This window comes from Gossypium hirsutum, chromosome A05, assembly GCF_007990345.1.
Source record: "Gossypium hirsutum isolate 1008001.06 chromosome A05, Gossypium_hirsutum_v2.1, whole genome shotgun sequence".
Taxonomy (NCBI): domain Eukaryota; kingdom Viridiplantae; phylum Streptophyta; class Magnoliopsida; order Malvales; family Malvaceae; genus Gossypium; species Gossypium hirsutum.
In genome coordinates, this window is record NC_053428.1 from 109,093,010 (window position 1) to 109,165,098 (window position 72,089).

At 33.3% G+C, this 72,089-nt stretch overlaps 1 protein-coding gene, 2 long non-coding RNA genes and 1 pseudogene across 3 annotated transcripts; 2 read left to right on the top strand and 2 right to left on the bottom strand.

Annotated features, from left to right (window-relative positions):
* The first annotated feature begins 3,209 nt into the window (after positions 1-3,209).
* On the top strand, positions 3,210-4,439 carry LOC107939251 (uncharacterized). Its single transcript, XR_001695091.2, has 2 exons — positions 3,210-3,787; positions 4,095-4,439. It is a non-coding gene; the product is annotated as an uncharacterized lncRNA (long non-coding RNA).
* Positions 4,440-35,142: 30,703 nt separating this feature from the next.
* LOC107940574 (uncharacterized) lies at positions 35,143-37,016 on the bottom strand. Its single transcript, XR_005927619.1, has 4 exons — positions 36,075-37,016; positions 35,708-35,838; positions 35,506-35,618; positions 35,143-35,388 (listed from the first exon to the last, which is right to left on the bottom strand). It is a non-coding gene; the product is annotated as an uncharacterized lncRNA (long non-coding RNA).
* Positions 37,017-39,819: 2,803 nt separating this feature from the next.
* On the top strand, positions 39,820-43,787 carry LOC107939245 (protein NRT1/ PTR FAMILY 5.4). Its single transcript, XM_016872544.2, has 5 exons — positions 39,820-39,983; positions 40,061-40,278; positions 40,369-40,620; positions 40,738-41,000; positions 42,706-43,787. The coding sequence occupies exons 1-5, from the start codon at positions 39,866-39,868 to the stop codon at positions 43,589-43,591; spliced, it is 1,737 nt and encodes a 578-aa protein (XP_016728033.1). The 5' UTR covers positions 39,820-39,865; the 3' UTR covers positions 43,592-43,787.
* A 4,797-nt stretch (positions 43,788-48,584) lies between these two features.
* LOC121229704 (aquaporin SIP1-1-like) lies at positions 48,585-52,953 on the bottom strand (annotated as a pseudogene).
* Positions 52,954-72,089: the final 19,136 nt, after the last annotated feature.

Here is a 72,089-nt window from a genome sequence, read left to right on the forward strand (position 1 = left end):
TTGACCATCTGTACATAACTCATGTGCTTTGGCATATTGAAAACCTAAGCTCACATAGAAGTGAGCCAAAAAATAATGGGTACATGACTTATGTATGGCATAACATCACTCACGATAGTGAAATTCATAGATTGAATAAAAGAGTAATTGGTATACTTTCAATGACATTGTATAAATTATGAAAATGGAACGTGGCCATGTGTCATTTGTTTGGGATAAATGACTAATCATTACTATTTGTAAGTTCATGATTATTTACATCACAAAAGATACAATAGTGACCATGGGATCAAAATGGAGCGGATTAGGTAAACATTTGAAAAAAAAAAGAACGCTGTTGCAATATGGAATAAAATAGAATTAGCAATAAACTAGAGAAAGACTGATTTTTATTGCTTTTGAACTACCAAAAGAAATCATAGCAAATTTATGGGATAAAATTACTAACTGCCTAAAACAAATTCTTCTTAACTTTACTGCCAAATCTCTGAGAATTGACCAAGTCTCCCATAAAACACGAAACTAAATATTTTGACTGGGTAAAAACTAAAATTAAAATAGAAAAATAATTTTATGTAAGATGCATTAAAATTTTGACACTCCCCTTTAGTGCATGCTTACAATCAACAACTCCAAGTGCAGCTCTAAACTCTTCAAACTTAGGCTTTCCCCGTGCTTTTGTGAAAAAGTCTGCCACTTGGTTATTTGTAGAGATCCCTTACAACTTAATTTCTTGATTCAACACTTTCTCTCGAATATAGTGATAATGAACTTCTATATGCTTTGTTCGAGCATGAAAGATAGGATTGGAAGCAGGTTTAACAACACATTTATTATCACATTGGATCTGTACAACATACTCAAATATGAATGATCTGTTAGATGATATGTTTGGTATGATCTATTTTGTGTTATCAATAGAATGATCAGTTGAATACTTGTTATATGTCTGTCATAAATATGAATGATCTGAAGAGCATGGAGGGATGTTTTGGCATATAAAAGATGAAGATTTTTCATATTGTGCACTTTGTGCCACGTGTTACCTGGCTTTACGGAGGTTCGAGCAGATTGTACGAAGAATGTATATGCATGGTATTCAACTTTGTGGAGGTTTGGTTGGACTGTATGAAGATATATGTGAACAAGTATGTGAAAACCTTGCAAGGGTTCTATGTAAGTAAGAGACTATGCGGAGTCTAAGGCTTTAAGCCTCATGTGTATAAGCAAGTCCATGGCCATGACATATGTAAGTTATGAAAGTCCACCAGACTTATTCTTTAAGTTATACATCAAAGTTACAGCATCACATCCAGCACGATAGGATACGATCCTTTATACCCTCGAAAACACGATAAATTTCGATTTCCAAAAGTTTATACGTTGAAAATCACAAAAGGATGCCCAATTATTTAGTCCAACGAAAAAACCGAAACTCAGCACAGTAGAGCACGATTCCTCGAATTTCTAGACATTGAACATTGCCTTATTTTAGAATTTTGAAAACATGAGTGAAATTCTAAAGGAATATTCGATTATTTCGAAGAAACGGGAAATTGCAACCCAGCACGATAGGGCACGATTCCCCGAATTGTCAAACGTTAAACATTACCTTCGTTTTGAAGAATTTTTAAAGACATGATTGAAATTCCAAAGGAATATTCGATTATTTCGAAGAAACGGGAAATTGCAACCCAGCATGATTAGGCACAATTCCCTAAATTTCCAAACCTCAAACGTTGCATTCGTTTTAAAAATTTTTAAAACATGGTTGAAATTCCAAAGGAATATTCGATTATTTTGAAGAAACGGGAAATTGCAACCCAGCACGATTGGGCACGATTCTCCAAATTCCCCAACATCGAACGTTGCCTTCGTTTTTAAGAATTTTTAAATGAATAATTATAAAACTAGCTTAAAGCGCATTAATTCGACTTGAAGTAAAACGAAATTAATCTTAAAGATTTGGACCTTATATAACCACATTTCGTAAACCAAGTGGAAAACAATGATATGGGATAATATACACACATAAGATATTAAACTTGATGAATGAGGATAATGTGTCTTATTTAATCAACTAACAAAATAAACAATTAAGTATAACTAACCTAAAAAATATAATCCGATTACAATCATGCATGGGAAATAATTGATATAATAATACAATAACGAAAATAATAATATAACAATACAATACAACACAACAAAACAATACATACAATAATATGCCACAATAATATACATAGCATGATATAAAACAATCAATGCAAGATGTAAAAAAAAAATTAGCAATTAGAAGCCAATGTGGTATAAAACGATTTTAAAATAATGACGAATAAATGAATACATAATTTACACAATATATAAATAGATGAATTTAAAACTATTTGTAAAAACAAACTAAAAATATATATACATAATTACTAAAACATATGTTATAGGATGAGTATTTTAAATCAAATAATATGCAAAGTATTGAAGAATATTAGTTTAAAATTGACAATTTACACGTAATAAAGAAAGTTTTAAATTATGTGTAAAATATAAAAATAAAAAAAATAAAAATATATAATAAAATATAATCTTTAAAACATAATGGATTTACAAATCATATATATATATACATGTATATAAATAAACTTAGAAATAATTGTTTGTAAAAATATCATAGAAATGTACACAAGATTAAATTATTTTTATTATATACGTACAAATATATATAATGAAACATTTGAATGAAATACTATCTAATATATCAAAAGAATACAATATAAAGAATTTCAAAACAATAATTTTATAGACAAAAAAAATGAATTTTAAAATAATAATTTAACCATTAAAATAATATGTGTAAAAAAGAAAATTATTTAAATGTGACATTACATAATAGTTAAAATAATATGATATAAATACAAATCTCAAGATAATGATTTTTATAAAATAAGGTATTAAAATGATTTGGCACACATAAAAAAAATTAAATGGATTTTCAAAATTCATAATAAACAAAAGATGCAATTTAAAATAATATAAGTATGAATACATAGGAAATTTGAATCAATTACCACGTCAAATGTTAAAATTTTGCAATATAAAAAAACTTTGATATGATCATATAAAATATATAAAAAAACAACATATAAATAAAAGTGTCAAGTGAATCTTAAAAGAATAAGTAATACAAATACAAACTTAATTAAAATTGAATTAAAATAAAAGAGAAATTTATGAATGAAATAAGTCACTTGAAATTAAAAAGAACTAGCATGCCACGCATATAACTACCTAGGGATTAAATCTGGCAATATTCCTAATCCCAAAACGTCACACTTAGGTACAGACTAAAATGCAAACATACTCAAATTACAGGGCCAAAATTCAAAAATGAAGTAAAAAAAAATAACACGCGATTGAATGCCCATGTAAAAGAGGACACATCGCGCAAATATTCCCTCTCCACAAAAAATACGCGGATCCTAGGGTAGAGAATCGGAGCGGGTCGGTTTTAATCGATAGGACGTCGTTTTGGAGCCATTAAATCAGGCTTAAAACGGCGTCGTTCTCAATCCTTTAGAAAGGCCCCAAAACCAAGCCATTCGGCCGATCCTAGCCTTATTCCCTCTTTACCAGCAAACCCTAGCCCCCTTTTAACCTCATCACTGATCCACCACCACGAACGGCGGCCAGTGGTTTTGGGGCTCCGACGAAACGATTTTTAGCCTGGAGATCCCTTTTGGGCTTTGATTTCAACGAAGCAAAAGAAGACCGACGGCCTATTTGTAAGGTAAGATCGCACCTTTCTTTTCCTTTTGTTTTTAAAATGCCAATATTGAAACAAAATCGATAGAATATCAGTAAAAAAAAACTCACAGAGAATGAAAGAGATTAAAAAAAACCAGAAATCACCTCTTCAAAAACTGTTTTTGAATCTTTTCTATTCAATATGTGTATATTGTGCCAGCGTAAAAAAAAAGAGAGAGCCTTTACAATCAAAAATCAAAGGGCTTTATAAACAGATAATCAAAAGAAAAAAATACAAAAAATTTTCTATTGGTTGCTGCTCTTGCTGCTGTTTTTGTTTTCTTTTGTAGGTACAGGGTGCGTGGCGCGTGTACGGGTACTTGGCGTGAGGCGTACGGAGGCGCGCGTGGTGGTCGTACGGTGCTGAAGGCTGGGGCCTGGCTGCGGCGCAAGGGAGAGAACCCTAGGGTTCTAGTGCTTTAATTTTCTAGGCCTATCGGGCTTGTATTTTGGGTCTAGATTTTAGGTTTTGAATTTGGGTTTTGATTGGTTATTGGGCTATGGACCATTGTAATGATTTTGGACTTTGGACTATTAATTTGGTTTTATTTTTATGGATTTTATATTTATTTATTTTTGTGTTTGTAATGGGCTGGGCAAATTTGGCCCACTACACATGAAGTTTTTTCTATGAATCCACATGTTTGAATCTACTTTATCCACACCATCAGATTTCAAAGTAGCACGATCTAATTAAAAAATTTCACCCAATTGAGCACTTCTAGCATATTTTTTCACAGTACTGGGATCACTATAACTCACTTCATTGAGTTCGCTACTATAGAACTCAACAGTTACACCTACTTGTTCAACACTATACTTTTATTCTACCCTTCTAAAAGGGCCATCCGCTCTAACAATTCCATCTCTGTCTACCAAAACAACCGAAAATGTTTCAAAATAAGTAGGCATACGACGTACAAAAACTCACGCCCATTTTTATCTCGAATGATAGGGTGCCCTAACCACCCAATGAAGTTTTTTCTATGAATTCACATATATGAGTCCGTCATATCTACGAATCATCTTTTATGAATCCACGTGTATGAGTTCACCATATTCATGGTTCTTCTTGTACAAGTTCGATGTATGAATCCGCATATAAGAATCCGCATGATTGTTTGCCAAATTAATCTGAAATGGCTCTCTCCATTCCGTGGGTTTTATACTAAAGTTATACACATCAAGTCTGTACGAAGAGACTATATGCTACATTTTCTTTCACAAGAGAAATTCTCATGCATTATGTACTGCGTCTCTATGATGTTCAAGCCCAATTGTGGAATATGAATGTACAAGTTTGTCTAAACAAGATCTGTGGCAAATTCTTAATTGAAGTAACTCGTTTTTAGAACTCATTAAGTTCCTCATGAACTTATTGATAAACAATAAAAGTAACCCATTTTAATCCCATATTAGCATATTTTTGGATGATTTATCATATAATTTAGTGATTAGATGTTCCTAATCCCTTAATTTCATGTTTTATACTTAGGAGAGCATAGAGGAACAAAAGGAGCATAAAACTGGCCAAAAATGGACAAAACAGGCTAGTTGAAAGATCCACACGGCCAAGGTGAATTCCACACGGGCTGAGCACAGGCCCATGTGAGCTACACGGGCTGGCCACACGCCCATGTGGCAGCCCGTGTCGATATCGCTACCTGTTTACCAAATACGCAGAAAAAGACAAATTTTAGGGTTTCTAAGCATTCTAAAGTTTATATAAACACATTAGAAGCAGACCTAAAGGGGCACGCAGAGCAGAAAGCAGAAATTACTTGAAGGAAGCCGTTGGAATCATCTCAGGAGTAGATCCACGTCAAGATTGAAGAACCTTATTCAAATTTCTCTCGGAGTTTATTTGGGTTTTTCATGTCTTGTTGTTTTTTTTTAAATTTGAGATGTCTTCCTTTTATATTATGAACTAAATTCCCTAGATACTTAGGGAAGATGAAACCTAAGATGGATCTTATTATTTAATATTCTGAATTTAATGATAAATGCTTGTTCTTGTTCTTAATTATGTGTTACTAATTCTTGCTTTAATATTTTCAGGATATTATTCCAAGTTTGATGTGTTTATTCAGTGGAGCAAAAGTCCTTATTTAAGAGTAGATCTCACATAATTAAGCAGAGTTGCATGCAACCCTAGAAATAGGGCAACATAAATCTGCCGGATTAGAGTCAAATTTAATAAGGGAATCCATAGATCGAGTTAATGCGATGATAGGGGTTTTAATTGGAAAGAGATTTCGATTAATCAACCTAGAGTCAGTTGTTCTTAGTCTACAAAGAGATATTAACATAAATTAGGGATTTCTACAGATCAAGACAAGTGAATAAATCGTTTGATTAGAGTCAGAATAATAAGTGAAGTCTAGGTGGATTCTTCCTTGGGTCTTGCCTTTATTATTGGTTTATTTGATTATTGTCTTCACTCTCTATCACGTGCAGTAGTTAATTTGTTAGTTAATTTTAAATTAGAACAAACCCCTTATATTTTAGGCTAAATAATAGAAAGAAAGTTAATACAAGTACTTTTAGTCCTTGTGGATACGATATTCTGGACTCACCATAACTATATTACTAATCGATAGGCGTGCTTGCCTTAGTCGTGATCGTAGTCTAGTTTAGTGGTTCATAAAACGATCATCACTTACCATGTTTCTCTTCCTCATTTTAGGTATTTCCAAACTGTGTTTATGATAAAAAGGGAGATAAGCCAAAATTTTCAAAGTCTTGTGTGAGCATGTCACCCCTAGTTTTGTAACATGTGTAAATATAAGGGCATCGCGTAGTTTAAATTTCTATTTTGTACTTGTATAAGAACTCTTCAAATCTAGTTCAAATTGTAATTAGACTCATGAAGCTAGATGAACAGATTATCATAAAAAGACTAATATTATCATAAGGTTGTTTCATATATTATGTTTTCACAGCACAACCCTATGGAATTGTTGATTAATTATTCAATTACTTTTGCTTATGATGATAGTTTAAATCACGAAGGTTTGGTCGTCCGACCATTCGATCGAGTGTTACAATCGTGACCTAAACCTCATGTGGTTCATAACCATTATCAAGAAATTCTAATCTAATTGATCGAAAGCTTTCTCAAACTCTATCTTGAACACCAATCCACCATTATTCCCACTTTCTCAACTTCATACTATGAGTAATTTCATATGATAAAAGATATTAGATCTTTCGTGGATCAATATAATAAATCCATTTATCAATGTAATTATACTTGTGAAATATGTAAATTTTCAAATTGATTCAAAATAATGTATTTATCAATATATATTTAATGGTTAAAAGTTTACATATAACAAATAGTTGGACATTTTTAATTTATTCAAAGCTTAACACATACATGTATAGCCTGCATGAATAGAACACAAAATACAATAAAAATTATAAAAATATGTAACACTATTTTTAGGTATAAACTTTTATAAATAGATTTCTTCCATTGAAAAACATAAAATGGTAGTTAGTTCCACATGCTTTTTGCCGTATCTTTTTACTACAAACACATCTCTATTGATTTTATGTTTGTTAATGATTTTGTGATTTAGTTTCTTTCTTTTTTACTTTACCTTTTTAGAATATCTTTTTCTTTTAGTATTTGTCCTAAAGTAAAAGTGAAAAAAACTGTAATTATATCGTGTAGTGAAAAAAACTGTAATTATATGGTACCTTAGCTAATTTTTTCTTGTCTTTGATGAGGGCACATAACATAAAAACTTTAATAACACAAAACTTGTTGATTTTTTGAATCCTAGTTAATAGAATACAAATTTTAACTGATCCATTCCAATTTTTCAGTAATAAGTAGCTTTATAATATAATTCTACTCGATAATCATTATATAATTAAAGTATTTTTACGTATTTTCGTAATTATTTATATGGTTAATATTTTAATAATTCAATCGTTAGATTTATCAATATAATTGTATTTGTCATGCATGTAAATTTTTAAATCAATCTGATATCTCTATCATATTGGTTTAAAAACTCTCTCTCTCTCTCTCTCTCTCTCTCTCTATATATATATATATATATCAAATGATTGAATTTTTTTACATAAAACAAATAATTAGAAGTTTTAAATTACATCAAATTTGATATGCATGATCATTAAAATATTAATAATATAAATAGTTATGGAAATGTGTAAAGCTACTTTAATTTTTACACGATGTAAGTAGATCCTTCACCCTTCTCTCTATAAAATTCTTTATTACGATAATAAACATTACATACTACATATAGTTATATAGTTTGATAATAAAAATCTTCAATTTTGAAAAATACTTATTTTATAATTTTAAATTTATTAATGTAATATTTTATATTCTTTTAAATTATTTTAAATAAAAATTAAATATAATAATTTGAATAAATGTTTTGAATATAGGTTTTTTCTAAATATAAAATCAATTTAATCTTTTTAACATTAGGTAATAAGTGCTCTCTACCTATTTATTTCATTCATCATGGATATCAAACACCTTTACCCTAAGTATTTTATTCTATTCAACATGGTTATCAAATACTTTTACCCCAAGTCTATATTAGGATTTTTTTATTGTAGCAAAACAAGTTTTTAGCAGCGTTTTTTTAGCCCTACAAGCACCACTAAAATAATTTGCGGTGTTTATCAAAGCACCGCAAAAAACGCCGCCAAATTTTGTGGCGTTTATGTGGGAAAACGCCGCTAAAGAACATGATCTTTAGTGGCGCTTTTCCTACAAACGCCGCTAAAGAATATAATCATTAGCAGTGCTTTTACTATAGAACATGATTTTTAGCGGCGCTTTTTTAAAAAATGCCGCAAAAGTTCATGTTCTTTTGCAATGTTTTTAAGTAAAAGCGCCACTAAAGATCATGTTCTTTAGCGGCGTTTGTGAGAAAATGCCACTAACTTTAGCAGATTTTACCAACCCATTTTATTTCATATAGAACCCAAATTTTCAACATATTTTCCTATAACATCAAATCCAACCAAAAACTTCAAACGCCAATGATACTATCACAAAAGAAATATGTATATGATCTAAATTAATAAATAAAATAACAAAATATATTATATTCAAAAGTTATATTGTCAAGATATTCTCACTATAAGAAAACAAAAGTCTAAGATGGTGGATTCTGCGATTGATTCTACTGAAACATCTTCATCATATTTTGAAGCTATAGCTGGAGTTCGTCATATTTTCTTGTTGCCTTTGCTTCCCTTATTGTTGCCTCCACTTTAAGTTGTAGCTGGAGTTCATCATATTTTCTTTGAGCCTTTGCTTCTTTCTATGCTGCCTCCGCTTTAAGTTGAGCAATTTGTTCAATTGTGCTTGCTTGCATCTGAACCATCTGGTCTCTTAACCTCTGAACTTCAGCTTTAACTTGATTCACTGAAGGCATGTATTGCTGCGAGCAGGATCTAAAATATTAGGTTGGGTTAACAAAAGATCCTTAAAATCGAACCCAACCATACCTTTCAGGACCCAAAACTTCAGTAATAATTTGGTTATCAATGTCGTCCAGACAGAACCATCACTTGAAGAGATCGCTTCATACTCCGCCCTTTTATCCTTTAGTTTCTCCTAATAAATCAATCAAGAAGTTAGAAACGAAATATATAATCAAACAAATGCAACATAACTTGGCATTATTTGCATTACAAACGACGAATTAAACCATTATAATTAAACATGATAAATATTTAAAATAATTCAAATTTTATTAAGTAAATATACCATAATTTCTGTAGCTTCAGTAGTCATAGGAGATCCATCTTTAAAATAATTCCTACTTGTAGTTCCAACGCACTCACGATCCTTCACTATGAAATTATTATTACGTATATAGTAAATACTATAAACCAAAATAATTATAAGAGTTTGGAAGTACCTAATACCTCTCCTTTCTTAGAATTCCAAACTCTAGCTGCATCTTCCCATTGGTATCTCAACATTCCCGACGGGACATTTCACAATTTCTCTTCGAGGCTTATATTTTTCTTAAAATATTCCTTCTTTAAAGTACTTTTATGGTCTCTCTATTTCTTTCCTAATGCTTTCTTCATATAATTATCCAAGACCTCTAAAGTAAATCTCTCTTACAAATAACACAAGTTTAGAAAGTAAATATAAATGAAACTTAAACCAAAGTATTATAAATTACATTCACGTTATTACCTTAATATTATCGAGAGCTTGATTTTTGTTACTATCAGGTATATGATTCCATGACTCGTAGTTGATTGACAACAGATTGGCATTTTGTGTTATAATGCCCAAGTATCCTACTAAAAGTCGAGCTTCTGATCCAATAGGCTGACCATGACTGTTTGTAGATACTTTGACACCCTCCACAGAATTTAGATCGTATAAATCCTTTAATAGCGTACGTCCTCGAGTTTTGCGCCTCCCACTACTTTCAACTAAAAAAATGGTATATGATAATATAAGAATTTGAAACAAAAATCAATAATAAAATTCAACTTGCATGTAAATTAAAGTGAACATTACTTTGAATTTCTACAGGTTCGTCAATTTTATTCGGAACATTCGAAGAACCAATAGCAGTCTGTTGATCACTATTTGTTTCTTCTGAATTTGGAGGATTTTGATTAATACTTAGATCTCGCAATCTACTTCTAGGCATATTATCTACAATACACATGAAATAGTTGAAATATTAGTAACTGATTACAACAATAATAGTACATATAAAATAATTGAAATATTTAACAAGATCAAGATTTAAATTATAATATTACATATAATTAAAAAATCGTAAAATCTTACTACATCATGATTCGTAAATATCTTCATCCACATAAATTGTGTATTGGTACTAGGGATAGTTTCATTTAAATTTTGTTATGGAAAAAGGCAAAGTTTTTTATCTTTCGTCAATGTCATCTCTACTTCCATTGCCCATGTCAAACAAGTCTTTAGGGGTGTTACGGAGTACAATGTACCAACCCTCATCAGATGGATCTTTCAAGTAAAAAACTTGTTTAACTTGAGAAGAAAGTACATACGGATCATCTATCAATTGTCCAGCGTGAATTAATCGAGAAAAGTTCACTATTGTAAAACCAAATTGATCTTTTTTAATTACACGAGTAGTATTAACATCAGCCCAATAACATTGAAATAAGATAACCTTCCATTTACCATAGTAATCCAACTCAATAATGTCTGTAAGAAGTCCGTAATACTCTATATTTCCCTCAACAGGATTACTGTCCCTAGCACTAGCATAACTTGTAATTGAAGAATTAACAACTATTCGACAATTATGAGAAAAACACCGCTATAGGTTTAACCTTTTGTGGCGTTTATGCAAAAACGCCGCTACTGCTTTACCTTTTGCGGCGTTTTTCTCATAAACACCGTTATTTCTTTACTCATTGCAGCATTTTTGGATTAGCGCCACTAATGGTATAACTTTGCTGTGTTTTCGATCCAAATGCCACTAAAAGCATAATTTGCTATAGTGTTTTTTTTACAATCAAGGTATCTTCCATGCTCGTTTACAGTCAATGAAAATTTCTCCTTTCGAAGATTTATTGCTGTCTCTTCTAATAATGTTGTCTTTAAAGTTTGAACTAACGTTTTCCCATGAAAGTGTAATGTGCCTTATCGCTGCACCCAACACTTGTTGCTATGTTAGTATTACAAGTTAATCAAATATAAACTCTATTAGAAACAAACTAAAAAGATCAATATTTTGAAACAACAAATTTTTATTATAAGAGTATCTATGCCTTCCAATAATTTTATAAATTTTATTTAAAATTAAATAATTTAAACTACAAGCTTAAAAGAAATTTCAAAATAAAGCATTGGTTAAATTAAAATTTTTAAAATAATATATGTACAAGTTTCATCCTCATTGTTGATGTGTTATTTTTTCTTTATTTGTTTATATATCTTTTTAATTTACAAAACATTATAAAAACTATAAAAAATAGAAATGAAAAATAAAAAAATTTAAAAATAAACATTATTTTAAAAAAATTCATGTTCAAGATGAATATGGACAAACGAATATCCATGTTTATTGAACCTAGATAATAATTTATTCAAATTCATTCTAAGCATAGATTTTTTAAATTTAAAAAATAAAAATTGTAATTTTTTTTTAAAATTATAAAATTATAAAAAAATAACAATAAAAGGCTTCTGCTATTAAGGGTATTGGCAAGGAAACTGCAGGACAGTGCTTTCATTTCGTTCCTTGAGGTTCTATCAACAATATACCTACTCCTTATCACTTATTAGTAGACAAAACATCTATATATAGAACCTACTAGTCATTGTCATGTGGAAGCGTCATGCTGCAATTGGGATCCTTAGATCGTGCATGTAAATAATGACTTACACTTTATTTAGGTTGGCTTCAACACCTTTGCTTGAGATAATGAGTACTAAAAACTTATCCCTTGCTACTCCATGGTGATATTTAGTTGATTTAATTTCACCTTATACATATATAGGATAGAGAACCTGACATCTAGGTTATGGATGTGTTGTTCAATGGAGGTTTTTTTTAACAAGTATATCATCAACATATACCTCAGTAAAAGAACTGATGTAACACTTAAGTATGTTGTTCATTAACCTTTGATATGTTACCCGCAGTATTGTTTAGACCAAAAAGCATTACAATGTAATAATAGGTGTCATATAAAGTTATAAAAAAAACGTTTTTTCCTAACCGACTAGGTTCATATAGTTTAGGTTGTAATTAAAGAAAGTATCTATAAAAATTAAAAATAGGTAACTCGCTAAGGCATGAATAAGCTTTTGAATAACTTTTGGGACATGCTTTGTTGAGGTTAATGAAAAATTGACTCATGTTCTCCATTTCCCGCTCTTCTTAATGACTATCACTACATATGCTAACCATTCAGTGTAGTGGCTTTACATATAAATCAAGCAACAAAGAGCTTTCTAATTCTTCTTATAAAGCTAGAATTCACAAATAAGCATATTTTGTACTTCTTTTTACACACAAAAATTACATTAGGATCAACTTTAAGGGAGTAGATCACAACTGACCATGTTTATGCATAACATATTAGCAACTACCCGGTTATGGTACTTGCTATTACCGACCCGCTACCTAGTTACTTAATTGGGTCCCAGCCCGTAGCCTACATGGTTCACATATTAAGTTGGCGCTCACACAATGTGGGTTCGCACCACCATGTAGGCGAACGTACAAGAGCAGCTAAGGATGATGAAGGAACAAATGACTCAACAAAATACCAGGTTTGAACAATAACAATTATTCCAGCAAGAGTTGCTAAGACTGAATGAAAAAATGAGAAGAAAGATGCAGTTTGACCACTTTGATCTTCAAGACCATGTCACGCCTCCTCAAGAGGAGGCTGTGGGAGCACATGCAAAGTCATGCAGAATAAGATAGATGCTTTGTATAGAGATTTTTGGGCATTGCACCGAGATGTACAAGACATGGATTGGTTATTTTGTTCTAACAGCCCTTTACCCTTAGAAGTGGCAGTTGTGAGCCTACCATCCGAGTTTAAAATGTCAAAAGAGATGTTTGAAGGTAGAAGGGATTCTAGAGCACATCTCATGTAATATAATTATTATATGAATGTGTTAGGGGTTTCAGATGTGACGAAGTGTAAAGCTTTCTCGACGACTTTTAGGGGAAGCACGAAGGATTGGTATTTATCTTTGCCACAGGGCTCCATTCAAAGCTTCTTGCAGTTGAGACAGATGTTTTTGGGAAGATTTTGAGTCTATAGGACAATAATAAGCACTCTTATGGGTTTGATATCAGTGAAACAGAGGAATAGAGAATCTTTGCAGGATTATGTTAAACGGTACCATGCAGCAACGTTGAACAAAAAGAACTTAGATGACCAGTGGGCCATTGATGCCTTCATTATTGGAGTCCAAAATGAGCATGTGCAATATTCGTTCACTGATAATAGGTCGTTGAGGCAGAGGAAATTAAAATAGCAGCTCGCAGCATTTTTTATAAGGATGGCAAGCAATTTAAGGGTTGCCAGGGTACGTGTAGCCAATAAGGTCCTCCTTCTCAAAGTCTGCATGCACAAGTGGGGGACAATAGAGGAACTATTCACATGATGAATCACTAAAGGCATTCTAAAGGCCACAAGGCGAGCACACAAGATGTTATGTTCTTCATGTGAAATTTGAAGCTTACACTTTCTTAAATGTTTTTTGTACTTATATTTTTCATAAAAAATCAAACGTCTGTGTATTCATCGATATCCCTGAATAAACTTATTGATTCCCTTAAACTTTCTTCAATAATGCAAGTTGTGTCTACATCACCAACAAGTCTGTTATTAGTGCCAACAGTAATCATAAGGGGGTTTGCGCTGTCTTCTAGATCCCCCTAATGGTTTAGAGAACCACGAACGAGACTTTAATTTGAAAAAAGTATAAAAAAATTTACAGGCGTCAATGACTCCATATGGCCATACGAACTGAGCGAGCAAAACTAAAACGGCGTCTACACCATTGTCATCACATTCATCTATTAGGGCTCAGATCTGTGAGGCAGTAGTGAAATACATTTCTGACAGTTAGCACCTCCTCTAGCTTCAATACATGACCTCAGTGAAGCCTACAAAATTGAGTCCATCCCACATTTGATATAATATATTGTATTTACAAGCACACACTCTTGCTAAGTGTAGACCATTCAATAAGAAAGTCAAAACCAAGTCCAAATTTATTCTTTACCCATATGTATTTACAGTGATTCAATCAGAGGTTTGGAAATTAATTGGAAAGAATCGATTCCAATCCATTGCGATGAGTAAAGTAAAACAAACCAAGCGAACCCTCTCAGTTACAAGCCTTCAGCTGGTATATATTTTGGAAAACAGAAATTAATGGCACCTCTTCTCGCCGGCCATTTTCAATGAAGTAGGCCACCAAGACTCGCCATGAGAAGTCAAATAGTTGCCCTGCAACTATCCTATACTCGTCAAGCAAATTGCAGAAAAATGAGTGGAATGAAAGATGAAAGCATGCTTCTAGTACGTGTAAGGGAAGCAGAAAGCTTCTATCGGTGGTGTCACTCAACCACCTTAACCTTTTAACAATTGGGAACTCATAAGAAAATTTGGGTATTTGAATCCCCTAAACAGCCAAGTGACAGTTCATCTCTTCTTTCTTGGTAGTGCAAACATAGGCTTTTGCCTCTACAAGAGCATTTACTTCACGACTTTGTGAAAGCTCACTCCCTAAACCATTACGATTACCTTGAATAATACGACCACCCATAAAAACCATAAAAACAATTTGGAAAATTTAAGAAAATTACCTTTGAAACACGATTATCCTTCTCAACAACAAGTCTTTCTCAAAAATTTCAAATTCAAACAGTGTGATTCTTAGGGTTAAGGTAATCTCCTTTTAAAAGAATTTTACACTAACGATTCATGTATCCAAGAATGAGGGCATAATCATCTATATACAGCTGTACCTCTCTTCAACACGTGGCGAAGTGTATATGACAATCTAAAGTAAAAAGTGTACGCGATAAGTTTTTCTCTCAATAATCTCTCACCTCATGAAGTAAAGTTCTAAGAAAAGTCACTTTATTTCTCTTCATTGAAGTTGGTGGGGGATAAATTGTTATGGTACTTGCCATTACCAACCCGCTAGTCGATTACCCAATTGGGTCTTAGCCCGTAGCATACATGATTCGTACCTTGAGTTCGCACGTGAGGTGTTCACATCCTTTCATGAGCTCGCACGATATATTTTCGCACCACCATACAAACGAACCCATGCTTAGGGAACATGTGTTAATCATAGAGTAAGGTACATGTTGACATGTATGGGGACCTACCTAGGATGTCACATGATATGGGTGTTTATCAAGTAATATCTACTACATGTTAAATGTGTTATATAATACGAACATGAGATGGGTGTTTTGAATTTCATAGGTTATTTATGAATGTTAAATGATATGGTATGATTACAAGTTTTATATGTATATGAACTCATTAAATTGTGATATTTGTGGTGTGTATAGGAATTGAATGAATTCATGAGCTATTGAATGAATTTTATAAATGATTTGTTAGTTGAATTCTATTTGGCAAGTTTACGTTTATGATTTATACGAGCTTACTAAGCACTAGTTACTTATGCTAGTTGTTTTCTTTTTCTGTACATCATCGAAAATCTTGATTGGTTGGAATCAAGTCAAAGCACATGCATTATCCGTTCCGTATCTCAGTAGATTTTTTGATCATTTTGATGTTAGGTTATAAATGGTGTAGACACTCAATTTTACCCGGGCCCAGAAATAAGTCCAAAAACAACAATAATAAACCCAAAAAAAAACGAAGTTCAAGTTCAGTCCAGAATTACAAATATAATTTGGCCCGATCGGAATGGCCCATTACTTGAAAAGATTTAAGGTCCATCTACAAGCTTGACTCATATGGAAATATAATCTTCAATTATATGCAATCTTAGATATGATATGCAATCTTAGATATGATACAATCTTAGATATGATTGCAATCTTAGATATGACATGCAATCTTAGAAGATATGATTTTGTAATCTTAGAGATTTAATTTGTAGATACCTTTTAATCTTAACCGTTGATGTAATTGATCTGTACCGTTGGATTTGAGGAGGTTCAATTATAAATAGAGGCCTCTCCCTTCATTGTAAAGACACTGGAGTTTTGGGAAACAATAAAAATTTTTGAGAGCTTTCACTCAAATTTCTCTCCCTCTTACGTTCTTATTTTCTACGGTTTGTTCTTATTTTATTCTTTGTTCATCTTCGTTTTTCAACCCTTTTTATTTTGATTTAATCCATGTTTCCCGATTTTTTTATATATTTTAATTTTTAATAATTTTAGTATCATATCAAACTCTTTCATTTTTTAATAATTTTTTAGTATTACTCTTAGTAAATTATTTTTTAAATTTTACTCAAATCATTATTTTAAAAATATATTTCATTTAATTGTCATATTTTATCCAAAAGTTTTTCTAAAATAAGGCAATGTTTTTCGTATTTAGGAATTTGGGAAATAGTGTCCTAACATGCTGGATTGCGATTTTCTGTTTGTCTAAATGCCTAAAGTATCCTTCTAAATAGATTTTGTAAATCACGAGATGATTTCAATTATGAGAGTTTAAGAATATCGTGTCCTATCATGCTGGATGTGATGTTTGTATTCTTTCGGAGCTAAGGAACCTCGTTTTTTCAACTTAAATAATTTCAGTTTTAAAAAAGGGATCCTATTTTTAAATCCTTTCAAATTTTTGACATTAAGACAGAAAACTATTCAATTTGGTACCAATTTTGGGCGTTGCGAGGGTACTAATCCTTCCTCGTACATAACCGACTCCCGAACCTGTTTTCTTAATTTTCGTAGACCAAAACGTTTTATAAGGTGATCCAATCACACCTAAAAAGGTTGGTGGCTACTCCCGTTTTCGTTTTTCAAAAGTCGATCCCCATTTTTCAAACATCCCTTTAAAAAATGGTTTCGACAGCTTGGCGACTCTACTGGGAACTTAAGAGAGTCAAGTTAAGAAATTGAGTATTTTCTGTCTTAATGTCGGAAGTTTGGAAAATTTAAAATTGGATCATTTTTACATGTGTTTGCCGCATATGTTTGTTACCTTATTGCTGTACATTGCATTTGCATGACCGTTGTGATCACACCCTTAAGTGGGAGTGAGAAGCTACGCTTTCGTAAGGTTTTCACCTTCGTATGAGCTAGTGGATTGCTTCCGGGATACTGTACCTATGTCTTCGTGAGATTTTCATCTCCGTATGGCCATAGGGAAATATGTCTCCCTGAACTGAACTTGGTCTATATGAGCCTATAATGGGTGAAAACCAAGGAATCTGCTGGTTCAGGTACCCTGGCTTTAGAACTAAAACTCATATAGTGAACTTTAAAGAGTTTAGGAAAGATAGTGATAGCCTTTAGTAAGCTACCATTGTAAATACTTGTTTATCATTTTTATATGATACTGACCTATTTTTATTTTCCTGTCATTGCATGTCATTTGGCATTTAAAGGTGTCGATTCACGGCTCAATTTCTAGATTAGAAAGTTTTGTAATGAGGAATGAATACCTTGATAGAGTGGAGGACAATGCTTCTGTCTGTACCTGGTCAGAGAAAACCCAGTTAGAGAAAGGAGATAGTGTCACTGAGGGATATACGTCAGAGTTATGGGACTTCACCCGTATTAATTCGACGCAAAATGAGCTTCAGGAGCTGAGAAATATTTGGGCCCAATGGGATAACGAGGTTAAACAGCTTTTCTATCAGAATTATGAAGACCTTCCCTATTTGCTAGACGTCAAAGTAGATAGGCATTTGTTTCGAGCTACGGTACAGTTTTGGAACCCTGCTTATAGTTGCTTTACATTTGGTGATGTTGATTTTGCACCTACTTTGGAGGAGTATACGACTTTACTGCGTTGCCCGAGGATTCAGGGTACCAAGGCTTATGTTAGGCCTGCTAGTCTTCCAACTTTTGCAAAGAAGTTGGTGATGATTACTGGGATGAGTGAGCAGTGGGTTGTAGCTCGTATACAACAAAAGGGTGATAGTAAGTGCATTTCATGGGCCGTTTTGAGGGATTTGATATCAACACATCTAGACGTAAAGAAAATGGTCGACGTCCTGGCTTTGAGTATTTACGGTATGGTGATTTTCCCAAAGGCGTTGGGGCACATAGATGAGGCAGTTGTGGATTTGTTTGATCGCGTTGGTAAGCAGAATACACCGGTACCAGCAATCCTAGCTGAGACATTTAGATCTTTAAGTGCATGTTGGAGAGCCGGCGAAGGTAGATTCATTAGATGTGCACAGTTGCTGTTGGTTTGGTTCCAAAGTCATTTTTGGAAGCTTGATAAGGTTCCTTGCTGAGTATTCTTTGAAGGTTATTCTCCCTTAAAAGAAGCAGTAGACATGCCGAGGAGAGATGACATTTCAGAGGAGAGGTGGATAGACATTCTTCAGAATCTTCGAGAGGAAGATGTTATGTGGAAGGCTCCTTGGTTGGTTCCTAATGAAGTTCTTTACCGCTGTGGCAGTTTTGATTGGGTCCCTTTGCTAGGAATTTGGAGAGTTGTTGGATATGCAACATTGCTTGTTCTAAGGCAATATAGAGCGAGGCAGTTCATACGGGTTACACAAGGTCTAGCTCAAAGTGATTTCTCTTATAAAGGAGATCACTATAAGAAGAAGATGCGAGAGATTTCTGAGGCTTGGAAGAAGCCTTTCTGTATGAAGATCTTGATCGAAGGCTCGACGTCAATCCTTGAGTATAAAGGATGGTTTAGTATGAAAGTCAACGATAATGTCCCTAGGCCAATTTTGGGAGTAGCTCGATCATTAGAGGAGAGCTTACGAGTGATTCTATCAGAGTTGGAGGTTATGAAGCAAGAGTTCGAGAGAAAGAATTCAGAGATTGAAAAGAGGATTGAGAAGCTCGAAGAGGAAAAAATGTGCTTAAGTCTCGACGTCGATGTTCAAAAGATGGAAGTCGAGAAGGTGAAAAAGGAAAAGAGAAAGATCGAAGAAGATCGAGATGATTTAAAGACGCACTACAAAAAGGCCCAGGTAACGTTGAAAAGGGTCGGATTAGGGAGATCTCCAGAGCAGTGGCAACAAGAGATTCAGGAAGAAAGAGCCAAAGCAGAGTATTGGGAGAAGAAGTTCTAAGAGATGTAATCGCGTAATCAAGCCCTAGAGAAGGAAAATCAAGGATTAAAAACTAAGGTGGCTGAACTTGGACGATCTCTTCATCATCACCGAAGTCGTAACCTTGTAATCGAGTTAAAGGCAAGCTTGAATAAGATCGAGGAAATAAAACACGATATCGGAAGGTTGGAAGCAGCACTACAAGACTGTGAGCTACGGGTTGAGCAGCTTGAGGCAAGAGAAGAATAGTAGAAGGGAGAACTTCACCATTTTCAGGATCATGTTGGAAATAGGGATTATCTCATGGGAGAAGCCTTAGTTCAGACTCGAGAGGTTGCTGAACACTTGCAGGATTTGGCAGTACAAGCTAGAACGCTGAGTATAATGTATGAGTCATCGTCAAACAGAGGACGACAGTTAACATTATTATTAGATAGGGTTAAGACTCTAGGCCTACGGGCGAAAGCGTATTTGTAATCCGTTTTATAAAAAGATTTTTGTTCCTTAAATACGTTTTCTAAAATGAAATTGAATCAGAATCGACATCTTTTTGCATTCATGCATTTGTATTTCATAGCATATAATTGTATCATATGCATTCAAGTTTATAGAAAGACCCTAACTAGTTAAAATTAATAGGGAGAAAGAGAGTAAGAGAAAAAAATCTGGAAGTAACACATCACTACGAAACTCGTGCAAAAACTAAGAACATGGACCAAAGATTTGAACAGTTACAGAAGGACATGCAGGACCAATTGCAAGAGCAATTGGCAAAGATGCAAAACGACATGAGGGAGCAAATGTTGGAGGCACAAAGGAACATGATGGCTGAGATGGCCCAACTTCTGAGGGCCATTGATAAGGGAAAGGCTCCCATGGAAATTACTGGCGAGGAGGGTGAGGATCATCCTCCAGGTTTCACCCCACCTCACGTGCCTACACAAACCGAGGCACTTCCTAAGAGGCCATCTATCACTATAAGGCCCCAACAAGGGTCGGTCGATACTGGGATCCCCATGAATTTCCCAACTGGTTCAGGATTCAATTTGGGTGACAATCCTGCAAATCCTGTCATTCCTGACTAGACATGGCTGAAAAAGATGATTTAAGAACTGAAGCTGCAAGACAGTTGGAAGATCGTTGCAAATGGTTGGAGGAAAAGTTCAAGGCTTTAGAGAATGTTGATGGGCATCATAGGGTTGATGCCAAAGATCTAAGTTTGGTCCCAGACTTGGTGCTTCCTCACAAATTCAAGATGCCAGAATTTGAGAAGTACAATGGGACTACTTGCCCAGAAGCCCTCATTACGATGTTCTATAGGAGGATGACTGGGTATGTGAATAATGATCAATTGTTGATTCACTGTTTCCAAGACAGTTTAATTGGAGCAGCAGCCAAGTGGTATAATCAACTGAGCCGGGCCAGAATAAGTTCATGGAAGGATATTGCACAGGTCTTCATGCAGTAGTACAATCATATGACTGACATGACTCTGGATAGGATCACGCTGCAAAACATGGAGAAAAAGCTTAATGAAAATTTTAGGCAATATACACAGAGATGGAGAGAGGTAGCAATGCAAGTTCAACCACTGTTGTTGGAGAAGGAGACTACCATGTTGTTCATCAACACTTTAAAAGCTCCATTCATCACTCACATGATTGGGAGCACCACCAAAAGCTTTTCGGATATAGTCATGGCGGGAGAGATGATTGAGAATGCCATAAAGGGTGGCAAAATTGAGGGGGAAACAACTAAAAGATCGGCCCCAAAGAGAAAGGATAGTGAAGAGAATAACACAAGCACTTTTAACACGAGGGCAATCACAGTTGGTCAACCTAAAACAGCTGTGGTTGAGCAACAGAGTTCTCAAAGGCAGGAGTCAGGTACAAGGCAGAATTCTGAAAGGATGCAATTCACACCTATCCCCGTGACGTATTGTGAGCTCTATCAAAGCCTATACGATGCACATGTTATTTCTCCTTTTCACCTTAAGTCATTGCAGCCCCCATATCCTAAATGGTATAACGCAAACGCCAGATGTGAATACCATGTTAGAATACCGGGGCATTCGATTGAAAACTGTATTGGTTTTAAGAAGGCCGTAGAAAGGCTTATTAAGATGGGGGTAGTGAAGCTCGATAATACCCCAAATATTGAAAACCCATTACCAAATCATAGCGATCAAGGAGTGAACGCCATTAGTGAAACCAGTGAGAGGAGAATAAAGGAAGGTGTGGCTGAGGTGAGAACGCCGATGAAGATGATTTGGGAAGAAATGGTAAAAAGAGAGATGATAATCTCTAAAGAGAGGAATGAAGGAGCAAGGAAACCTTGAGGGCATTCGCCCTTACGAACCAGGAAGCTCTCTGAACAATTGGACTGTGGAGGAACTTCCTATAGTCTTTAGGAATTTTTCAGAGTAATTCTCGAAACATTCTTGTTACTCTAGAGCCTAGAAGTAATAGGATTTCATTTGTGAAATGGGCTTACAGTCATCTATTATTTTTTTAATAAAGCATAACTTTTATCAATTTGAACAAGTATTGTTTCATTTTTATCAACCAATATTTCGTTAAATTTTGGCAATTCTTATTCTTTCATTCATAGCACATAAATAATCATTCTTAAATTCATTCATTCTTTATACTTCACAAATCCCTAGATATCAATGACATGAGCATTGATATTACAAATCCTGATTTCTCTCGTGAGCAAGACATGTGTTTAGAGGAATCACAGGATTTTGAAGATGTCCAGGATTGTGATGTGTCTCTAGATCTTTTAAGGATGGTAAAATAGGAGGAGAAACAAATAATGTCACATGAGAAAGAGGCAGTAGAAAATGTAGCCCTAGAGGAAGGGAAAGAGGTGAAAATTGGCACGTATATTGCTGATGATATAAGGCAAGGACTGATTGAGTTGTTACGTGAGTTCAAGGATATTTTCGCATGGTCCTATCAAGATATGCCAGGATTAAATACTGATATTGTGTACATCGTCTTCCAATAAGACGGGATTGTAAACCAGTTCAACAGAAGTTGCGAAGAATGATACCAGATATCGTATTAAAAATAAAGGATGAAGTCAAGAAACAGTTCGATGCAGGATTCTTACAAGAGGTAAAGTATTCTGAATGGATAGCTAACATTGTACCTGTTCCTAAGAAGATGGGAAGGTACGAATGTGTTTTGATTATAGGGATCTGAACAAAGCTAGCCCAAAAGATAATTTCCCTCTGCCTCACATAGACACTTTGGTAGACAATACAGCGGGATATTCGTTGTTCTCCTTCATGGATGGTTTTTCAGGGTACAATCAGTTAAAGATGCATCCTGAAGACATGGACAAAACCACCTTTATAACCTTGTGGGGGACTTTCTGTTACAAGGTAATACCCTTTGGGCTAAAGAATGCAGGGGCAACATACCAAAGGGCTATGGTGACCTTATTTCACGATATGATGTACAAGGAAATTGAGGTGTATGTTGATGATATGATTGCCAAATCTCAAACAGAGGAGGAACATATTGAGGTTTTAAAGAAACTATTCTTGAGATTAAAGAAGTTTCAGTTAAAACTTAATCCGGCAAAATGCACTTTCGGAGCCAGGTCGGGGAAGTTACTAGGTTTTGTGGTCAGTGAAAAAGGAATAGAAGTTGATTCAGACAAAGTTAGAGCCATACAAGATTTGCCTTCACCGCGTACTCAGAAAGAAGTTCAGGGTTTTCTTGGAAGGTTGAATTATATTGCTCGATTTATTTCACAATTAACTGAGAAATGTGACCCTATATTTCGCCTCCTTAGAAAACACAACCAAGGGACTTGGGATGAGGAATGCCAGAGTGCTTTCGATAAGGTTAAGCAATACTTGTTAAATGCTCCTGTGTTATCTCCACCTAATCTAGGTAGACCATTAATTCTGTACTTATCAGTGTTTAGCAATTCTATGGGATGTGTGCTTGGCCAACATGAAGAGTCGGGAAGAAATGAGAAGGTGATATACTCCTCAGCAAGAAATTCACAGAGTGTGAGATGAGATATTCGTCAATTGAGAAATTGTGTTGTGCTTTAATCTGGACGACTCGAAGGTTGAGGCAATATATGTTGTATCATACTACTTGGCTTATTTCAAAACTTGATCTTCTGAAGTATATGATGGAGTCAACATCTTTAAATGGAAGAATGGCGAGGTGGTAAATTCTGCTTTCAGAGTTTGACATAGTTTATGTGAGCCAGAAGGCTATAAAAGGAAGTGTGATAGCGGAATTTCTGGCTAGTAGAGCTCTAGAAGACTATGAGCCGTTGAATTTTGATTTCCCAAATGAGGAGTTGATGTGTGTAGCAGCTACAGAGGATTATCCTTAGAAGTTGAGCTTTGATGGGGCATCCAATGCAGTGGGAAATGGAATTGGGGCAGTCTTGGTATCCCCAAATGGTGATTATTATCCATTCACGTGCAAGTTGGATTTTGATTGCACAAACAATATGGCCGAGTATAAAGCGTGCATCATGGGACTCCGAGCGGCTATAGAGCGAAGAATAAGAACCTTGGAAGTTTATGGAGACTCCGCGTTGGTAATTTACCAGCTTAAAGGTGAATAGGAGATAAGGGATCCTAAATTGATCAATTATCGAAATGTAGTTTTGGGGTTACTTGAGGAGTTCGATGACATCACTTTCAATTATATCCCACGAGACGAAAACCAGATGGCAGATGCTCTAGCAACCTTGGCTTCAATGATTAAAGTGAATAAAGAGGAGGAGATGTGACCCATTTAGATGAGTATCTTCGAGGCTCCAGCTCACTGTTGTAACATTAAGAAAGAAGAAAATGATGATAACCCTTGGTATCAGGATATATTGCGATATGTGAGAGATCGTAAATACCCAGAACAGACAACTGAAAATGATAAGCGAACTTTAAGGAGATTAGCCTGCGACTACATTTTGGATGGGACATCTTGTACAAAAGAAGAAAGGACCAAGTACTGTTGAGATGTGTTGACGCCGTGGAAGCTAAGTTAATCTTGGAAGAAGTTCACGAGGATGTTTGTGGGACCCACGCTAATGGTTTCACGATGGCTAGACAAATCATGAGGTTTGGATATTATTGGTCTACTTTGGAAGGATATTGTATCAACTACGCCAAAAAATGCTATAAATGTCAGATTTATGGAGACAAGATTCATGTTCCACCTTCACCTTTACATGTTATGACTTCTCCATGGCCTTTTTCTATATGGGGCATGGATTTCATTGAGCCAATATCACCAAAAGCTTCAAATGGGCATTGCTTTTTTTTTTGTGGTCATTAATTATTTCACAAAGTGGGTAAAGGCTGCTTCTTATGCGAATGTTACTAAGTCGGCTGTAAGTCGTTTCTTGAATAAATAGATTATTTATTGGTATGGGATGCCGGAAAGGATCATATCAGACAATGCACTGAACTTGAACAACAAAACGATAGCAGAAGTTTGCAGTCAATTCAGGATTAAGCATCATAACTCTTCGCCGTATCGCCCAAAGATGAATGGGGCAGTGGAAGCTGCTAACAAAAACATCAAGAAGATAATGGGGAAAATGACTAGAACCTACAGAGACTGGCATGAGAAGTTACCATTTGCACTCTTAGCTTACCGAAAGTCTATTAGAACCTCTACCGAGGCAACTCCTTTCTTGTTGGTTTATGGGATGGAAGCAGTGTTACCCATTGAAGTGGAAATACCGTCTCTTTGAGTCTTGTCAGAGATAAAGTTGAAAAAAGTTGAATGGATACAATCGTGATACGATCAGTTGAACTTGATTGAAGAAAAGAGGCTAAAGGCCATTCGTCATGGTCAGATGTATCAGAAGCGAATGATGTGAGCTTACGACAAGAAAGTGTGATCAAGAAAATTCCACTAGGGGGATCTTATGCTGAAAAAGATCCTCCCTATTCAGAAGGACTTTAGAAGAAAATGGATGCCAAATTGGGAAGGGTCGTATGTCGTGAAGAAGGCCTTCTCTAGGGGTGCATTGATCTTAACGGAAATGGATGGGAAGAGTTTGCCCAATCCAGTGAATTCAGACTCAGTCAAAAAGTACTTTGTCTAAAGAAGAGAAGAATTCAGGGTGAAAACCCGCAAAGGGCGCCTTGAGTTTTCGAAAAAAAAATGGAGAGGCCAAGGTGAAAACCCGCGAAGGGCGCCTTGTGACCAAAGGGGTTTTGAGTTGAAAACCCGAAAGGGCAGCTCAAATTTTGAAGAGTACACGGTAATCTTGCTATATCTGATTCAACGAAGAGTGAAGCGCATTGCATATCGGGGCATCAACAAAGTACTTTAGATCTTTCAAACACATGTTGAATTCAAGAAAGTCTTCATGGAGCTGGCATATAAACGCTCAAGTGACGATATCTAGGGCATCTAACTTTTGTCCTGTTTGCTATCTTTAGATTCTTTTTCTTCTCAAAAATAGGGTTTCAGATTAATTTCCTTTGTATTTTTGACAAATTTATTCAAATCTAATTATTCTAAAGACTAAATTCATCTTCCATTATTCTTAAAGTATGTTGCATTAAAATAATGATAAATGAACTAAATAATTTTCACAAATGAAGTTTTGCTCATTACTCTAGAAATTTCTAGATAATACAAGAAACTAAAACAGAACAATCGTTTGAAGAATTCACGTAAGTGAGGTTTGAAAGAACTCGAGGAAATTCTTTTTTTAGTCCAAAATGATGATTGGACAAATCAAACGATTCGATCCTAAGAGAGTCTCATCTTACAGACATTTTTTGTGGGTCATAGCATTTGAAGAATGGTACAAACCCATAGGCTGAGTAGGAATGATACTTCAAGAGAAATAAAGATAAACTTCGACGAAAGAATGAATAGTGACGTCTGGAATAGGGGTTATATTCATAAACATTTTGCATTATAACAGGTTTAATTAGGAGCATTTAACTCACTTCGATCATAGCATCCTAATCATTAGGCATGAACTCATACACATTATACAGGTTATGTCCTTCAAGGGACAATGAAGATTGATGTGTCTTAACCCCCTAGCAGTAGGGTAACAGGCTAAAGCATAGCAAATTTGACCTTCACGTGTTTACGCTGAAGCAGATCCAAGATAATTTGGCATCTCTGTATTAGACGGGGAGCAGATCGAAGACACAGCAGATTTGACCTTCATTGAAGCAGATCCAAGATGATTTGGCATCTCTGTATTAGACGATGAGCAGATCAAAGACATAACAGATTGGACCTTCATTGAAGCAGATCCAAGATGATTTGGCATCTCTGTATTAGACGGGGAGCAGATCGAAGACATAGCAGATCTGACCTTCATGTGTTTACATCGAAGCAGATCCAAGATGACAGATTTGGCATCTCTGTATTAGACAGGGAGCAAATCGAAGATAACAAATTTGGCATCTCTATATTAGACGGTGAGCAGATTGAAGAAGCAGATTTGGCGTCCCTGTATTAGACGAGGAGAAGATCGAAGATAACAGATTTGGCGTCTCTGTATTAGACGGGGAGCAGATCAAAGGTAGCAGATATCGCCTTCCTGAGTTGCAGTGAAGCAGATTGAAGCCGTCAAGAGACCATTTAAAGAAGATCAAGGATCAATAACTCAAGACTCGGTGAGCCCAGGCAAAACTGGTCCTTTTATAGTCTTTGCTCTATTCCTGTTACACAGCAATGAGCAAAGAGGGGCAGCTGTAGACACTTAATTTTGCCAGGTCCCAGAAATAAGTCCAAAAACAATAATAATAAACCCCCCAAAAAAAGAAGTCCAAGTTCAGTCCAAAATTACAAGTATAATTTGGCCCGATCGGAATGGCCCATTACTTGAAAAGATTTAAGGTCCATCTACAAGCTTGACTCATATGGAAATATAATCTTCAATGATATGCAATCTTAGATATGATATGCAATCTTAGATATGATACAATCTTAGATATGATATGCAATCTTAAAGGATATGATTTTATAATCTTAGAGATTTAATTTGTAGATACCTTTTAATCTTAACCGTTGATGTAATTGATCTGTACCGTTGGATTTGAGGAGGTTCAATTATGAATAGAGGCCTCTCCCTTTATTGTAAAGACACTGGAGTTTTGGGAAACAATAAAAATTTTTGAGAGCTTTCACTCAAATTTCTCTCCCTCTTATGTTCTTATTTTCTACGGTTTGTTCTTATTTTATTCTTTGTTCATCTTCGTTTTTCAACCCTGTTTATTTTGATTTAATCCATGTTTCCCGGATTTTTTTATATATTTTAATTTTTTAATAATTTTAGTATCATATCAAACTCTTTCATTTTTTCGTAGACCAAAACGTTTTATAAGGTGATCCAATCACACCTAAAAAGGTTGGTGGCGACTCCTGTTTTCGTTTTTCAAAAGTCGATCCCCATTTTTCAAACACCCCTTTAAAAATGGTTTCGAAAAATGGCATGTAATAGAAGCCTCTAATTTCTTTTGCTATAATGATGTTGTTTAAACTTGGTTTGAGTATACTTGTGTATATATATATTTGATTTTTACTTCAATATGTTCTTATGTATATGTCTTTGGTCATTTGATTTATGCTTCTTGTAAATGGTTGAAATATTGTAGAATTGAATGTGAATGGAATGGATGAGTTGATAAGTTTGGCATATGCTTAAGGCAAGGAATAGTGACCTTTGAATGTGAATTAGATTGGTATATGAAATGTGATGTCAATGAGGACATATTGGTTAGGCACTTAAATTGAAACTTTTGGTATGTTTTAAGCTTGTTTGAATGTGTTTTGGAGGCATGTGAATGGTTGATTTTGGTTTGGCTTGGCACCTAAGGAAAAGTCATTGTTTTGGAAGTCATTTTATGTGTACATGACCGTGTGCCACACACGGTCACACCACACGGTCGTGTGGACTATTTAATTGTGGTGTAGGTTTATCCCACACGGTCTCAAGTTGTTACACAGCCTGGAGACACGATTTGTGACATGATCCTATGACCCTATTTTTGAACTGTACATGGTCTGGCCACACAGCCATGCCCCTGAGCCACAAGGCCGTGTGACCCCTGTTTTCAAGTTTTTTTACATTTTTTTATTTTGTTTCAAATAAGTCCCTAATTGTTCTTAAATTGATTTTTAGGTTATGTAAGCTTGATATAAGGCCCGTAATCATATATATGCTATGAATTTTGACTGGTTTTGAATATTTGGTACTTAATTTAATAATTAAATGATTTTATGTTGTCATTTGATTTGATATGTGTCGTAATACTCCGTAATCCTAATCCAGCAATAGAGACGAGTTAGGGGTGTTGTTACAATATGTGTGACCCTTGCAAACCCTACTCATGAATGTGTTAGCCAAGCTAAGTATGTTAAATCACATGAAGATGCTGTATATGTAATACTATTTTAATTTGTTTAAATTAATAACTTATGTGTGCATAAACACATGTTATTATATGATAAGTTTAAAATATCAAATGTAGCATTAAATGTTGAAAAATAGCATGATATGCTAAAGTATATGTGTATAATTATATGAAAAATGGGTATGGAGGACGGAGGAGTTCCGTAAGAGATAATGACAATTTAAGTCCACACCAAAAGTCAGTATTGCACGAAGTAGGCGACAATGTTACCAAAACTAGATAAGTCACGATGATAGTTTAAAAAGCCATAAAAATCGGGCAACCGGGATGGTAAGTTATTGTAGTAAAAGTCATCGTCATAGATGACAGAAGAACGTCCATCTTCACCGGAAAATCTGGGATGGTTAGTTTTTTATATGTGTTTTGGTGTGTCGAGTAGTGCTCGAGGGCGGATAGGATGGACGGGTGGAAAATTTGCATTTGCATTGCATCATACATAAACTGTAAATACATTGATTTACTATATGTTCCATATGTTGTGCTTAACTCACTATTATTTCTATGTTTTTCTATTTGTGCAATTATATATAATGATATATAAGTTAGTCTCACACTGAGCCATTGTAACCTTATTCCTTCTTTTTCCTCTATCTCTCAGGTAACGTAGAAAATTAGGACTTGGTATGACATCAAAGGACTCTCGGATTAGCAACTTGTTTTATTATTTAAATTTTTTTCGTTTATCATTTATTTTCGGGATTGTAATTATTAATTTCATGCTTTTATATCTTAAGTTTGGGATTGATTAGTTTATTTATTTTAAAGCATAACACTTAGTTAACACTCTGATATTTGCATGTTTTTCGGTTTAGAAAATCATTACTTCAAATGTTTTCCGTTGCTTTGTAAGATACTTAAAGTTTTGATAAAGTATTTTCTTGAATACCTAAAAAAAATCGTTTTCTTAAAAGACTTCACATTAATAACGTTGTAATCAATTTATTAAGTAAAGCCGATTTAAACTAATGAACATATTTTTTTTTTTAAAAGTGTTTTCCATACTAAATCAACGCTTCAAAAAGAATGTCTTTACAGGATCACCTCGGTGATCGAATGTAACGCCTTCAACTTAGCTAAAACTCCTAAATCAGGTCGGCTTAGTCGGGGGTGTTACATTTTTTCTAATTTTAATCCTATAATGGAAATATGGTTGAAATTCTTTTAAATGTATTTTTACGAAATGTGAAAGTTGTGTATAAGTTTCATAAAATATTTTCCCCTACGGCACCATATAACACCAGCCTGGGAAATTTTATTTTCTTTCATAATTTTTCCTAAAATGACAGCAACCTGAAAAACTTAAAGTAAGAAAAAAAAACAACATTATTCCAAATAAATTCAATTTTAATCTAATTAGCTCTAAAATGTTTATTAAGTGTGTAAAATATGCAATAATTTCCTTTATATTTTAAGCATTAAGCAAATAAATCAAACTAGGAAATAAAAAGGAAATAGCAATGATTATCCAATAAAATGGTTCATCGAATCCAAACTTCCCAATAGAATGAATTTGAAGAAAAAGCAATCCTTGTAGGGTCGAAATATATAACACAAACTTCCCAAAAGTCATAACAAAACATGTTTCATTCCTTGGATGAATATGAATACAATCCAATCTAACAAGGATTTTCCATTAGCTTTTTGTCACTTTCGGGAAACATATTAATCATAAGTAAAGAAAATCTTAACATGTGTGAAAAAATAAATACTTAACTAAATTAATAGGAAAAAGTTTGCATAAGGTTGAAAATAAAAATAAAAGGACTAGAAATATAATTAAATTATTATGAAGGGACTAAATCCGTCAAAAGGACCTTCCATAAAATTTGATTTAATTTTAATGGCTTAAATGATAAAACATTTTACTTGTCCGAAATTTTAATGGTTGAACCAATTAATCCATCAGTTCTCAATTTATTCATTTTGATTGGTTCAACTATTAGATAAAAAAAATAGTTAAATTTTTTTAAAAAAAAATTATGAAACCGCTTTAACTTATTCAATTACAGGTTTTGTCTTAATTTTAGATTTTTATTAGTTTCGCATGGTTTTCGATTCGATTAGTTCAACTCTTTTGTTTAAATTAATATATCGTTCCAATCATGTTCTAATAACACTAATTACATTATTAAATCTTGACGAAATCTAAATTCAGAGATCAAAATCAACATCTGATCCCATTTTGATGTATTGTATCTAACCATTATCCCTTTGATTTTCTAACAAAATTTTTTCTAACAAAATTTGGTCCCACTTTAAAATTTTAAAATTTAAAACAAAGACTTTGAAGAGAGATATATAACCCCACTAAATAAAAGCAGAGAAAGAAAAACATGTTGTCAAGATAATCTCTAATCACTTGAATTAGAAGTCCAATATTATATTTACAGACCACATACCTGTTGACAAAAATAAGAATGTTGAAGATTAAAATACTAAACGATGGGAATATTAATATAAAATTCCACTATCTTCAATCTGATAAACCATCCACTACAACATTTTTGGATTTTCATAACGTTTACGTGGCATTGTTTCACTTAAGAAAGCTGTCAGGTATGGGGCATCATGCTCCATTTCAAAACATATTTAAAATTTGAAGTTTGGATTTCTTTTCATTAAATTTTGTAGAGTATCTAAATTATAACAATGAAATGCATATAAAATTAGTTGCAATTCAACCGATTGAGTTTTAGCTCAATTGGTATAGGTATGTTTCCAATACAAGAAGATATGGGTTTGAATGTGTTGAAGCGCATTATCCTCTTACTTATGAGTTGGGAAGGAGATATGAATAGTTCTAGGTATCGTATTAAAAAGAGCATATATGATCAGAACCTATAATTTTACACTATTATAAAATGCTTTAAAAGTGACAAACAAAACCCGTCACAAGATGCTATACATTCGTCACTATTGAAATTTAGTAACAGAGTTTGTGACGGATTTTTGTTGATGATACCCCACACTAATAAGGTTTGTCACAAATTTTACATATTCTGTCACTAAATTTGTGCGCAAATTTTTTCATTTCTATCACAACTAATTGTTAAATTGGGCGGCTACTTGTCACAATATAAATAGTCACTAATATTTTATTTTTGCAAATAAATTCTATCACAATTTAATTTCGGTCCTAAAATTATGTCACAAATTTTTTGTTACTATTGTCATAATTAAAATTTTCCAATATATTAATTTGACAAAAATTGCGTCACAGATTTTTTCTCGTATAAGTTCTCTTTCCTTTTCCATTATAGATTCTTTCTTAATCAGTCACAATGTTTATAAATATATCACTAGAATAACCATACTATATTATCTCATTGCCCCCACAAATTTTAAATTTCATCTCATCCTATCACAAATCAATCCACTACAAATAACAATCAAATACCAACTACAACCACAACCAAATATCAAACATAACCAATCAAATTTTATCATAAACTAATATATTGAACTATATAACTATTAATTTATAAAACAAAGATCATCAAGTACTAAAATATGCTTAGTAATTCTAACCATCAAATATGTAGTACATAATTCATATGTTAAATATAATATGCAAAATAGTCCTAAGTGATTATAAATAGTACTTATAACATAAATACCAATTAATATAAGCATTAAAAAGTTTGATAATGTTCAATAAAATGTACTCCTAAATCAAGCATCACCATTGGCATCTCGGTTGAGTTTATCCTCAAGACCTATTAATACAAGAGGCCCAACCCAATTCAAGGTCTGTGATAGAGATAGACTTAGTTTCTCTCAAGGTCCAATCACGAGATCCAAATCAAAGAAGTTGAAGTCAAAACTCAACTTATTCATTCAAGACTTTATCATAAAGAAATTTTAAGAAGAAAAGTTGAATATTCAAGATGATGGACTTTGGAGTTCAATGCGGAATGAGGATTAATTGGACGAGTCCAAGTTCATTCATTAACTTAAAATCTCAATCCATGATGACAAGCCCATGTGGAAGATGTTAACAAACTCAGGCGTTACACTTCAAGGAGCCCAATCAAGCCTCATGCCTAGCATGTGTTATAATTAGTTGACTTGTAGTGCATTTTTAAAAGGGATCCAAGCATTTCTGGTTCAATATGTCCTAATGTCAATCGAAGATCTATCGCTTAGATTCGCAATGCACTTTGATCACTTGATTTTGAGTCCGGGAGATCAAGTTATGACCATTTTAGTAAAGACTGCACAAGTATAATTTCTGGACAAGATTATTACAGGAAATTATGAGTTTCGGGCTTTAATTCTAGTTTATATCATATTGGGCTTGATTTTTAAGTTTAATTTCTATTATATATGAGCCCAATGTTGTATTTATTATGTTTTATTGTAACCTCCCTCGTCTGACCCAATCGCCGGGTTCAAGCTGTCAGATGCTACATTCGTTGGTGAAGCTACTACAGATAACTCTACATCATACAGTCATACACATTGTCAATTAAGTACAATTTCACATTCATACTATGCAATATATTCATTTTTGGGTCCCACAAGAGTTTACGAAAGCTCTTTTGCTAACCCGAGGTTGAATTAGGACCTATTTGTAAAGTTTTTAAAACCTCGGGTTGACGTCGTGACTTCATAATTCCCTCATCGCGACTATGTAACTTAGTGAGTCACATCGCGATGTCAAACACCTCCACATCGCGACACTACTCACTATCAGACTAAGTTGCGACGTCGAGGATTCATGGTCGTGACATTGCCTCTGTTTTTGGCAAGTTAACACATTTGGTACCTATTCACATGTTTCCAATCACATACTTTCATTTTCCAATTCACCTATACTAAAACCTAGCAAAACATACCAAAACAAGCTTGTAACAATTTGAATTCAACCATTTAACATAACATACAATCTATGTCATTTATTCAAATTCAATTACACCATTTACTTACTTAACTATGTCAACTTTTCTTATCTTAGATCATTTATACCATTTCCAATCATACATCAACTTAACTATCTTATTTACTTCATTTTGTAATCTTTCACATGCCAAAACATATAAGTATATATCATCACTCATACTAGCAAGAAACATGATCAATACTATACATTTCCCAAGTCATAAGGAAATCATATTACTCAAGATTAACCATACCGCAATTTCCATATACCCAACTATCCAAAAATGAGCATTAACACACTAAGGGCACGTTTGGTTCGCTGTATTGGATTAGAGGTGTATTGGATTAGAGGTGTAATGGATTAGAGGTGTATTGGAATAGAGGTGTAATAGCAAATCAACTGTTTGGTTGAATGTAATGGAATAGAGGCGTAATAGTAATCTTGTGTTTGGTTGAATGGAATAGAGGTGTAATAGCATAATGGAAAAAACTAAAATGACTAGAATACCCTTAGCATAAATTTGTTTTGGTAAATGATTATTGTTATTGTTATTTAAATTTTAATAAGATTATTAATATCAATAATAAATAATTTAATCATATTTAAACATAATTATTATTAAATATATTATAATTAAAATATATAATTTAATAAAATTCTTAATAATCAATATTCTTATATGAATTTACTCAAATCATAATATATGATACTATAAAATATAAATTAACATAATTATTATTAAATATATTATAATTAAAATATATAATTTAATAAAATTCTTAATAATCAATATTCTTATATGAATTTACTCAAATCATAATATATGATACTATAATTTACTCAAATTCTTATATGAATTTAATAAAATATCATTTGAAATAATTAATATTAAAATTAACATGTAACTGTTTGTTACTCATTCTTTGTTTCTTATTCTTTTTGTTTTGATCATGTATCAATCATTTAAACCAAATGCTTGGTTGTATTGGACAGTGTTTTATTACTTTATAAATGCATGATTTTATATACACAAATACATATGTATAGGAAAATTATCTGAATGAATGGTTAATATTTATTATCAGCAAAACTTAGTATATACACACATAAATTAAGGTAAGATAATTAACTCGATATCTAGCTTGAGCAGCTCGAGTTTGTCTAAACAATACATCAAAACTTTTTATTTTGAAGCTTATAAACTTAAACAGCTTAAGTGTCTTATTTTTCATTATGCTATAAAGGGAATATAAATAAATACCAGAATTTTGATACGAAAAATTGCAGCAAGCAAAGCAATATCCTGCTATTAAACTCACTATAAAATATGTAATATAGCAAACAAAGATCTCTCAACTGATCTTTAATCTTTTTAATCATTTGTAAATAAAAGAAAAAATTACAAAAAAGAACAACCTGCAGAATGTTTGATGACAAAAACTAACAAAAATCCATGATTCAATATCAAATTCAAGATGCATTCTCCTTTTTCAGCTTAGCAAGTTCTTGCTTGATGACTCCAGACCTCTGCAAAACCGTATTACAGCTCGTCAAGCTTCGATTGAAGTTTTGAGGAAGTGCTTTCAAGAAAAGAACTCTGGTATAAAACGGGTAGACACAATAGGGGGTGTATCGGAAACTGACCTTGATCTTAGCCAACATAAGCTTGAACCTATCTAAGTCGTTGAGAGATGCTCTTCTCTTCTGGACAATCAACTTTCTACCCCACGAGCTACTTTCCCATTTGTTCTTAACATCTGTAAGTTAACATAAGAGTGATAAGAAAGAAAACATATCTTCAAGAAATAACATTACAAATGCTGGTGAAAGCTGTCGTCGTCCTTACCAGCCTTCTCCATAGCTTCGATCAACCCATTTGTTCTTGGGAACACGTGGAATGTCAATTGTGATATCTGTCAATGTAAGCCTCTTGAAGTTCATTTGGCCTCTTACCATATCCGGGGCATCAACAAGTGCCTGCCACATTAAAAATAGTCACTTCTTACACGCACATCTCCAAATAACACCTATAGGACTTCAACTAGACTAGTTGGCTGATAAAGGAACATTGATAATTGAGCAGACCATAATCCAAAGACTAAAACCAGCAAGATGGGTTAGTAGAAAAATTATGCAGCCAAAATCTAATGGTCACATTAAAGACATGTTTAAACCCTTCATATGACATGTGATAAAGGAAAGGGCTTTCTTACATGACCACAGGTAAGTTTGCAGGCAATTGCATGACTTGCTTCATGCAAGAATACTGTAATGAGCTTAAAAGGCAGCAACATCACTGTTCTCCATATCTACAACAATCAGGGGGAAACATTAGGTCAATCCATTTAAGCAAACAGAGGCAACCAGTTCAAATTCCAAAGAATGCTGTATCTTTTAACAGAAATTCAACTGCAGTGAATCCCCCTAGAAAACTCCTAAAACCTTGGCATCCTCATCCTTATGAACAACTTATGAAAATTGTTGTAAATGCCATAGCATTTATGAGTTCCTTATGAACAGATTTACAACAAGTATTACAAAAGTAAATCACAAATGCTCCAAGAAAAGAACCCAATTTCCTTCAACGTGCAAACCAAGAAACTATTTAAACTGAATCTATTTCGTAATTCAAATTACCATCAATTTTCTTGGAAGTAAGTGAATGCAAATGCATGCAGGAGATAATATCAATGGAGAAGCAGATCGAAGAAACATTCTAAAACAGAGGATTAATTTGCTTCCCTCGATTGAACTCCCTCAAATTGAAAGATCTTCAGAAACTCATTGGATTTTTCCATGAAGATTATACTGTTGACTTCCCAGCCTTAAAGATTCTTGAGATAGAAAACAGTCCAGACTTGAAGGCATTCATCCATAAATCTATCGACAAATATAACCCTACTGGTGGAGTTTTGTTCAACGAAAAGGTACTGCTTTTAACGCAGTGAATTGTACCTTATTTCCATTTCTCTTGTTATAATTAACTCTTCTAATCATTTCTTCCACAGACATGAATACTGACATCAACTATATTACTTCTGTTAAATTCACCATCTCTAAACAACATAAATTCAAGGATTAACTAAACATAACAATAAAAAGAATTCAAAACCCCAAAAAGAACAAATCTTGCAGAGACCCAAAATTAAAAAAAAATAAAACATGATTACATATGGCTTGTAAATTGAAGGTTTAGTTAACCTGTAATGAATATGGATTTCCTTTGAAATAGATTGAAGCCTTGAGTGGAGCCTGGAAAGAAGCAGAAATGGCGATAACTAGGCGCAGGCAAGGCAACCAAGAAGAGGAATAAATTAGGAGGAATGGAAAGCTTAAAAACCCAAAACACTAACCTGTAAATGACCAAATCCGGGCACAGTGCGATGAAGAAGAAGCTGTAATCAGAAAAGGGGAAACCGATTACATGCAGAATCAGCAGAGTGAAACAAATCTGGAGGGGATTAACTTGCCAACAACGAATTCGGCAGAGGCTAGAAGGAACAGAAGAGAAACGGGGAAGCAGATGGGAGGGTATAACAGGGATGGTAAACCTATGCGGAGCCTAATCTGAGCAAATGGGGTGTATTAGAAATCGGTGGATTTCACCGATTAAGTTAGTCGCGTATTACAGCCGTAATAGAAAAACCACGAACCAAACAATGGCATAGAAGCGTCTTAAGTAGGCCCCACCGATTAGGGGTGTATTGGCTATGCCAATACACCCAACCAAACATGCCGTAAGGTGCCCCTATATACATGCCACATTTAGACACAAAGAGCCAATACACCCAACCAAACATGCCGTAAGGTGCCCCTATATACATGCCACATTTAGACACAAAGAGTGCAATTCTACCATCTTTTGATAGTGTGTGCTTCACAATGATCCGACTCGATAAGTTTCGCAAAATAACAATCTACAAAGAAAGGAAACAATTAAAGTAAACCTTGAGAAGACATAATAAGTATAAATTTTATAAAAATAATAAAAATGATATTTTCAATCATGGACAGCTCACTTTATCTGTTTTCTTTTAATAAATTTGCTTATTTAATTAATATAATTTGAAACGCCAATTTATTGTTATAGTCGGTCCACATGTCAAAGTGCATGTGTGAAAAAAATTAAATGAACCGAGTGTTTCATGTGAAGCAAACTGAACTACTAGTTGGTCCACATGTCAAGTACCATCCATAGTTTTGCGTAAAGCAATTTGAGAGGTAAGTTTTAGGGCATTGAGTAAAATCTAAGCTAAATGAACCATTCAATTTTTATTTGGTTATTTAGAATAAAATAAAATATTGTTGTTGATTTATTTAATGAATTCAACTTGAATATAGAAATATAGGTTTAATTCATTAATATTTCTAAATTAATTAATTTATGAATAGCTTGAAACTTATTTAATAATTTGTCTAAATCTAATTAAAAACTTGTTTGTTGTTGGATTATAATGAATTAGTAATACTTTTATTTTTACTTTCATAATATAATAATAATGTTTATGTTTAGTTATATTTAAAACTAAAAATATATGTTTCGATTTGAATAGAATGCTGATTAAAACTCTTATCAGACATTCTGTTTAGTACGAGTTTGAACCATGTTATCTCATCCCCTATCCCAAATCTTGTATAAAAAATTAAAAAAAATATATTTATTTGTTATTTATATTTATTGTCCTTAAATAAATTTTTAATTATTCAAATATATGTTTGATTATATATTCATAAATATGTTTACTTAATTTTTACAAATAAATTTATTAAATTTAGATGAAAAAAATCAAAATAACTTCAAAGTAAATTTAAAATATCTAACATTTAGATCGTTAAATATATATTACAAATACAATAATTTGGATCGATATAATAGAGACATGAGATCAATAAAAAATTTACATGTGTCACAAATAAAATATTAATAAATTCAACAATCAAATTGTTAAAATATTTATCATACAAAAAGTTTAAAAAGTGTGTAAAACTAATTTAATTTTATAGTTATGTAAGTGAATCCCTCCCATATATATCATATATATTACGTAATAACACATTTCTCGTTAAATAGGTGTGTAGAAAAGTTGATTTCCAGAATAATTATTTTTTGGGTGCTTCAACACTCAAAATGTGTGAAGTTTCTTATTGGTGTAGAATAGCAATTGCAAAATTCATTATCCAATCATTTGTTGACGATAAAGTCATATTAATAGAATCTCGATATCCCTAGGTGTTGAGATCCTTCTGAATGCTTTCTAAGTCCCTTTAGGAATAGTATACTTTGCTATTTGATCCTTTGCGTGTTTAATTTATTCCATTTTGTGTCAAGTTACTTGATATTCTTCCTCTTTCCTATAAATTTTGCTGATTCAGAAACTCGACATTTACATGTGTTAAGATTCTATTACTTTATGGTGAATTACAAGAAGAGGGCAAAGCCTTGACAACAACGCGAATAGTGCGACTTGAACTCAAGCTACACTTAAGACAATAAATACCCTGACCATCATGCCAACACATAAAATTCAATATAAAATATATTATTTTAATTGCAATTAAAATACACATAGGTAATCATTAAATGCAAATATATTTATTTGTTTAATAAATAACTGGTGACCCATAATTATAAAAAAATCTTACTATATTGTAATTAAAGATACCCTGACAAAGTGGGACAATACAGCATATTTAAAGAAAATAAATAAAATGGAGTTAAATGCCCAAATAGATCCGTCGACTAAAGCCAGATTATTCATTAATTTCTTGTCTCAGCCTAGGTGATTTATAATTTTTATAATTTTTATTAATTTTATATAAAAATAAAAATATTAGTATAATTTGTATTTATTTTTAAAAAATAAATTTTTTAATTAAATTGACACCAACACGTAAATATAGTATATGAAATAATTAAATTGGGTGTTTGACATGTATAAATTGGAGCAAAGCATCCAAGGGTATCCCAACGTTATCATTTGTTTTCACCTGCCCAAATTCCAACATGGATGCCCCAGTTACTCCAGTCGCCATTGACAATGACCATCAAAATCCCAGCAAGCTCCTCCCTTCTCAGAAAAACACCTCCAAAGGTGGTTGGAACGCCGCCATTTTTGTCATCTGTAAACCCATCCCCATCTCTCTTTTCAATTTTGGGTTTCTTCTCTTGTATGTATTTTAACCCCTTTTGATGATGCAGTTGTTGAGATGGCAGAGCGTTTTGCTTTCTATGGTTTGGCCGGCAACCTCATCACTTATCTCACCAACAACCTCGGTCAGCCGGTGGCCGCCGCCGCTAAGAACGTCAATACTTGGGTTGGCGTTTCCGCCATCTTCCCTTTACTCGGAGCTTTCGTCGCCGATTCATATCTCGGCCGCTTCAAGACCATCCTTGCTTCCTCTTCCATCTACTTCCTGGTAAATTAAAAGACGTTACTGATGAAACCCAGACTTTATATCGCATATTTTAGTTGCTTGCTTAAATTAATAATATTGAAATGTTTACAGGGAATGGTGTTATTGAGCTTATCAGTCTCGGTAATTCCTACGCATTCTCGAAAACCGGTGTTTTTCACAGCACTTTACATATTAGCCATAGGTGAAGGTGGCCATAAACCGTGCGTTCAAACCTTCGCCGCCGATCAGTTCGACGAAACCAACCCAGAAGAGAAGGCAGCTAAAAGCTCATTTTTCAACTGGTGGTATCTAGGGATCGTAACCGGTGCCTCCGTCGCCATTGTCGTCGTCATCTACCTCCAGGTAAAATAAAAACGTTTCCACTAATTATACTCAAAAGTCAAAAATTGTGCGGTGAACTAGCGTTACTTTCCTTTTCATTTAGAAAATATATATAAAGTGATGGGAATTGACGTGTAGGATAATGTTAGTTGGGCGGCGGGGTTTGGAGTGTTAGCAGGGTCGTTGGCGGTGGCATTGGCGTTGTTTCTAATAGGAATGAAGAAGTATAGAAAGCAGCGCCCGACGGGAAGTCCGTTCACCAGGGTGGCTCAGGTCTTCGTCGCGGCGGCTAGGAAGTGGCGGTTGACTGAGTCGCACGGTAGCAGGGGCATATGTTGTGAGGATGATAGGGTCCGAGGTCAAACCATGGGCCCCAAATTGGTCCGTACAAATCAATTTAGGTAACTCCCGCATACTTCGAAAGAAAAGTGTTTTTTTTTTTTTAAATCATACAATTTTTGGCATTTTTATGGTAAATATGTGAAGAAAATCAAATTTTAATAAGTAACCCAATTATTTTATTTTATAAAACACCATTTAATCACAGAAGTACAAAATTGTACCTTCTTGATTTTGAGTCCACTAAGGGTATGGATTATTTTGATTGATTGAATTTATTTTTAATATCAATTGATTTTTTTAAATTCAATTCACTAATTTTTTTTTTAAATTTTGTTTTGAACCCTCAAATTAATTTAGAGGGAAAATTAGATAAATTACAAATTAAAATTTTTGGAGTAAATAATAAATGAAAAATGAGATAAAAAAATATGATGTGATTATTTTTTGAAAAGTTAATGATCAAATTTAGCTAAAAAGAATAAAAATTAAATTAACAAAAGATATAAGTATTGACAACGATGGTGGTGAGATTAGATATTGTAATGTGAGATAAAAAAATTTTAAACACACCACACTAAATATAAACATCCATTTAAAAGAACCCTAAGTCTTGAAGCGGGACATAAGAATTTAATAGTCAAAGGGTTTGGAATGTGTACTTTTATTTATTAATATAATTTACTTACAAGCCTTATCAAATAAGCCACTTAGAGATAATTTAATATATCAAATAATGTAATATCTAATAAAACAAGGAATTAAAAGTTGATTTTATTAAGTTAATTAATTAATAAAGGCAAAGGAATCTATGTATAATTATATCAATGAGATAAAATCACCACTTTCATTTAAATAATATAAAATATATTTCTTTAGGTTTACCCCTTTTTTTTAATTAGTTAATAATTTTCCAGCCAATTTCCAAGTCTTGATTGATGTTCACACCATTAGAATAAGATCCTATTCTCTTGCTAAATTAATTCCATCTCATCTGTTTATACAGAGTTTTTTAACTATTAAATTGAAAGGATTTGCATCAACATGAACAATGCAATAACTTAATCAATTGGAATTAAATTAGTACATAATCTAAAATATTTTACCTATAAACACCTTTCAAATAATTTATTTAATGAAACTGTGATTTCACGTCATCCTTATCTATTTTTAATAGGAAAATGGAAAAATTTTCAACTTTTTCCTCATCAAAAAATTCAAATTCAACTAAAAATACTAAAAATCAAGAGAAACAATTTGATTTATCATTTTCCTATTGTAAATGGATAAAGATGACGTGGAATCACAGTTTTATACAATCCCTTCTCTTCATTTAAAAAAAATAAAATATTCAAATTATCATGTGTATCTTTTATTCAATACTATTCAAAATAATATAAAATATTATACTAATAAGATTAAAACTTTAAAAAATAATTAAAACCACTATTTATTTTTATCAAACAACATGATTGTATTCCGTACTTATATTTACTAATTTACCAAATAATTTTCTAATATAAATTCAGCACTTATAAAATTTAACACAAAAATTTAGTATTTAATTTTTCTACACTTAAAATTTTAATTTATCAAATACAGAATTACACTGTAAAAGGATAAACTAATGTTTACTATTTATATATTTTCATTCAATTAATAGCGAAAAGATCATTAAAAATGAATTTTATTATTATTTTCATTTAGAATTTAATTATATTTCAATTTAAGAAAATGATGATTACTAATATTAGATTGGAAATGCAGATTTTTAGACAAGGCAATGATGATTGACAATGATGATGCGATGAGGAAATCCAGGAATCCATGGAAGCTTTGTTCATTGAACCAAGTGGAAGAAGTTAAGCTTCTACTTCGACTCATCCCCATTTGGGTCAGTTGCTTAATGTTTTGTGCAGTGATAACTCAATTACACACATTTTTCACCAAGCAAGGCAGCACAATGTCCAGATCCCTCGGCCCCAATTTCAAAGTCCCTCCCGCGGCACTCCAAAGCCTAGTAGGCCTCACCATCCTCATCGCGGTCCCAGTTTATGATTGTGTTTTCGTCCCTATAGCCCGAAAGCTAACCAAAAACCCCACAGGAATAACTATGCTACAAAGAATCGGTATCGGTTTATTTGTATCCATACTTAACATGGTCGTTGCAGGCATTGTCGAGACTGCTAGAGTGAACACCGCTAGAAAACACGGCCTAATTGACACCCCGAAAGCAGTGATCCCCATGAGCATATGGTGGTTACTTCCGCAATATGTACTCACTGGGATCGGAGACGTGTTCACCATCATCGGATTACAAGAACTGTTCTACGATCAAATGCCGGAAGAAATGAGAAGCATTGGAGCAGCAGCTTATATAAGTATAGTGGGAATTGGGAGCTTTGTAAACACTGGAATCATCTCAGTGGTTCAAATGATCAGTTCAAAGCATGGAAAGGAATGGTTGGGAGATAATCTGAACCGTTCAAATCTTAATTACTTCTATTGGGTATTGGCAGGGCTGAGTGCTATTAATCTATGTGTCTATATGTGGATTTCTAGTGCCTTTGAGTACAAAAAGGTTGAAGGATATGATGAAATAAGTGAAGGAAAAGAGTTGGAAATGGAAGGGTATTCGGATGTTAGAGTATAAATTACATGATATCCAGATATACAATATATGCAAATACTCACTAGTTTACATCTTAGATGTACCAACTAGGAATTGGAAGTAAGAATCTCAAATTAAAGTTTAAATGCAAAACTAATTAGGGCTTTTTTCTTTTCTTTTTTTTTAATACTTTTAGGTCCTTTAATTTTAAGTGAAATAGATGAAGAATTATGCATGTAATTTCTCATTTTTTATATACTAGTTGTATAAAGTAAACATAGATATGTTAAATTCATGAATATCAAACCTATCATCCTGTTGTTTGTGTTTAAAAGTATCTTGTTGTGTTTATTAATTGATTTAAGATGTATTAAACCTTAATTATTTCCTTGAACCTGTTTAAAAGTATCATCATGTTGGTATGTTTGAGATTGTCGATCATTAAGGATAATTCGTGGAAAATGTATTTTACAAAATTCAGTAAGCACTTCTATTTCACAAATGAACAAGGAGCAAGAATAACAAAATATCACTTAGCTAAAAGAGGGATGAATGTCGATTGGGAAAGAAGGAAGAATGATAGTTGATTTCTTTTTGTCTGTTTTGACAACTTGGCAATGCATGGTATTTATAAGTGCCATGTACTCCTAAATTTAGAATATCTCTATTTTGTCGTTGAAATTTTTATTTTTTATAATGACTATTGTTAATTGACGATCATAAGGCTTAGACATTGAAGGTGTTGGTTTTGTGCCCAATGGAATATTTGCTAACAAGTTTTTTAACCACTCAGTCTCATTACCAATCAATTTTAAAGTAATAAATTCTGACTCCATGATAAATTTTACTATAACAATTTATTTGGTTGATTTTCAAGTAATTGTACCACTTCGAGGGTGAATCCATAACCAATAATAAATTTTATCTCATTTAAATATAAAATCTAGTTAACATCACTATGCCATCTTAGCAGCCCACATCTTTCAAGTATAATTATACCAGCCAATGCTCATGATTTGGGTTGTGTATAATGCCCAATCCACATACAACATATGCTATTTTAGGTTGACTAAGATTCATTAAATGGATTAGAATTCTAATAATATGTACATACTTAGATAACTTTTATATTTCTACAATTTAATTTTAACATCATAAGGAGTACTCACTAGTTTAATATCAAAATATCCAAACTTTTTTAGAAATTTCTCAATATAATATTCTTGTGACAGCATTATGCTATCCCGTTTATTTATGATTTTAGCACCCAATTTGGCATTTGCTTCACCCATATCTTTCAAGTCAAATTTAGGAGCAAGGAAACTTTGTCTCAAGTACTAACTCATAACTAGTACAAAAATAAGCATATCATCAATATACAAGCAAATGACCACACAATATCCATCAACAAGTTTTGTTATACATTTATCTACTTCAACAAAATTATTTACTAATATTTGATCGAATTTCTCGTATCACTGTTTAGGTGTTTGTTTTAAACCATACAAGGATTTGAGAAATTTACACACTTTAGTTTATTAGCCTAAAATGAGACAACCTTTATATTATTCCATATAAATTTCTTTAAAATAAAAATAAAAAATAATTAAATAACTAAATTAAAGTCTAGTTAATTAAATATGTATTGCAATATTAAAATAAAATGTAATTAACTAGATAAAAGTGATCAAATAAAGAAAAGTCAAACATTATTTTAAATAAAATCAAATGTGCTTCACTAGAAACAAGTATATAATATAATTTTTTTAATTCTCAATTATACCTATAATTAATCTATAATTACTTAGCAATATCTTCTCTAGCTTGAGCCATTTCAATTGTTTGTGACATATCAAACGTAATATGTTCATCGTAACCTGAAAAACTTGCTTCTGTCTCATCGAATTCTTGCATGTTTTCTCTTTCACCCTCTTCAAACAATTCATCTTTTTTAGCTTCCAAGAATTTATGCACGGTACAACATGCTTTCGGCTTTCGGTATATAACATTGTTTTCTATGACAATTGGACATATCTCTCAATATGGTAAATCTTTTTTTTTCAAAACTCCAATACTTCGTTCAATCACATTTTCAATAGAAGATTGCCTTATATTAAATAATTCTTCCTTTCCTCTTGGTTAATGCCTACTTATAAAGTCACATTGCATGATATATCTGCCTACAATACTGAAGAAAGTAGTTAGTCAAATTGGTTGTCTAAACATGTGTTCAGACATGAAATAAAATAGTCAACGAAACAAAAATAAAAAATAGAAAAAGTAAGGAGATATTTGCATACAATCATTTGTTAACACAATTCGGAAGCAATCCTACTCTGTGAAACCTCGCTCAGTGAATGATTTTATTCCACAATTGATCCAACCATCTATTGGCTAAACCCAATCTACCATTACGCAAATAAGTAATTGCAACCCTAATAGCCAATCTAGCTTGTTACAACTACTCACCCAAAACTTCATTTACAAATGTTCAATCTTTCACAAAGAATTCCTACTAATCGAAATCAAAATAACACTTCCTTAATCGATGCATCTTTACATGCGTATTGATTACCTCTAAATAGGTATGGCAGCCTATTCAATCAACATAATCCAAGATAAAATCTTCTTCTATAATAAAATCATCAGAATAAATTACCTCCAATCTTATCCAAAAAAAAAAAAGGGTTAATCTCCTTAAAGTCAACCCATAAATTTGCCATAATAATGATAAAGGATAAGCCTAAGCTTTATCCATAAAGCCGAGTCGATCTCACGCTCTTCAAGAACTCCAACTTTGATTATGACTATAAGGCATAATAAAATTAGCCTTAAAAGTCTATTTCCTTATAAAAACATCACATGAAAAATGCCAAGTCAAATAAGCTAACAAATAAAACACTTGGACTGTCCCAACATCGTAACTAATCAGGTGACTGATTAGCCGCCGAGTTGTTAGTGCTGGACAGCCTTTGTCCTAACAAATAAAAATAAGTAAAGAAAAGAAAACTTAAGACCAATCTAGACTATCCACTCAATCCTTTCGCATCACATCTGGCATCGCAACAAAGATTTGTCTCCATTCTGCAGATATGAATTTTTCAACTGCTTTATTATAAGAATGTGAAGAAACATACTCCACTTTTTTCAAAAAGGTCCACGCATATTCCTATAGAATAAGGGTCGAAAACAATACTAATTATAGACGCTTTGTTTTTTTCAGCTTTTGTTTTACCAGTTTCTTCTTTTGCACTCAATATGGATACCCACTTATCCAAGAATGCTTTCATTTTATCCATCTTATCACCCTAGATCACGATCTTCGGAAATTGAATCGATACCGTGTTTTTTTCTTTTACCTTTTTCAAACCCTTCACTATCTGAACTATTGCCGCCGAAGTCAATATGGATAGAACCAAAAAAAGCATCTGTCTTCATTAGAAGATAGTGGATATATATTTAGTGGATAATTGTTGAAGCTTTCTAATTCTAGTCTCCACAACCTTGTTTCTTGAACTTTTTGCAGTCTATTTTTTTTAAGAAATCAGGGCTAAGAGCAAGTGCCACAGATGATGTTTAAGAACACTCAACTTTGCTATTGATGGCATGACATACTTCTCTAAATTTGTCTACTTTGCCTATCCCTATTCTTTCACAAGGCATTCATGCAAAGAAAAGAGTGAGTTTTACTAAGATAGTGACAGCTCTTGAACTTAATCAAAACCAAATTCTAGTGCTTGCATTCTTATGAATCTCTTTGGTAACCAAAAATCAAACAATCAAAGCAAATATTGTGGAAAAATAATCCCATGTTTATAGAATCAGATTTATATATATATATAATTAGATTAATTATTTACCAAGATAGTGGCGCCGCTTGAATGATGAACTTAATTATAATCGAATTGTATTTTTAAAGATGAAAATAAATAAATAAATAAGATTTAAAGGTTATAAAAATAAAAATAAAAATTAAAAAAATTTAAACCAAAATAAATTTAAAGCATAAAATGAAACTTCAAAATATTCTTTATTTTCAACATTTTTCATTTTTCCAAATCAGTTTTTCTAATTCTCTAATTTTTTTCACATATTTTTATTTTCCTTTTCCAAAAATCATTTTCAGAAATTTTCCAGGAAAATCGAAACTAAAATTATTTTCTGAAACCAGACCGACTCTAAGTTCTTGAGATTTAGAAAAGTTTTTTAAATTTCTTTTTAGTGAAAAATACTTAAAATTAAGAAGAAAAATAAAAAGACCAAACCTTTCACCAGACCCCTCAAGTTTACTCAATTATTATAGAGACTTATTTTGAAAAAGGGCTTAGTATTGAAGCTAGCAGCCCAAACATAAACCTTAAATATTTGTGTATATAATAGTCCAAATTTGCAATCCAAAATGTAAGCCTAAAAATAAAATTGATATGAAAGCAATAATAATTATTAGGGTAAACTAGATTGACAATTACTCAACTTTGACTAAAATAAGAAAACAGCCATTAAATTTTGAAAAGTTACAACTTAATCACTAAACTTTAGAAAAATGATAAATTAGTCACCCACTAACGTTTTCTATTACAGGCCTAATGGAACAGGTGACGTGACTAGTTAACTTGCCACGTTGGACATGAGGAGCTGAATGGTCTCAATTTTAGGGGGAAAAATAAATAAATAAAATTACAAAGAAAGATTTTTTAAAGGAAGTTGGAAACTTGAAATATGATATTGTAGTTGAAATAGAGATTTTGTTTAGGAGAGAATTTTGAATTTGAAATCCAATGAACCAATTGTCATTGGTAATACAATTATACATACAAGAAAAAGTGAATATGAACAAGCCTATTATTGACCAACAAATCTCAAGTAAAACCTTTTTTTCCCTTCCCATACTTACATAGGAAGCCCCAAAACAACTCATAGTAAAGTCAATAGCACATATCAGAGCAACAATACTTTAATTAAAAGAGTCAATCAAAACAAATGATAAGATAATTTAAAAAGGGAATCATATTAGCAAACCATATGATAAAAAAAAAGAGGCTTCTATCTTGGTTGGTCAAAACCAAAACCTCCCATAAAATGAACAAAAAAGAATAAGAAAACAATAGAGAAAAAAAAATAAAAGGTGAGCAATGGGATACACCAAACTAAAGCATATTCCATTTAGCTATTAAGATTTGGAACTAAAGAGGGAACGAGAAAAGGAGGGGAAACGGATCCTAAGTCAGCAACTACTAAAAACACCCCAAAAAAACAATTGAAAAGGAAACTTGAAATCTCATATATGAGAATATGACAGTTAAAATATTAAAAATATAGGATTCAGGCTTAGATTTAGAGCTTTAGAAGTTAATTTTGAAAAATCTAAGTTGACTTTAGGGTTTACAAGTTAAAAAGGAATGTTGTCAAATTTGGGAAGTTTCTAAGCTTATTGATAGCCATGAATAGTGGTTGCCGCCACGAACTACTAAAGCTACAGTGACAGAATCACGATCGACATCTCTATTTTTTTCTCTTCTCCTTCTTCTATTGCCTAGCCCAATTAGGGTTCTTAAATTGGGGCCATTTACACCGTGGAATGATAGGTCAACTTTTCATTACAGACGTAACGAAAAATGGTTACTAATGACTAGTTTATTATTTTTCTAAAGTTTAGGGATTGAGTTGTAACTTTTCAAAGTTTAATTACTTTTTTATTATTTTAATCAAAATTGAGTAAACATTAGTGTAATTTACCCTAATTATTACATAGTTCCAAGCTTTGGTAAAACTTAAAGAAGATAATCCTAAGATGATGAATAAGGTAAAAGCAGGCAAAATGGAAATGTTTTCATTAGAAATAGAGAAGAAAATTTTACATAAAAATCAAGCTTTTTTCTCGGTTGATGATAAAGGAGAAAGCAAGAATCTAAAAACCCAAGCAGCCAAAGTTGCCCCAATCAAAGGACCCATCCAATAAACATAATAAAGCTCCCAAGAGGTATACCAATTGTTAACTTATGCCCATCCAAAAGCATTTACAGGATTCATGGAGGGTCCTGTGTAATTAGCCCCTCTCCCAACAAATCCCACTGTTGATATCGCCATCAACAATAGCTTAAGCAAAGGGTTGTTAGAACCACTTACCAAAATCACCAATAGAGCTAGGCATAGCCCAAATGTCAACAACCTTTCAATTAAAAACCCTGTCTACATATCTACTTTCAAATGTCCTTTAATGGTTTCTTTATATTCCCTTGGAAGAACCCCCAAAATCGTCTTCACGCCCACCACTCCACCGGTGGCTTGCAAGGAAAAACGCACTACCATGGAAAGGGTAGACCAGTCTTTCTTGAGGCCAACGGCGTAGCAAGAGAAGAAGTCAGTGGGATTGAAGGTGGCGCTGCCGAGAGCGTTGTCGATGATGGTGAAGATAAACATCATAAGGCTGACCAAGAGGGTGGTGATGAAGAAAGCAGCCAAAGGGAAGGGTCGAAGGCTGAGGAAAGCTATAATTTCGAGGGTTAGAATCCCAAAAAAAGGATGTTGAAAACCCACATGGATGTTAAAGGCGCGTCCATCATGGCTGACTTGATGACTCCCATCTTTAAACAGCTACACTTCTTCTAGGGTTTAGGGGGGCTTTCCTTTTTAATGCTAAAAAATGCATAACAAATAAATACCAAGATACCAACTACTGATCTTTGGCTTTATACGATGTAGTAGTAACTTCATGTGCTTCTTACGAGCTAATTTTTTTTAGCGAAGTTATTGGTCAAATTATCAATAAAATAATTAATGGGAATATATTTTAAAATGTTTTATAAACTCTGATTACTTACTAGTCAACCATTACTAGTTCAAATTACTCTGAAAACTTTTTTTTTATAAGAAGAAGGTTAAAACTACAACTAAACTAGGCAAGGCCAAGCCATGCCAAATTTATCATCGTGCAGCAATCGTGGAACTTCATCCAGTAGTTGCATGAAAATATACCTACCTAAAGGCCTTGAAAACGCCATTGACGCCAATCTACCAGCTACCTTATTGTCTTCTCTGAAAACATGTGTAATATAAGCCATCCAAGATAGTTGAAGTAACCCCTTGATAGCTCTTAGTATTGCTGAACGATAGTGCTCAGTTGAAAAGGTTTGAATCAATTGGATGGCTGCAACACTATCCATCTCAAGAGCCACCTATTTCAAGCCTAAATTCCAAGCTACTTGGAGGCCTTCAAGTGTACCCTAAAGCCCAGCACTAATAACAGAGCAATATCCAATATTTTTAGAAAAACTAGCTACCTAATTACCATGTTGGTCACGGACTAAGCCCCTTGTTATAATGTTCCCAATCTCAATACAAATAACACCATCCATATTAACCTTGTGTCATCCTTCCCGCATGTGCATTCCAACTAATGAGTCTGCATGTTTTAGCTTGTCTATGCATCAAATGACTTACCATTCCATGCTTCGAATGAAGAAACATGTCTCTCATCCGGTAGCTTTTCTCCAACATACCTTCCCATTCAATAAAGTCTATATTAAAAACATAATTATTCCTCCTAATCCAAAGGTGCCAACAAATGAAACCAAATAAAGTCTTCCATTCATTAGGGTCACATGCAAAATAAACAGTAATCAAAATGTTGACCTCGAACCATGCTTCCAAATTGATGGTGAAAAATTCATGATTCTTATTTGGCTTTACCACCAATACCTATGTCGACACAACTGGAGTACATTACCGCTATACATGATTTATACTTTCTATCGAATCACCACAAACCTTGCAACTCGTATCAGTAGTAAGGTGCTTTCTCAATCGACATTCATTAGTAAGGACTTTGTTCATATATGCTAACCAAAGGAAGATACATACCTTGTGAGGTATAAGAAAGTGTCAAATATGATGCCAAATTATGTCCCTATTAACCAAATTCGGGCCACAAATAGTAGAGTAAGATGAGCAAATAGTAAATACAAACTTATTATCATATCTCCATCCAACAAAATCATCCACATCATGATCAGACGAAAGCTTATAGGTAGAAATACTCTTGATTACTGGAAGCGACAACACCAACGTAAACACATCCCAATTCTACTCCCCACTGGGAGGTACCATATCCTTAACAGGAACATGTTCATAAGGAATGTATAGGGGTTAGGTGCAAACATTAATAAGAGGACCCCATTCCTTAACCCAATTACCTTTCCAAAAGTCTACATTCATGCATTTCCTTACATTCTAGATAACACCATAAAAAATCTTACTCCAAATACCACAAATTCCATTCCATATCCGTGACGCATTACCCACATGTAAGGATGTAGGTAGATTTTCCCTCCACTTATATTTGGTTCTAAGAACCTAAACCCATAACTAATTAGGTTTCTTAATAAGATTAAAACCAATCTTTCATGAGGAAAGCATCATTTTGACAGTCAATCTTCTTAAAGTCAAGGTACACCATGTTTTGGAACCTTGCAGAGATCATCCTACTTGACGAGATTTATCAAGTTCTTATCCCCAATGTGTCCCTATACAAAGTTATGAATAATTTCTCCATTTCAAAGTAAACTCCTTTCGGAATAACAGTCGAATACATAGCATAATTAGGGATAACTACTAACATTGCTTTGGCCAATGTGATTCTACCTGCTAACGAAAGCACCTTAGCCTTCCACCCCACTATTTTTTTCCTCATGTTATCAATAATGTATTGAAAAGTATCTTTTGTCACCTTTTGATGTAAAAGCAAAAGACCTAGATACTTCCCTAAATTATCAACATAAGAGAACCCTAAGTCACAACTGATATTCTTTTTCAAATCATGGGAAACATTTTTAGAGAAAAAATGTCTATGTTTTCTGTACATTAAAACTATAGCCAAAACTGGCGTAAAAGCTCTTTAGAACCCTTTTCATAATCAACATCTAGTCAACTGACACCTCACTAAACAACACCAAATCATCTGCAAAGAAGATATGAGAAATACTAGAAAAATTCCTAGAGAGCTTTATAAGTTTCCACGCCCCTTTCTAGACTTAATCATTTATAGCTTGAGCCAAACAGTCTATACAAAGAACAAAAAGATGGGGCAAAATAGGATTACCTTGCCTTGTGCCTCGAGATGGGGTAAAGAAATTAGAAAGATTTCCATTCTAGATAACTTGCATGGTAGAGGAACTAACATAGTGCATAATTAGTTGTTGAACAGTACCTAGAATGCCAATATCAGCTGAAACTATCCTCAACGAAGCCCTAATTGAGTCTGTCATAAGCTTTTCCAAGTCAATCTTAACAATTATCCATCATTTTTTTTTGAATTTTCCTATGTAGAGTGAATGATCTCTTGTACAATAATAATATTATTTGTTATACTTCTTCTAGGGACAAAACTTGATCTCAAAAGGACCCATTTTTGCATCAAAGGCTTCAATCTATTGACAATGACCTTTGTTACAATTCTTTAAAGAATTGTACAAAGATTGATTGGTTGAAATTGGGAGAGAGATTCATGATTTTCCATTTTTGAAATCAAGACCAAAAGGGTACGATTTTCTACAACACTAAACCTGATATCTCACTTGAGCCCATGGTTTTAAATTACCCAATTCTACTAACCTGATTTTCGGGGTGTGACAGTTATTCTTGCTATTTTCATTTTTATTTCTTCACTCTATTATTAGGCATTCTTTGTGAGAGATTGAACCTTTGTAAATGAGGTTTTGGCTGAGTGATTATAACAAATTGGAACTAACTATTGGGGTTGCAATTATTTCTTTGTGTAAGGGTAGATTCGGCTTTAGCCAATAGGTGGTTGAATCAATTGTGGAATGAAATCATTCATTGAACAAGGCTCTCTAGAGTAGGATTGTTTCCAAAATGCATTAACAAACGATGTGTGCAAATCTCTCATTACTTCTCTATTTTCATTTCTAGTTAGTTTTTTGTTCAAACTTGTGTTTGAACATGTGTTTAGGCAACAATTTTAACTAGTTAAAAAACTGACAATTAACAACCAAACGGGGAAGGCTTCGGTGGCTTTTCCAAATGGTGGATTGAATATTCACATCTTTCTATAGTGAATGGTGCTAAGAAGAGAATTGAGCTTCTTGCGAATCTTTGTAGAAATATTCAGACCGCACACAATGCCTATATATATATATATATATTTTTTGAGAAAAATAGGTGACCCAATCTCAGTGTGGTTTAAATATTTAAAACAAAGCTTATGAAGTCTTAGAAATTGCTGAAGCAAAGGTGCTTGGAAGCTCTATCACTTGAAATGGCAGATGAAACCTAAGCAAAATGTGACTAAAATTAATTGTGATGTCACGGCTTTCTTAGAATCGTTTGGTAGTAGATATAGTTGTTGTTGTGAGGGACTGAAACAGTGTCTTGATTGGAAGTGAAAGTTCTAGAATTTATACCTCTTCAACGTGGATGACAGAAGCTTTGGCCATTTGACTGGGTGCTTCCATTGTCGCTTGCTACCATTGGACTAAAGTGGAGATAGAATCTGACTGCAGTGATCTTATTTCATCTCTTAGTCTAGTTTTTGTAATTTTTTGAAATGTCATGCTGTGGAACTGGATATTGAGGGCCTTCTTAAGTCGATTGAGGTCTTGTTTCAGTGTATTCAGGTCTTGTAAGTACAAACGTGAAATCACTTTAAACTAAAATAGCTTAAATAAAAAACAGAAAATCAAATATATCTGAATGCATCAAGGACATGATAAGACTTAAATTCAAAATAATGAAGAAAATAATTTAAATTTGAAGTCTTAAAATTCAATTCCTCATCCTTAACTAACAAAACCTCATTGACTATAATTATCTACTTAAAAGAGTTTAAGCTTAAATCCTTTCACCCTTTAACACCATAATCAAAATTTGAATCTCCTAGCCAACCCAATGTTTAATAATCTAAAAATTAATACTATTAGTTGGAAGTTTTTGACTTGATGATTATTCTAATTTGAGTTAATTAAAACTCTTATTGATCAAGATAAAGGGAGATGATAATTCAAATTTATTAAAAAAAACTCAAATAAATTTTAAAGACCAAAACATTCAATTTAGTTGAGTAAAATTGTAATATCCCAAATCCAACCTAGATATTACGGTCGGATTGTGGAGGTTACATAATATTTGAAATCACTAATGCTTAATTTTGGTGAAAACCCACTTTCAGTTTAAAGAAAAACTAATTTTAAATAACTCGTAGAAAAATGTATCAATTCCGAAACCCATGAATATTTTGATGAAAATCGCATTTACTTAGCTTTACTAAACGAATCCAACTTATTTAATTCATTTGCGAGATAAAACAATCAAGTGAAATTCAATAAAACTTAGTAGTGGAAAACTTTGTAACAAATTAATCTTATAACCCTTGTTTATTTTAGTTGCCTTGACTTAAGCACCGATTAAAGTTAAAACTTTTGCAAAACAAATGCCAAAGTAAAGTTTAACGTCTCAAAAAAATTTTAAATGTCCAAAAGTCTGAAAGTCCATAAAAGAAACAAGTCCAAAATATACTTAGACCAATATTTGTGAAATTTGAGCTCCAAAATTATTGTCCAATCCTAAACTTGAGGATCACTTAAAATGAAACAAACAAATGCATGAGCTTTACGCCCAGTATGTGAATTGGCCCATATATCGTAGTATAGGTTAGAATATATCATATTGCATATTGGTGCATATCTTGCAACACATTATAGCATATCAACTTTCATAACGAAGCATAACTTATAAGATATCATAGCATATTAGATTTCATATGGAAACATATCTTATAACATAACATATCCTACCCTCATCTGCTATACATCATCTCCGTCCAACTGATCACACCAATTAGAACTACGAGAGTTCATCCATCCAATCACACCAATATGTGACGGTATGCCACTCATAATATGCAGTTGAGCTGTCAAACAAAAATTTGCAGTCTAGCCGCCATAATTGCAATAATAACTATCATATCACACTTCCTCCATCAAATCATAACCCACCCCAATGCATATATATAGCATAATAACATACAAATGTAACTCACAAATCATATAGCATATACAACTCATGTACATACTTATCATATCGCATTATTATACTTATTGGAACTTACTTAACATGATTCTTACACTTACCCATGTTTGTTTACTAAAACTTCTGCTTTTCTACGCCTATATAATGCCCATGGACCAATTTTTCAAGTCTCTTGATCAGCCCCTAAAATAGGCCAAAAAGGCCCACACGGCCTAAAAGTCAGCCCATGTGGTCCACACAGCCTACCTGTTCAGACCGTGTGGTACTGGGCAATTTCGAAAACAGCCCCTGTTTCACAATTTTCTCGAATTTCGAACGAATTTTCGGGTTAATCTCACATACCTAATTGTTTATTTGATCGGCTACACAGCTAAAACTCACAAATACCTATAATCGTTCATTAAATCACACTAATTAACCGAGATAAAATCCATCTAAAATCACATCCTTAAACCGAAATTTCAAACCCTAAACCAAAATTCAATTAGTTCTCTAAAACAACGTCCAAAAACCGAGCCTACTCTATTGGAGGGTCTTGATTTTCACACCGTTCTCCTAATCCAAAACTACAAAAGCATTAATCTTAACATTAAACGGAAAACATACCAATCAAAATCCCACTTTGTCCAAAAACGAACTAGAACTTAATAATATCAAAGAAGCAGAAAAACATCAAGCGAAACTTACGCAGTGTACAAAATACATTCCAAGTGTAACGGAACACCCGAAAATAATTGGTAGCACTCAAGATTTAATCAACAAAGAAGGAAGAGCTCAAAGAAAAATAAGAAAACAAGGAGCAAGAAGAAGGGGAAAAACGACAGACTCGAGGAAAGAAAGAAAATAAGGTAGAATTGGTGAAAAGCTTGGACGGTTGGTAGCGGGAGAGAAAATAGGAATTGATAAATTCAAAATAAAAATAAAAATATTTACTTTAATCCTAATCCTAATCCACCAGATTTTACAGAATCTGAATGAAACTCAACTTCCAAGAACAAAAAATTCACAATGATGCACCACATGATTTGAATACATGACTAGGGAAGAGGATAGAACCAAAAGTTAACAAAATTCTTAGGAAAGGGTTTGAACCCAAAACCTCACACACACCACCACAATACTCAACCTCTAATTCAAATTAAATTACTTAACATAATTTAACATTCCAAATTTATGAAATTCTGCGCGTTACAAAAGTTATATCCCATGCTACATGAATTCTCTCCAAACATCTACAACTATGTATTGAATTCTATATATAAAACTTGTTTTTTTTTTTAGTTATAATTTACAAGGTCAACTAGAAGAGTTCATACTAAATGTATTAGTATGAGGTTTTAATTATCTAAATTTTAAGATAGATTCGATTTAATCATTATTCGTATCATGAGTTTAGTAATAAATTATTTTCTGGACAAAGCTTTGCTGATGTAAATTAAGGCTAAACTCTGAATTTTTTTATGGTTTTTTCTCTTTTATTTGTACTTAAACTAGTATTTTATGTCATAACTTGTAATCATACCCAGTATCATAACAAGTTGTTGCAACTAAACATAGTAACACATTTGATCCTTTCACCCTTAATTTAATAATATATGTTATATAGTAATTGATTCAATAATGTATGTGGCTTCTATTCTAAAGATTGAGCTTATGTATTTGATTAAATTATACCCAATTTTCCTACTTAAAAACCTAGATTTGAATATTCCATTCACCCTATAACCTAAAACTAAATGTTGAGTTGGAATTCTCCATTCATAGGAATTGATTCAATTATCCTATTGGAAACCTAATCACCATATAATCCAATAATAAGTGTTGGGTTGGAATTTTGATAATTTCATGATTTCCTATTCATTTAAGCAGCCTGTAATGATTTTGAGTTGGAATTTGGTTTGGATTGATATACAAAGATGCTTAGGGTTTGTCAGAATGGATTTTGTGTATTGGGATAAGGGGACATAATAAGATTTGGCAGCTCTTCTCTTCAATTTTGATTCTAGAAATTAAACAGCAAAGGTGACATCCCATGTGATGCCACATCTTATTCCCAATCACACAAGAAATTCTATTCTATCAATTATCATTTCACTCTTAACTTGAAGTTTAATTTAATTTACTCAATTCCTTAAGAAAATTGCATCTCATACACTATCTGCAACCTTTCTCAATCCTCAAACTATACCACATACTTTGTAAATTGTCACACCAAATTTTTATTTTTTAAAAAAACCACTCACCTGTTCAATATAATATTTATTTAGAAATTGTATCACTATTATTTATAAAATTAAAAATATAAATTAAATTAATGTCACGAATCAAGTAAACTAATTCAATTAAAGAAAAAATAAAAAATAATAATTTTAAAAGGTTATATAAATAATTTAAGAATTTAAAAAAGAAAAATATTTAATATTCTATCAGTAGAGTTTTTAGACTCCACAAATAGACAAATATCCTACAAAAATTTAATAAAATATTAAAAAACACATATTAATTTATTAAATATATAAAATATTTAAATCTTACTAGTAGTCATTTCTAGAGAGGCATTGATCAGGTCATATTTATAGAGAGACAATCCTTGGACCACCACCTATCTTTATTTATTTTTTTATTTTTATTACCAACTTGATGTATTATTTTTCTATTTAGTCTCCTAAAAGTTTGGTTTTATGTGCTACTATAAATGTTAAATATGACTTCTATTTTTGGTCAAATTTAAAAAATAATCTTTCAGTTAAACTCTGTTTACTTGTTTCAATCAAACACTGATTAGTTTAGATTATTTTATTATTATTTGACCTATGAATTTAGCCTATAAATAGGCTCTTTTACAACCTTAGAAAAATACACCCATTAGAGATTAGAACTCATAATACATTTAGAGAATTTTGTGTTTACGTTTTAAGGGTTCTTTATTTTCGGGTTTTCGGGGTTTAGTCTTTATCTACATCTTTTGTATTATTCGTTCTTTTGTCATCATAGTAAAATTATCTTTGCCGTGGTTTTTTATCCTTTTTGGAGGGGCTTTTCTACGTTAAATTTGTGTGTTCAATTTCTTAATTTATTCACCTATTTTTCTTGTTCGTTGCTTAATCGGATCGATCCTAACAAGTGGTATCAGAGCTATTTCAATTTTCATATATCAACTTATTCAGATATGACAACAACAAGGTTTGAAATTGAGAAGTTCGATGGTGAGACAAATTTCAATCTGTGGCAAGTTCGGATGATGGCAATTCTAGTTCAATCCGGTTTGAAAAAAGTTGTTACTGGGAAAAAGCCTGAGAATCTAAATAAAACAGAATGAGAAGAGCTTGATGAAAAGGCTTTGTTTGCAATCCAGTTTTGCCTTGCGAATATGGTATTCCATGAGGTATTGATGGAGAAGACCTCATCTGCCTTGTGGAAAAAGTTAGAAACTCTTTATGCGACTAAGTCTCTGGCTAACCGTTTAGTGTTGAAACAACGTCTATTTACGTTTCGCATGAACAAAGATGAGCTTCTTAGAGATCATATCAGTCAATTCATTACTCTTTTAAATGATTTAAAGAACGTTGAGGTTCATATTGATGATGAAGATCAAGCTATGCTATTATTGTGCTCTTTACCTCCTTCATACAAGTCTTTCAAGGAGACCCTAATTTATGGCAGAGACAAACTCTCGTTCGAAGATGTGAAGGGTCATTTGTTGAGTAGAGACAAACTCGACAATGAGCTTCATTTGGATAGCAAGACAAATAGGCAAGCTTCTATTTTGGTAGCATCAAAGAAACGAGACAAAAGGTGTCGCTATTGTAAAAAGTTAGTCACGTCAAATCAGATTGCTATAAACTGCGAAATAAAAGAGCTGCTGAGAGTAACGAGGAAGATGTAGCTGGTGCTAATTTGATCGATGAAAATGGTGATGATTTCTTGTTAGTGTCAACAAGCGATAACTCCAAGCTCACGTCTGAGTGGATCCTAGATTCAGGATGTTCTTCCCACATATGTCCCAATAGAGAATGGTTCTCCACATACAGTTCAGTTGAAGGTAGAGTTGTACGCATGGGAAATGATTCATCTAGTAAGGTAATTGGTATTGGTACTGTTAAAATTAAGATGCAGGATGGGACGATTAGGACACTCTTAGATGTCAGGTATGTACCTGATTTATGAAAGAATCTCATCTCCTTGAGTATTTTAGACTTGAAAGGATGCAGAATTAACATCGAGTCGAGCGGCATTAAAGTATCTTGTGGAGCTCTCGTTTTGTTAAAAGGTAAAAGAACAGGCAGTCTTTATATTCTGGAAGGTTCTACAGTGACCGGTGAAATCGGACGTCCCTCATCTGTTACGGAGTTGAAGTCAACTCGTTTAGAGCGAAGGCAACTTGGTCATATGAGGGAAACAGGTATGACCGTTTCATTGAAGGGAGGTTCTCTTTTGGATGCAAGTTTTGAAAATTTAGGGCATTGTGTTCGTGAAAATCAAACTCGGGTTAGTTTTGATTTAACAGTGTACAAGTTGAAGGCTAGAAGTCTTCTAGTTTCTAAGCACAAATTCGTCTCAGTTAATTCCCTGCATAGTTCAAGATAGGCTCATAGCGGATTTTGGCAAAAATGGCGTTGTGGAAATATAAGTCAAGGTGGATATTTGTTAAATATGACTCTTATTTTCGGTCAAATTTGAAAAATAATCTTTCAGTTAAACTCTGTTTACTCGTTTCAATCAAACACTGATTAGTTTAAATTATTTTATTATTATTTGACCTATGAATTTAGCCTATAAATAGGCTCTTTTACAACCTTAGAAAAATACACCCATTAGAGATTAGAACTCATAACACATTTAGAGAATTTTGTGTTTACGTTTTGAGAGTTCTTTATTTTTGGGTTTTCGGGGTTTAGTCTTTATCTTCATCTTTTTTACTCTTCATTCTTTTGCCATTATAGTAAAATTATCTTTGCCTGTGATTTTTTATCCTCTTTGGAGGGGTTTTTCTACGTTAAATTTGTATGTTCAATTTCTTAATTTATTCCGCTATTTTTCCTGTTCGTTGCTTAATCGGGTCAATCCTAACAATAAATAATAAGGTGGATTAGGCTTTAGATAAAATCAAGAGAAAGTTCGAGCAAGAAAAAAAAAAGAGATCAAATCTAGAGAAAAGTGAAGATTATCAAATAAACAAATAAAATATCATGAGTTTAATTAGTATAAATACGATACAAGTATGTTATAGATATAAATATATGAAGAACTGAATAAAATTGAACTAATTCAAAAAGAATTGATAAAAACTCATACATAACATGTGCACATAATGAGAATGAGACCATAAATCATAATTACGGATGATAAAACTTGAACCCAAATCAAAGTCCGGGGTATAAATATTTGAGTTAAGCTGAGCCAAGATATTTTGAAAATTGTTAGACAACCAGCTATCTACAACACTTTTTTGTTGTTTAAACATCAAAAATTATTTTTTATTAACATTTATATATTTTTATTATTAAATTTAAGTGAAAAAATTAGGGTAAATTATATCAAAAGTCACTAAACTATTAGTAAGTTTACGTTTTGGTCACTCAACTTCAAAAGGTTACAAAATAGTCAATAAACTATTCAAAAGTTTTCATTAATTAACTCACTCTACACCAATCAAAAGCTCTCATTCCCCTTCTCTTCTACAAATCAATTTTTTTTTCATAAAATAGTTTTAAATATCATGAATCTACGAATCAAAATCCAAATAGCTTTCTTCTTCGATCTTCAACATTGATTGTCAAATCGACTTAGATCTAAGGTATGTTCTTCCATTTGTCAATGGATACTGATTCACCGTACTAATCATTAAGTCGTCACTTGGAACTCGCTAGCCGAACTTTTAAAAAGAAAAACCCAATAGCCTACTGATTTAAATAAAAACTTTTGATAGTTCAATAACTTAAATGAAAACTTTTGAGTAATTCAGTGATCATTGTATTACTTTTTGAAGTTGAGTGACCATAACGTAAACTTACTAATAGTTTAATAACCTGAAATGTAATTTACCCTTATTTTTTATTAATAATAGTAAACGAGAGGTTTAAGTTTTGAATTAATCTAATAGTCGGTCAAGAAATGTATCTTTAACAATTGAAGTTTTCGCATCAAACAAATAACTAATTTTTAAATGTATTAAAAAATCGATACACATGATAAATTACATAAAAATTACTAGAAATCTTGTCATATGCATATGCGTGTGGAAACTATGTATTTAAAACATAGATGTATTTTTAAAAATAACATACAATAAATAATTAAGCATATGGTTTGAAACTAAGAATGTTCAAATAGTTAACCGATCAGTTAACCGTACAGAATTAGCATTAACCGAAGTTTTTAATCTTTTAACAATTAACCAAACCGAAATTTTTCAAAAAAAAATAACCTAACCGAAATTTATATGTTTTTTTTTGTTAAAACAAGTACAAAACATATCAAAAAAATAAATTGATAATATTCATTTGGCCGAATTAACCGAATTAATAATAGCCTAATACATATAATATATAATATTATTTATTAAATTCGGTTAATTCAGTTAATTACCTGATTTCGAACCGAATTAACCGTTAACCGAAATTCTAAAAAATCTTTAACCAATCTCCAATCGAACTAGATCGGTTAACTGACCGATTAACTAAATCCGATCTAGATCGATTAACCAGACTAACCGAATTAGATTGGTTTGGTCAGTTAATTCAGTTTTAACCAAAGTTTGATCACCCTTATTTGAAACTAATTAATCATAATAACAAATGAAATATATACGATATTACAATAAAAAATAGATTAAATTGTAAGTAAAACAAAATTTAAACACATAAATATATCATATAAACAATATTAAAGGTATTACAATTGTTTATCATGGTGCTATCATCAATCGTGAGTTAGTCTCAAGTTGGCTTGTGACACCAACTCAATTAACATCATTAATACTAGAAATTAACTCTATCGCACGTGTAAATGTGTGAAAACCATGTATTTAGAATACAGATTTGTATTTCAATATAGCATACAAGAAATAATTAAATGTATAGTTTGAAACTAATTAATAATAACAAATAAAATATGTATGATATTAATATAAAAAATAGAGTAAACTGTAAGTAAAACAAAATTTAAACTTATGTCTACGTCATATTAAAAATACTATGTGAATATAATTATTTACCATGATATTGTCACCAATCCTAAGTTGGTGTCAAGTTAATTTGTGACACCATCTTAATCAATAATATTATTAATACTAAAAATTCTATCATACACGTATACCTGTGTAACATATATACAAATATAAAACAATTTTATATAAAATATACTTATTATAGTTTCATATTAAAATCAAAAATTGGTTTAATTCAAATGGTAAAAGAAATAATTTTATATACATGTTGTCTTTGGTTCAAATCTCATTATAGATAATTTTTTTATTGATTTATAAAATATAAAAAGTCAAAAACAACCGCATAATCATATAACCTACTCCGCAAATAAAATAATTTTTTGGTAATTTCCTAACTGAACTAGGACCCAATTGATAGGTGACACGAACTTAGTAAAGGGCTTTATAAATAATATAAATATACAATTAATGGAGGTAATAAAATGTGCATAATAAAATTAAATTGTATAAAAATTAAAAATAAAGGTTTAGTTTAGTAGTAAATTTAAGATTTTACGCATTGGCGTAGGTTCAAATCCCATCATAAGTGTCGAAACCATTTTTTAAAGGGATATTTGAAAAATGGGGATCGACTTCTGAAAAACGAAAACGGGAGTCACCACCAACCTTTTTAGCTGTGATTGGATCACCTTATAAAATGTTTTGGTCTACGAAAATTAAGAAAACAGGTTCGGGAGTCGGTTACGTACGAGGAACGATTAGCACCCTCGCAACGCCCAAAATTGGTACCAAATTGAATAGTTTTCTGTCTTAAAGTCAAAAATTTGAAAGGATTTAAAAATAGGATCCCTTTTTTAAAACCGGAATTATTTAAGTTGAAAAATCGAGATTCCTTAGCTCCGAAAGAATACAAACATCACATCCAGCATGATAGGACACGATATTCTTAAACTCTTGTAACTGAAATCATCTCGTGATTTACAAAATCTATTTAGAAGGATACTTTAGGCATTTAGATAAACGAGAAATCGCAACCCAGCATGTTAGGACACTATTTCTCGAATTCCTAAATACGAAAAATATTGCCTCATTTTAGAAAAACTTTTGGATAAAATATGACAATTAAATGAAATATATTTTTTAAATAATAATTTGAATAAAATTTTAAAAAATAATTTACTAAGAGTAATACTAAAAAAAATTATTAAAAAATGAAAGAGTTTGATATGATACTAAAATTATTTAAAAAAAATCAAGGAAACATGGATTAAATCAAAATAAAAAGGGTTGAAAACGAAGATGAACAAAGAATAAATTAAGAACAAACCGTAGAAAATAAGAACGTAAGAGGGAGAGAAATTTTAGTGAAAGCTCTCAAAAAATTTTATTGTTTCCCAAAACTCCAGTGTGTTTACAATGAAGGGAGATGCCTCTATTTATAGTTGAACCTCCTCAAATCCAACGGTACAGATCAATTACATCAACAGTTAAGATTAAAAGGTATCTACAAATTAAATCTCTAAGATTACAAAATCATATCTTCTAAGATTTCATATCATATCTAAGATTGCAATCATATCTAAGATTGTATCATATCTAAGATTGCATATCATTGAAGATTATATTTCCATATGAGTCAAGCTTGTAGATGGACCTTAAATCTTTTCAAGTAATGGGCCATTCCGATCGGGCCAAATTATATTTATAATTCTGGACTGAACTTGGACTTCATTTTTTTTTTTGGATTTATTTCTGGGCCCGGGCAAAATTGAGTGTCTACAGCTACCCCTCTTTCTCATTGCTGTGTAATAGGAATAGAGCAAAGACTATAAAAGGACCAATTTTACCCGGGCTCGCCGAGTCTTGAGTTCTTGATCCTTCATCTTCTTTAAAATGCCTCTTAACGGCTTCAATCTGCTTCACTGCAACTCAGGAAGGCGATATCTGCTATCTTTGATTTGCTCACCGTCTAATACAGGGACGCCAAATCTGCTATCTTTGATCTGCTCCCCGTCTAATACAGAGACGCCAAATCTGCTCCTTCAATCTGCTCCCCGTCTAATACAGAGATGCCAAATCTGTTATCTCCAATTTTCTCCCCGTCTAATACAAAGATGCCAAATCTGTCATCTTGGATCTGCTTCGATGTAAACACATAAAGGTCAGATCTGCTATGTCTTCGATCTGCTCTCCGTCTAATACAGTGATGCTAAATCATCTTGGATCTGCTTCAATGAAGGTCTAATATGTTATGTCTTTGATCTGCTCCCCATCTAATACAAAGATGTCAAATCATCTTGAATCTGCTTCAATGAAGGTCAGATCTGCTGTGTCTTCGATCTGCTCCCCGTCTAATACAGAGATGCCAAATCATCTTGGATCTGCTTCAATGAAGGTCAGATCTGCTATGTCTTCGATCTTCTCTCCGTCGAATATGGAGATGCCAAATCTATTTTTTCGATTTGTTCTCTGACAGTACAGAGATGCCAAATCATCTGAGATCTGCTTCAGCGTAAACACGTAAAGGTCAGATCTGCTATGTCTTCGATCTGCTCCCCGTCTAATACAGAGATGCCAAATCATCTTGGATCTGCTTCAATGAAGGTCCAATCTGTTATGTCTTCGATTTGCTCCCCGTCTAATACAGAGATGCGAAATCATCTTGGATCTGCTTCAATGAAGGTCAGATCTATTGTGTCTTTGATCTGCTCCCCGTCTAATACAGAGATACCAAATCATCTTGGATCTGCTTCAATGAAGGTCAGATCTGCTATGTCTTTGATCTTCTCTCCGTCGAATATGGAGATGCCAAATCTATTTCTTCGATTTGTTCTCTGACAATACAGAGATGCCAAATCATCTTAGATCTGCTTCAGCGTAAACACGTGAAGGTCAGATCTGCTATGTCTTTGATCTGCTCCCCGTCTAATATAGAGATGCCAAATCATCTTGGATCTGCTTCAATGAATGTCAAATCTGTTGTGTCTTCGATCTGCTCCCCGTCTAATATAGAGATGCCAAATCATCTTGGATTTGCTTCAATGAAGGTCAGATCTACTGTGTCTTCGATCTGCTCCCCGTCTAATACAGAGATGCCAAATCATCTTGGATCTGCTTCAATGAAGGTTAGATCTGCTATGTCTTCGATTTGTTCTCTAACAGTACAGAGATGCCAAATCATCTTAGATCTACTTCAGTGTAAACACGTGAAAGCCAAATCTGCTATGTCTTCGATCTGCTCCTTGTCAACGCAAGGATGCCAAATCATCTTGGATCTACTTCGATGTGAAAACATCCGAAGGTTAGATCTGCTATGTCTTCGATCTGCTCTCCGTCGAATATGGAGATGCCAAATCTATTTCTTCGATTTGTTCTTTGACAATACAGAGATGTTAAATCATCTTGGATTCGCTTCAGCGTAAACATCTGAAGGTCAAATCTGCTATGCTTTAGCCTGTTACCCTACTGCTTAGGGGTTAAGGCGCATCAATATTTATTGTCCCTTGAAGGACATAACCTGTATAATGTGTATGAGTTCATGCCTAATGATTAGGATGCTATGATCGAAGTGAGTCAAATGCTCCTAATTAAACCTGTTATAATGCAAAATGTTTATGAATATGACCCCTATTCCAGACGTCACCACCCATTCTTTCATCAAAATTTATCCTTATTTCTCTCGAAGTATCATTCTTACTCAGCCTGTGGGTTTGTACCATTCTTCAAATGCTATAACCCACCAAAAATGTCTGTAAGATGATCCTCTCTTAGGATCGAATCATTTGATTTGTTCAATCATCATTTTGAACTAAAAAAGAATTTCCTCGAGTTATTTCAAACCTCACTTACGTGAATTCTTCGAACAATTGTTTTGTTTTAGTTTCTTGTATTATCTAAAAATTTCCAGAGTAATGAGCAAAACTTCATTTGTGAAAATTGATTAGTTCATCTATCATTATTTTAATGCAACATACTTTAAGAATAATGGAAGATGAATTTAATCTTGAGAATAATTAGATTTGAATAAATTTGTCAAAAATACAAAGGAAATTAATCTGAAAGCCTATCTTTAAGAAGAAAAAGAATCTAAAGATAGCAAACAGGACAAAAGTTAGATGCCCTTGATATCGCCGCTTGAGCGTTTATATGTCAGCTCCATGAAGACTTTCTTGAATTCAACATGTGTTTAAAAGATCTAAAGTACTTTGTTGATGCCCCGATATGCAACGCGTTTCACTCTTCGTTGAATCAGATATAGCAAGATTACCGTGTGCTCTTTAAAATTTGAGCTGCCCTTTCGGGTTTTCAACGCAAAACCCTTTTGGTCACAAGGAGCCCTTTGCGGGTTTTCACCTTGGCCTCTTCATTTTTTTTATTTTTTTATTTTTTTCAAAAACTCAAGGCACCCTTTGCGGGTTTTCACCCTGAATTCTTCTCTCCTTTAGACAAAATACTTTTTAACTGAGTCTGAATTCACTGGATTGGGCAAACTCTTCCCATCCATTTCCGTTAAGATCAATGCACCCCTAGAAAAAGGCCTTCTTCACGATATACGACCCTTCCCAGTTTGGCATCCATTTTCCTCTAAAGTCTTTCTGAATAGGGAGGATCTTTTTTAGCACAAAATCCCCCTCGTGGAATTCTCTTGGTCGCATTTTCTTGTCGTAAGCTCGCATCATTCGCTTCTGATACATCATACCATGACGAATGGCCTTTAGCCTATTTTCCTCAATCAAGTTCAACTGATCATATCGCGATTGTATCCATTCAGCTTCATTTAACTTTATCTCTGACAAGACTCGAAGAGAAGGTATTTCCACTTCAAAGGGTAACACTGCTTCCATCCCATAAACCAACAAGAAAGGAGTTGCCCTGGTAGAGGTTCTGACAGACGTTCGGTAAGCTAAGAGTGCAAATGGTAACTTCTCATGCCAGTCTCTGTAGGTTTCAGTCATTTTTCCCACTAACTTCTTGATATTTTTGTTAACAGCTTCCACTGCCCCATTCATCTTTGGGCGATACGGCGAAGAGTTATGATGCTTAATCCTGAACTGACTGCAAACTTTTGCTATCGTTTTGTTGTTCAAGTTCAGTGCATTGTCTGATATGATCCTTTCAGGCATCCCATACCGACAAATAATCTCTTTCTTCAAGAAACGACTTACAGCCGACTTAGTAACATTTGCATAAGAAGCAGCCTCTACCCACTTCGTGAAGTAATCAATGACCACAAAAATAAAGCGATGCCCATTTGAAGCTTTTGGTGATATTGGCCCAATGACATCCATTCCCCACATAGAAAAAGGCCATGGAGAAGTCATAATGTGTAGAGGTGAATGTGGTACATGAATCTTGTCTCCATAAATCTGACATTTATGCCATTTTTTGGCGTAGTTGATACAATCCCCTTCCAAAGTAGACCAATAATATCCAAACCTCATGATTTGTCTAGCCATCGTGAAACCATTAGCGTGCGTCCCACAAACACCCTCGTGAACTTCTTCCAAGATTAACTTAGCTTCCACGGCGTCAACACATCTCAACAGTACTTGGTCCTTTCTTCTTTTGTACAAGATGTCCCCATCCAAAACGTAGTCGTAGGCTAATCTCCTTAAAGTTTGCTTATCATTTTCAGTTGCCTATTCTGGGTATTTACGATCTCTCACATATCGCAATATATCCTGATACCAAGGGTTATCATCCTTTTATTCTTCCTCAATGTTACAATAATGAGCTAGAGCCTCAAAGATACTCATTTGAATGGGTCTTATCTCCTCCTCTTTATTCACTTTAATCATTGAAGCCAAGGTTGCTAGAGCATCTGCCATCTGGTTTTTGACTCGTGGGATATAATTGAAAGTAATGTCATCGAACTGCTCAAGTAACCCTAAAACTACCTTTCGATAATTGATCAATTTAGGATCCCTTGTCTCCTATTCACCTTTAAACTGGTAAATTACCAACGCGAAGTCTCCATAAACTTCCAAGGTTCTTATTCTTCGCTCTATAGCCTCTCGGAGTCCCATGATGCACGCTTCATACTCAGCCAGATTATTTGTGCAATCAAAATCCAACTTGCATGTGAATGGATAATAATCAACATTTGGGGATACCAAGACTGCCCCAATTCCATTTCCCACTGCATTGGATGCCCCATCAAAGCTCAACTTCCAAGGATAATCCTCTGTAACTGTTACACACATCTATTCCTCATTTGGAAAATCAAAATTCAACAGCTCATAGTCTTCTAGAGCTCTACTAGCCAGAAATTCCGCTATCGCACTTCCTTTTATAGCCTTCTAGCTCACATAAACTATGTCAAACTCTGAAAGCAGAATTTGCCACCTCGCCATTCTTCCATTCAAAGCTGTTGACTCCATCATATACTTTAGAGGATCAAGTTTTGAAATAAGCCAAGTAGTATAATACAACATATATTGCCTCAACCTTCAAGTCGTCCAGATTAAAGTACAGCACAATTTCTCAATTGGTGAATATCTCATCTCACACTCTGTGAATTTCTTGCAGACGTAGTTTATCGCCTTCTCCTTTCTTCTCGACTCGTCATGTTGGCCAAGCAGACATCCCATAGAATTGCTAAACACTGATAAGTACAGAATTAATGGTCTACCTGGATTAAGTGGAGATAACACAGGAGCATTTAACAAGTATTACTTAACCTTATCGAAAGCACTCTGGCATTCCTAATCCCAAGTACCTTGGTTGTGTTTTTTAAGGAGGCAAAATAAAGGGTCACATTTCTCAGTTAATTGTGAAATAAACCGAGCAATATAATTCAACCTTCTAAGAAAACCCCGAACTTCTTTCTAAGTACGCGGTGAAGGTAAATATTGTATGGCTCTAACTTTGTCTGAATCAACATCTATTCCTTTTTCACTGACCACAAAACCTAGTAACTTCCCCGACCTGGCTCCGAAAGTGCATTTTACCGGATTAAGTTTTAACTGAAACTTCCTTAATCTCAAGAATAGTTTCTTTAAAACCAAAATATATTCCTCCTCTGTTCGAGATTTGGCAATCATATCATCAACATACACCTCAATTTCCTTGTGCATCATATCGTGAAATAATGTCACCATAACCCTTTGGTATGTTGCCCCTGTATTCTTTAGCCCAAAGGGCATTACCTTGTAACAGAAAGTCCCCCACAAGGTTATGAAGGTGGTTTCTTCCATGTCTTCAGGATGCATCTTTATCTGATTGTACCCTGAAAAACCATCCATAAAGGAGAACAACGAATATCCCGCTGTGTTGTCTACCAAACTGTCTATGTGAGGCAAAGGGAAATTATCTTTTGGGCTAGCTTTGTTCAGATCCCTGTAATAAACACACATTCGTACCTTCCCATCCTTCTTAGGAACTGGTACAATGTTAGCTACCCATTTAGAATACTTCACCTCTTGTAAGAATCCTACATCGAACTGTTTCTTGACTTCATCCTTTATTTTTAATACGATATATGGTCTCATTCTTCGCAACTTCTGTTGAACTGGTTTACAGTCTTGCCTTATTGGAAGACGATGTACACAATATCAGTATTTTACCCTAGAATATCTTGATAGGACCATGCGAAGATATCCTTGAACTCACGTAACAACTCAATCAGTTCTTGCTTTATATCATCAGCAATATACGTGTCAATTTTCACCTCTTTCCCTTCCTCTAGGGCTACATTCTTTACTGTCTCTTTCTCATGTGGCATTATTTGTTTCTCCTCCTGTTTTACCATCCTTAAAAGATCTAGAGACACAGCACAATCCTAGACATTTTCAAAATCCTGTGATTCCTCTAAACACATGTCTTGCTCACGAGAGAAATCAGGATTTGTAATATTAATGCTCATGTCATTGATATCTAGGGACCTGTGAAGTATAAAGAATATACAAAGAATGAATGAATTTAAGAATGATTGTTTATGTGCTATGAATAAGAATTGAAAAAGTTTAACGGAATATTGGTTGATAAAAAAAAACAATACTCGTTCAAATTGATAAAAGTTATGTTTTATTAAAAAAATAATAGATGATTGTAAGCCCATCCCACAAATGCAATCCTATTACTCCTAGGCTCTAGAGTAACAAGAATTTTTTGAAAATTACTCTGAAAAACTCCTAAAGACTACAAGAAGCTCCTCCGCAGTCCAATTTTTCAGAGAGCTTCCCGGTTCGTAAAGGCAAATGCCCTAAAGGTTTCCTTAATCAGTCCCTTCTTCATGTATGGCATTGATGGAATGATTTTCATTTCCAAACACCCCCATCTCCAGGTAAGCTATCCCCTCTGATACAAAAGTCTAGGATATGTAAGGGAGCGTCTTCTTTTCGCTCAGCCGTAACCCTCTTCTCTCTTTCTCTCTTTCTTTCTCTTTGAACCTTAACTAATTAGGGTCTTTTTATGGATTTAAATGCATGTGATGTGATGCAATGCAAATGCATGAATGCAAAAGAAAAGGAGATGTTGATCTTGAATTCAATTCCATTAGAATAACTTTTCTAGAAAACAGATTTCTTTACATGAAAATAGATTACATATGCGATCTTGCCCTTCATAGTCTAAGTAAATGCTGATCTTTTTTTCATGGTCGAATCCTGTAAATTCTCCAAAAGATGCCTTTGCTAGCTCATTGCTGCTTAATTTGAGCCTCGATCTCTTGCTCGCTTATCTCCATGATACTCATCAAAAAGTGTCGGCTCTTGGATAGTCTTCGTTGGTAATTAAATCAAGTCATGTATTCCTTCGTGGATTTCCGACTTTCTCTCGTCATGCTCTTGGATAACCTTTGTTGGCTTGAATCTCTGGCAATTACATCATGTATTCCTCCGTGGACTACCAGCTTTCTCTCGCCATGTTTACTTGGACTATATTCAGACGACCGCACTATAATCTACTTTATCAAGAAATTCGTTTCCTTATGACAAACTATTCTATTTAGGAATCGAATTTCGAATCAACACCTTCTTTTCTTTGATGTAATGTATTGCAAATGTATGAACGCAAAAAGGTATCGATCTCGATTCAGTTTCATTTTAGAAAACATTATTTAAGGAACAAAAGTCTTTTCATAAAACGGATTACAAATACGCTTTCGCTCGTAGGGCCAGAGTCTTAACCCTATCTAATAACAAAGCTAACTCTCGACCTCTATCTGAACTGCCCCGCTTTATATTGCCTTAGGACGAGTAACGGTGTATAGCCAACGACTCCCTAAATCCCAGGAAGAGGTACCCAATCAAAACTGCCGCAGCGATAAAGGACTTCATTAGGAGTCATCCAAGGTGCTTTCCACAAAACCTCCTCCTCTCGAAGATTCTG

Coding starts and splice junctions, on each gene's coding strand:
- LOC107939245 (XM_016872544.2), top strand. CDS start 39,866: ATGGATGCCCCAGTTACTCCAGTCGCCATTGACAATGACCATCAAAAT. Junction 39,984..40,060: donor CGCCGCCATTTTTGTCATCT/GTAAACCCATCC, acceptor TTGATGATGCAG/TTGTTGAGATGGCAGAGCGT. Junction 40,279..40,368: donor CCTCTTCCATCTACTTCCTG/GTAAATTAAAAG, acceptor AAATGTTTACAG/GGAATGGTGTTATTGAGCTT.